The following is a 72,089-nucleotide window of genomic DNA, read 5'->3' as shown; positions in this document are numbered from 1 at the left end:
GAAGAAGGGAGGAAGGAAGGGAAAGAGGAATGGGAGGGAAGGAGAAATAAGCTCAGGTCCCTGAGGACTGGGGCTGGTTAAGCAATGGTCTTGATTTCTTCTCTGGCTTAACGCCAGAGAGAAGCATCTCTCAATCAGTGCTTTGGACACTAGGGATTCAGCAGTGAATAAACCAGGCACAAAACCATGCTTTTATGGGGCACACGTTCTTAGTCTTTAATAGGTAAGTTAGTGTCAATTTGGGTGAATTTTGTTCCTGATATTATATGGTAGTGCATTTTCCTAGTAGCAAATATTTTAAAATCATTCTCCTCTTCTAAAAATAACATGATGTTGGGGCACCTGGGTGACTCAGATGGTTAAGCATCTACCTTAGGCTCAGGTCATGATCCCAGGCTCCTGGGATCGAGCCCCACATAGGGCTCCCTGCTCAGTGGGTACTCTGCTTCTCCCTCTTCTTCTGCCTCTCCCCCTGCTTGTGCTCTCCTCTCTCTCTGTCTCTGCATCTCTCTCAAATGAATAAATAAAATCTTTAAAAAAATAAAAATAAACATGATGTAAATCATGTAATAGAACAAAGAAAATTGTTACCTAGTTTTTGTAATTTCATAAATGAAATGTTTATTGTATTATGATGTTCCTCACAAGAGTTCATTTAGTTTTTTTCCCCCTATCAATAAAAGGGTAGAATTTTATTTTTTGAGTTTTATTTTTTTTGGAACTTGATATCAAATCTTATCAATAGTACATTTTGCACAATCCTTGTATTCCTTTCTGATTGTATTCATTGAACTGCAATATTTTTTCCACAAAAGTGGTCAGGCATAATATTCATAAGATTATAAAATAAGAGCCCACTAGCTGGTGGACTTTTTATGTTATATAAATGTTTTATGTTATATAAATTTTATGTTATATAAGTATTTCCCTCTCTATAAACACTAAGTTAATGGTACTTTCTCTTTTAGAACTCACCAGATCTTGGCCACAGTCACTTTCTCTCTTCAAATCTCTGTGCCAGTTTTTGCCCTCATTACTCTGCATGTGAGTGCTCTGGATACTTTTATAGCTGTACTATATGAACATGCTGTTATATTGCCAAATAAAACAGAAACATTCATGGGGTGCCTGGTGGCTCAGCCAGTTAAATATCTGACTCTTGATTTCAGCTTAGGTCATGAGAATGAGCCCTGTGTTGGGGCTCTGTGCTCAGTGGGGAGTCTGCTTGAGATTTTCTCTCTCTCTCTGCCCCTTTCCCCATAAATAAGTAAATAAACAAAATCTGAAAGAACACAGAAACTCTTGTGTTTCAGTACAACGACCTGCTCCTTATGAATAAGAATATAGATTTCTAGAGGGAGTGATTACTCAGGCAGCTGGGTAGGTATTCTTTTTATTTCTGCTAATCAGAATTTATGGGATGGAAAGAAGAGCTAGTAAAAGATTGGAGTGTTGAATTGTCTATGTTACATATGAAGAAGTAATTTTGATTTCACTCATTTTGAACAGAATGCTCAAATTATTGTGACTCCAGAAGATGTACTTAATGGGTGGAAATTTACCAGGGAAACCACTCTTTCTTATCTGGAGGATATCCTGGGACCCCAAATGAATTGCATTCCATGTCAAGACTCCCACAGATATTTTAACTATACTCATTGTTTGTGTAAAAATGCTATAATTCTCTACAATGTGCATGTTCACTACAGCAAAATGATGAATCCTGAATTATGACATATGTGGCATATGGTATTGTTATATTTATCTTGGCATTTGTTTAAAAAATTTGTGCTTATGGTTCTTTGAGAGAATTAATAAGATTGATAAACCCCTTGCCAGACTTATGAAAAAGAAAAGAGAAAGGACCCAAATAAATAAAAAATAAATAAAATAATGAATAAAGGGGGAGAGATCACAACCAGTATCAAATAAATACTAACAATTATAAGAACATATTGTGAGAACTACACACCAGCAAATTTGACAATCTGGAAGAAATGGATGCCTTCCTAGAGACGTATAAACTACCAAAACTGAACCAGGAAGAAATAGAAAACCTGAACAGACCCATAACCAGTAAGGAGATTGAAGCAGGCATCAAAAATCTCCCAACAAACAAGATCCCAGGGCCAGACAGCTTCCCAGGGGAATTCTACCAAACATTTAAAGAAGAATTAATTCCTATTCTCCTGAAACTGTTCCAAAAAATGGAATGGAGGGAAAACATCCAAACTCATTTTGTGAGGCAAGCATTACCTTGATCCCAAAACCAGACAAAGACCCCATCAAAAAAGAGAATTACAGACCAATACCCTTGATGAACACAGATGTGAAAATTCTCACCAAAATACTAGCCAATAGGATCCAACAGTACGTTAAAAGGATTATTCACCACAACCAAGTGGGATTTATTCCCGGGCTGCAAGACTGGTTCAACATCCACAAATCAATCAATGTGATACAATACATTAATAAAAGAAAGAACAAGAGCCATATGATACTCTCAATAGATGCTAAAAAAGCATTTGACAAAGTACAGAACCCTTTCTTGATGAAAATTCTTCACAGTGTAGGAATAGAGGGTACATACCTCAATATCATCAAAGCCATCTATGAAAAAAACCCACAGCAAATATCATTCTCAATGGAGAAAAACTAAGAGCTTGTCCATTAAGATCAGGAAGATGGCAGGGATATCCATTATCACCACTGCTATTCAACATAGTACTAGAAGTCCTAGCCTCAGCAATCAGACAACAAAAAGAAATAAAAGGCATCGAAATTGGCAAAGAAGTCAAACTCTCACTCTTTGGCATCCAAATTGGCAAAGAAGTCAAACTCTCACTCTTTGCAGATGATATGATACTTTATGTGGAAAACCCAAAAGACTCCACTCCAAATCTGTTAAAACTTATACAGGAATTCAGCAACATATCCGGATATAAAATCAATGCACAGAAATCAGTTGCATTTCTATACACTAACAACAAGACAGAAGAAAGAGAAATTAAGAAGTTGATCCCATTTAAAATGATGCCCCAAACCATAAGATACCTAGGAATAAACTTAACCAGAGAGGCAAAGAATCTGTACTCAGAAAACTATAAAGTACTCATGAAAGAAAATGAGGAAGACACAAAGAAATGGAAAAATGTTCCATGCTCATGGATTAGAAGAGCAAATATTGTGAAAATGTCTATGCTACCTAAAGTGATCAACACATTTAATGCAATCCCTATCAAAATCCTACCCATTTTTTTCAAAGAAATTGAACAAATAATCCTAAAATTTGTATGGAACCAGAAAAGACCTCAAATAGCCAGAGGAATGTTGAAAAAGAATGCCAAAGTTGGTGGCATCACAATTCCAGGCTTTAAGCTCTATTACAAAGCTGCCATCATCAAGACAGTATGGTACTAGCACAAAAACAGACACACAGATCAATGGAACAGAATAGAGAGCCCAGAAATAGACCCTCAACTCTATGGTCAGCTAATCTTTGACAAAGCAGGAAAGAATGTCCAATGGAAAAAAGTCTCTTCAATAAATGGTGTTGGGAAAATTGGACTGCCACATGCAGAAAAATGAAACTGGACCATTTCCTTACACCACACACAAAAATAGACCTCAAATGGATGAAAGGCCTCAATGTGAGAAAGGAATCCATCAAAATCCTTGAGGAGAACACAGGCAGCAACCTCTTCAACCTCAGCCTCGCTAAATTCTTCCTAGAAACATCACCAAAGGCAAGGGAAGCAAGGGCAAAAAGGAAATATTGGGACTTCATCAAGATCAAAAGCTTTTGCACAGCAAAGGAAATAGTCAATAAAACCAAAAGACAACTGACAGAATGGGAGAAGATATTTGCAAATGACATATCAGATAAATGGCTAGTATCCAAAATCTATAAAGAACTTATCAAACTCAACACCCAAAGAACAAATAATCCAATCAAGAAATGGGCAGAGGACATGAACAGACACTTCTGTAAAGAAGACATCCAGATGGCCAACAGATACATGAAAAAGTGCTCCACATCACTCGGTATCAGAGAAATACAAATCAAAACCACAATGAGATACCACCTCATGCCAGTCAGAATGGCTAAAATTAACAAGTCAGGAACAACAGGTGCTAGGGGGATGTAGAGAAAGGGGATCCCTCCTACACTGTTGGTGGGAATGCAAGCTGCTGCAGCCACTCTGAAAACAACATGGAGGTTCCTCAAACAGTTGAAAATAGAGCTAACCTACAACCCAGCAATAACACTACTGGGTATTTATCCTAAAGATACAAATGTAGTGATCTGAAGGGGCATGTGCACCCAGATGTTTATAGTAGCAATGTCCACAATAGCCAAACTATGGAAAGAGCCTAGATGTCCATCAACAGATAAATGGATAAAGCAGATATGGTATATATATAAATGGAATACTATGCAGCCATCAAAAGAAATGAAATCTTGCCATTTGCAATGACGTGGATGGAACTAGAGGGTATTATGCTGAGTGAAACAAGTCAATCAGAGAAAAACAATTATCATATGATCTCCCTTATGTGAGTAATTTGAGAGGCAAAGTGGGGGGTTTGGGGGGTAGGGAAGGAAACAATGAAACAAGATGGGATCAGGAGGGAGACAAGCCATAAGAGACTCTTAATCTCACAAAACAAACTGAGGGTTGTCAGGGGGTGGGAGGTATGGAGAAGGTGGTTGGGTTATGGGCATTGGGGAGGGTATGTGCTATGGTGAGTGCTGTGAATTGTGTAAGCCTGATGACTCACAGACCAGTACTCCTAGGGCTAATAATACATTATATGTTAAAAAACAAAAGAGGGGCGCCTGGGTGACTCAGTGGGTTAAAGCCTCTGCCTTCAGCTCAGGTCATGATCTCAGGGTCTTAGGATCGAGCCCCGCATTGGTCTCTTTCTGCTCAGCAGGGAACCTGCTTCCCTTCCTCTCTCTCTGCCTGCCTCTCTGCCTATTTGTGATCTCTGTCTGTCAAATGAATAAATAAAATCTTTAAAAAAAAAAAAAGAAAAAATTGTGCTTAGATACCATTTAACAATCATTTATGATTTAATAGCTTTATTAAACTTGGAGAAAATATGTGAACAAGATATTTTTGGCTAGGATTAGAAGCTAAGGGCAAGAGAATCTCATGAAGTCAAGTAGTAAATTAATTTCTGAAGTGGACAGTGGGTTGTGTTTGGGAAATATTCCAAGGTCTCCACTGAAAGTACCATACTTCAATCTCATGGAGCCTTTCTATTCTAAAATCTACTTCCTAGAAAGAAAGACCTCACTATGTCCATTCTTGTGAATCATAAGAGCTTGTGCTTTGAAACTTTGTGTTTTCTTTTGCTCATAGCGCTAGTTTTCCTGAGGAAAAATAATCTAGAAACTTTCTAATAATAAATATTTAATAAATGTAAGTGCATATTAGCACATACTCTCCTGTCATCCTCTCTTACTCTCTCATACTTGCATGCTTTTGCAATTTTTTTTTGTTTTGATGGAAGATTATGAATACCATACTTTTCCAAACATACCTGGTTATTCTGACATTTCTATAAGGGTTATTAGGAAACAGCTTTTCTTAGCTCTAGAGAGAACACAAAAAGGAAAATATTGGATGACGTGATAGTAGACAGCTAATTTTCCCATCCTTCTTGTCCCGAGTTGATCCTCTCTATGGCATTTGTAAATTTTCTTTTGTGCCTGAAGAGAGGTCAGTATCTGGATGGTCTTCCTGAATAGAAGTTTTGAAAATTGGGGCAACTCTTTTATTTTTTAACTTATGGTAGGATTGAGTTCTGGATTTCCGGTTAAAAATAATGTCGTAAATTTATGGAATAGTCAAAGATAACAGTAGCTATGGAAATTCGTGAAGGTTGGGGGAAAGGTTTTTACATATGGTTAGTAAAGAGCTCTGTTACAGCCCACAAAAGAAAGAAGGAATTTTGACAGAAAATGGGACTTGCATCATCTCCCAAGATAATCCACATTTAATTCACTTACCTTTTCATTTATTCATTCAGCCATTATTTATTGAGCACCTATGATGTGCCAGATACTATTCCAGAAATAGGAGATGTAGTGCTTAATAAAATGAAGCTTATGCCCCCTCCACCATGGCTTATGAATATTTAGTTGAGAGAAGATAGAGGTAAATAAATGCACTTATTATATAGAATGTCGTATGGTGATCCTAATAGATAGGTTTTAGATTTCAAGGTGACAGGATTTGTTGCCAGACTGTGGGAGGATGAGAGAAAGACAAGCATCAGGAGTGACTCCACTTTTTTTTTTTTTTTAAAGATTTTATTTATTTATTTGAGAGAGAGAGTGCGAGAGAGAGCATGAGAGGGGAGAAGGTCAGAGGGATATGCAGACTCCCCATAGAGCTGGGAACCCAATGTGCAACTCGATCCCAGGACTCCAGGATCATGACCTGAGCTGAAGGCAGTCCCCTAACCAACTGAGCCATCCAGGTGCCCATGACTCCCATTTTCGACTTGAGCAACCAGAGACATGGAATTGCCATTTAGAGATAGAGAGAGTCTGGGATACAAATTAGGAAACCAACATTGCACATCTTAAGTGAGAGCTTCCCTTTAGATGTCCAGGTGAAGGTTTCAACCTGGCAATTGCATACAAGTCTGGTATGAAAGGACAAAGTCAGGAATGGAGATGGAAAACCAAGAGTCTGAGCACATAGATGATTTTTTAGCACAGTGATGGTTGATCAATGGAGTAAATTACAGAACAGAAGAGATCTAAGGCTTGAGATCTAGGAAATTCCAATGTTTAGATTCAGGAGAGGTGAGGAAAAACCAGCAAAGGAGCATAAGAAGAGCTACCAGTGAAAAGGGGAAGAGAGAGTGGGGTCCGATAAGCAAGGTGAAGTGTTTCCAGGAAGAGGGCATAATTAACTGTATCACATGCTGCAGATATGTAGGATAAGATCAAGTAAGATGTGGAGATCATCATTGGTATGAGTAAGAGCTGTCAGGTGGGAAGCTGATTTGATTGCTTCAAGAGAGAATGAGAGAGGATGAGCTGGAAACAGCAAGATGGACAGCCCCTTCCAGGAGTTTTGCTATAAGAGGGAGCTGAGAAAATATTTAGAGGGGCATGTGGGTTCAAGAAAGGTTTTTAATTTCTTTTTTAAAGATGAGAAGTACTAAAGCATATTTGCATGTCGATGGAATGCTCCAGTGGCGAGAAGACAACCAGTGATGTAGGGGAGTGAATGAGGAATTGCCAGAGCAATAGTTACAATGTGGAAAAAATTCGTCAAGTTTAATTTGTGGCTTTTAATTATGTTCTTTTTCATGAATTGTTTTTATATTGACTTGTAAATTGACTTACACTTAGATTCTTGCTATTGTTTGTTTCTGAATGAAGTGAATAAAATACTTTTTTAGGTTAAAATGTCTTCTTAAAAATTGAGATGTAATTGATATATAACATTGTATAAGCTCAAGGCGTACATCATGTTGATTTGATACTAAATATTGTAATATGTTTACCACCACAGTGTTAGCTAACACTGCTGTCACTTCACATAATTATTATTTCTTTTTGGGGGTGAGAATAATTAAGATCTAGTCTCTTAGCAACTTTGAAGTTCATAATACGGTATCCTTAACTATAATCACTATGCTATGCATCAGATCTCCAGGACATATTTTATTTGTTAGTTGCAACTTTGTACCTTTAAACAGTATTCCCAATTCCTCCTTCCCCTGAGTCCCTGGTAATCACTATTCTATTCCTTTCTTTTATGAGTTCAGTGCTTTTCTAGATTCCTCATGTAAGTGATATCATACAGTATTTTTCTGTCTCTATCTTACTGAAATGCCTTAATTAAAATTTCATTTGGCTAGGTGGCTCAGTTGGTTAAGTGTCTGCTTTCGGCTCAGGTCATGATCCCAGGGTCGTGGGATTGAACCCCACCTTGGGCTCTCTGTTCAGGGGGAGCCTGCTTCTCCCTCTCTCTCTGCCTGCTGCTCCCCCTGCTTGTGTTCTCTCTCTCTGTCAAATAAATAAATAAAATCTTCTGTTTAAAGAGATTTTTTAAAAAGATTTTTCAAAAAAATCTTTTTAAAAAAGATTTTATTTATTTATTTAAGAGAGAGAATGAGAAAGAGAGAGAGCATGAGAGGGGGGAGGGTCAGAAGGAGAAGCAGACTCCCTGCAGAGCAAAGAGCCTAGTGCAGGACTTGATCCTGGGACTTCAGGATCATGACCTGAGCAGAAGGCAGTCGCTTAACCAACTGAGCCACCTAGGTACCCCTAAATAAAATCTTTTCAAAAACAGTGTATCTTTGTCAATCCTTAAAATGCTAGTAAATTTCAATTTCTTTTTAAAATTTTTATGTAGAAAATAAATGTAGAGAGAAATTTTAATAGTCTCATTCCCAAGCTTTGGCATTTCCTACTTTGCAGACCACTTTATTAAACTCTTGACCCTGATTATTATGTTAGACTAAGTTTTTCATGTTTACCTGCAAGGAATCAAGGAGAATTGAATAAAACATTCATTTTCAACAGCAACTTTGAAAGCTGAGTAGGGGTCTCTAAAATTATTTTGGATGGAACGTGGTAAAGATGGAGGTGGCATTCCTCATCTGGTTAACAGATACATAATGTGCAGAATAACTTGCACTATTCTTTGAATCCCTGATACCTAGAAACAAAAACGCTTCCTCAGCTTTCAAGGAGCTCATAGTTTTGGGGATTTATGTGAATGCATTTGGCTCCTAATTGGGGGGAAGGAGTAGGGATAAAGACACACACACACACACACACACACACACACACACAGAAGAGTGGGGGATTAATGGGGGATAGACAGAAACAAAGACAGAAAGAGAGAAACTGCATTTGCCCAGGTTTTCTTTGGAAATCTACTTCAGGTCACCAGATTCATACACTTCCTGTAGAGTTCCTGCTGTTGACTATAGCCAGATCACACATTCTTTCTCTTTCTCTCAAAAAAATTTATGAAAATGTTTCAGACACACAGAAATTATAAAGGATTGCATAACAATCACCTGTGTACCCATTGCCCAGTTTATGCAATGAAGCAGGCTCCCCCTTCTATTCCCTTCCAATCACATTCTCCTCCTTTCCCTGGTCCCTTCTCTGGATGAAATCGCTATTGTAAGATTTTTCTAGATCATTCTCATGATTTCCTGATAGTTTATTACATATATACATATTCCTACTTAGCACTATTTTGCATCTTTTTGAACTTTGTATATATGCATATTTATTGCACAGAAATAACATTTCTTATTTCTATATAAGAAATTGTGAGGTTAATCTATGTAAATAAGCATCACTTTAATTTCATGCATTTTCACTGATGTACAGTGTGCAGTTGTATCAATGTGCTAGTTATTAAGCTGTTGTCACTCAGCTCCAAACCCACACTTCTGCATTCTTCTGATGGTGCGCTAGGACTAGGCAAACCTGTTTCTCCTTTGCAACCTGGCTCCCTAATAGACTATGCCGATAGGGGCCACTAGACAAATACCAAAGGTTGGAAGAGAGGTGACAGGAATTTCTGGTTTGCTCACTTATCAGAATTAACCCATCCATCTGGTGGTTGTAGTTTGTTCTGGTAGCGGATGCTCCTAATTTTCACTTTGTTCCCATTCAGACAGAACATTCAGTGTCACTGCCTTCAGCAGCTATTGCCTCCTCCACAGATTAGAGTCCTAGGTCATTGGGGATCCTCTTCTCAGAATCTGGCTCTCAGCTCCAGCTGGAGAGCACACCCACCTTGGGGTGGAGCCCCAGCTCCAGGGGCTTCTCTGGAAGCTCCTAACCCCTAACAGCCTCTGTTCCCTCTGTTCACCAACACTGGGAGTGGTATTGGCTTTCAGCAATTGTTCTCTTTGTTACCCAAGGGTTGCTTTCATGTCCTTCATTCATCAAATACCTCTTTAACCGAATTCCTATGTTAAATTCTCTTAAGACAATTGGTGTGGATTCTGCTTTCCTGGTTGCATCTTGTCTGGTACATTGGTGAGAACAATATTCATGTGTCCTTTCTGTTATTGATGAATATGGTGAGCGTGGCTAGGCTGGCTGCCTTGAGATCTTGGGTAAACTCCATGAGGTAGTAACAATGTGGAGAGGAGGGCAGTGGTGGTTCCAGGCATCCTGTCAGGACCTCTCCCCAGCCAACAGTAAAAAAGCAAAGGGCCCATCATCTAACTTCCTCTGACCTGCCATATTCACTTCATAAGAACTGTGGAAACCAGGAACTTGGGATGCCCATCTGTGAGAACACAGGCTTTGTGGCCACATGGAAGCTGGTGCTTGTATGATTTCTTAGTAACAAGCTGAACCAAGAAGCAGCATTAGCGGACTCTGAGTCATCATTTTTGATGGACTTTGTCCCTGGACCTTTTCCTGTGGTTTAGCCTGTTCAACAGATGCTTAGGTTTTCTAGTTTTGGGTTATTTACTTATTACAGTTATTATTACTATTAATTCCTATTATAAATGATGTTTCTTTGAATATCCTTGCATATGTCTCTTCAAACTCAAGTCAAAGAATTTTTTGGATGTCTACTATATGTCAGGCAAGGCTTGAGCTGGATAGTGATAATGAATAGCGCAAAAGTTCTATTTCTTAAGGATCACAGTCTAGAAGAGGAGACAGAGCATTGTTATCATCAAATCATTCATTACCATGGTAATCAAATTTGGACACTTAGAAAATGCCTCACATTGTGCTAAGTATTTTCAAACATCTCATTTAACACTGTATTAAAAGTCATAGAATGTAGGTGCCTGGGTGGCTCAGTTGGTTAAGTGACTGCCTTTGGCTCAGGTCATGACCCTGGAGTCCTGGGATTGAGTCCCGCATCAGGCTCTCTGCTCAGTGGGGAGTCTGCTTCTCCCTCTGACCCTCCCATTTCATGCTCTCTCTCTCTTCCTCTCTCTCTCTCTCATTCTCTTTCTCTCAAATAAATAAATAAAATATTTTAAAAAATCACCTTTAAAAAAAAAGCCATAGAATGATAATGCTATGATCAATATAAGGGCCAGGAATGGGTCCATTTTACCTTGGAAAACAACAAGGATCCCAGGGGCCAGCTGGGTAAATCAGTCAGGGACTTCTAGGTAGACTTAGTCATGTGTACAAAGATGTGGAAGTATAGCATGCTATAAAAGAGTCCAATATATTGGGGTGGTGGTGGGGAGGAGAGGAGTAGAGGAGTAAAGGAGGAAGGGGAAGGAGAAACAATAAAAATAAGAAGCAAGGGCCAGATCATTGACGCACAAAGGAAGTTCTGAAACTAACAAAAAGACACGTTGAAGGATTTTAGAATATAATATTATGACAAATTAAAGAGTTTTTAAAAATAACTTTGATAGTGGTTTGGAGGATAGAGTAGATGGAAGTAGAAAGGGAAATTCTAAATGCGCGTGACCATAGAAGAGACAGTTTTCCTCAGGATAGTGGTGGCAGAACAGCCCTTGGGGACATGCTTGAGGAACAGCAAGGAAACCAATACAACTGGAGCCACATGAACGTGGTGGAAATTACCAGGAGTTGATGTTAGAAGGAGCAGGAGGCTGGATCATAGTGAGGCTTGTAAGCATTGCAAGAACTTGGCTTTTTACTCTGAATGAAGTGGGATGCCATTGAAAGATTTTGGGCAGAGGAGTCACACAGTTTTATATTTTAATAGGTTCATTCTGATTGCTGTTGAGCAAAAGTGGAAGAAGTGGTACCAAAACCAGGCAGGAGGGCACTGGAGTAATCCAAGACAGAGATGATGGTGGCTTGGACCAGGACTGCAGTAGCAAAAGGTCTCCTGACTGAGCATGTGTAGAGGAAGAGACAAAGAGAGAAATAAGTATAACTCCAAGGGCTTGGGCTGAAAATCTAGAGGACTAAAAGCCATTAACTGAGATCTGAAATCCAGGTTGTAGAAGAACTTGAACAATGTCAGCTTTTCCCAAATTTCAGCTAATCATGTCATTATGTCATGATCTCCATGATTTTTGCATTAACCATACACTATTTATTACTTACTTGGTATTGAGATTGATGGACATCTTTCATGTTGCCTCATCCTAAACTCTACAATCTATGAGTTTATGAATCATAAATTCTCTTCATTCTCCAAAAGGTTTTATTTATTTGTGAGAGAGAGAGAGAGTGAGCTCAAGCAGGAGGAGGGGTTGGGCAGAGGGAGAAGCAGACTCTTCACTGAACAGAGAGGTTAATGTGGGACTTGATCCGAAGACCCCAGGATCATGACCTGAGCCAAAGGCAGAAACTTAACTGACTGAGCCACTCAGGCACCTCCCCCCAACCTTAAAAGATTTTATTTATGAGTCATAAATTTTCTAATAAACATGGTATCTATAACTGTTTTTAAAAATATTTTATTTTATTTATTTTATTTTAGGAGAGGGAGAATGAGATAGGCGACAGAGACAGAGCGAGCAGGGGGAGGAGCAGAGGAAGAGGGAAAAGCAGACTCCATGCTGAGCACGAGCCCAACTTGGGCTCCATCTCATGACAAGGAGATCAAGATCTGAGTCAAAATCAAGAGTTGGTTGCTTAACTGACCTAGCCACCCAGGTGTCCAAATCTGTAACTATTAAAAGTATTTATCTGTATATCTTGCAAAATCAACTTGCTTACCCCTCATGAGGCATGGACCACATTTGTAGAATTAATGTTTTATTTTTTTATTTTTAAAAAAAATTAAAAAAAATTTTTTAAATTTATTTGACAGAGATCACAAGTAGGCAGAGAGACAGGCAGAGAGAGAGGAGGAAGCAGGCTCCCTGCTGAGCAGAGAGCCCAATGTGGGTTCGATTCCAGGACCCTGGGATCATGACCTGAGCCAAAGGCAGAGGCTTTAACACACTGAGCCACCCAGGTGCTGCTTTTTTAAAATTAAAAAAAAATTTTTTATTAGAATTAATGTTTTAAACAATAGAAAATCACTGACTCTTTTGGAGTCTAAATGACATAACAGGAGCTGGACTTTAGAGAAAATTCATTTGGTGGCTATGGTGGAATGAACAACTTCGGCCATTGTGGCACATAGGGAGACAAATTTAAAGCAGAATATGGCTTAGCATAATAAATCAGAACACGAAGAGATGTTTAAAAGAAATTTTATGATGAGTTAGATGTGGGAGCAAAGGGAGAAGATAATGTCAGAGACTTGGGTTAAATAAATGACAACTATATCTAATATCTTAAACATGTTTAGCTTTTTAGAGGCACAAGGAAACCATCTCCTGAAAATGAGATTTTGGGTGACGTAGTAGTACAAGTGTTTAGGGATGAGGACTTCACTTAAAAATGGGCAGGTTCTATAAAGATGAAGAAATTGTATGACCCAAAGCCTAGCTTCTTGGTTTTCAGCACACGAACACTACAGCATTAGTCAGGTTCTGGAGAGACCCAGACACTCAACTCAGTGGACACTCATTGTTACTGACCATGTTATAATCTGTGTTTTACAAAACGGACAAATGCAGTCTACATTTCAGACTATTTGATGGTCTTTCTAAGAGAAACTAGCAACTGTGGCTCCTGCTGAAATCCTCTTATAATGCAAAAGTCGAGAGCCACCGATCATGAACAAATGAACAGAATCACAAGCATGTATTTCTATTTTCCCCTGGTGTTTTGTGAGCTCTGTTAAAACTGGAGCTTGCCTAGAGTCTGTCTGTGTCTGCTCCAGCCACATACATAAGTTCTCAACAAATGGTTGTTGTGATGGCTGCCTTTTAGAAGAGTTGAGTATTGGCTCTACTAATGGAAATGTCGAACTACCAGGAAAATGTTTTTTATTTAAAAAAAAAAGAGAGAGAGAGAGTCCAAGAGTTTTTTGGATTGGGATGGACTCATCTGATCAGCTCATTAATTGTACTTTGAGAGCAGAATGAACCTCTGAATCAGTGTCAGCAACAGCACTGCATACCTGAGTCAATCCGAGTATGTACTTTCAGCTGTCTGTTTTCTTGTGCAATGTTCTTTCTTAATGTGTTGTGTAACGTATTTGTGAGAAAATACAAATAGCTGGTAGCAAGCAGGGCTTTACCCTGAAAGTTTCTTCGGTGGTTAGATCCATATGAGGATCTGAGCTTATGGAAGGTCTCTCAATTTTAACTATGATTATGTCATATTTTCCAAAATATGTGGCAATATTTGCCCTCTATCCTGAGTGTGGGTGCGCTGGACACTTTTACAGCTACACTCTATGAACGTGCTGTTATATTTCCAAACAGAACAGCAACACCAGCTCCAAAAGAAGAAGCTTCGCTCCTGATGAACAAGAACATAGATGTTTTGGACAAAGTAGTTAGGGTGTCTGTGTGGCTCAGTTGGTTGAGCGACTGCCTTCAGCTCAGGTCATGATCTTGGAGTGCCAGGATCGAGTCCCACATTGGGTTCCCTGCTCAGCAGGGAGTTTGCTTCTCTCTCTGACCCTCTCCCCTCTCATGCTCTCTGTCTCTCATTTTCTCAAATAAATAAAATAAATAAATAAATACATAAACTGGCCGCCAGGCAGATATTATGCCCTTGCTTATGGTCGTTGGGGTACTGTAAAGGAAACTTGAAACTTGGAAAGAGTGTGGGTATTTCGGATTTATGAAGAACCTTTTTTTGCTGCCACTTGTTTTGAACAGGGTGCATAGATCATTGTTACTCCAGAAGATGGAATTTATGCCTGGGTCTTCACAAGAGAGACCATTTACCCCATCTGGAAGATATCCCACACCCTGACGTGAACTGGATTCCATGTAGCGATTCCCCAGAGGTAACATCATTACCCCTTTGATTTTTGAACAAAAAATTGTGATACTTAAAATCAAATAGCAAATCCATTAAGCTTGACTAGTATTCTTGCTGGTAACCAGTCTACGGATCTGGACTTACAAGCTTCTAATGCCTCATAATATGTACCACCTGGCATGACGTGAGACGATGATGCTTGGTTGGTTATTTATTATAGTCTTCTTAATGAACAGTATGTGCATATAGAGTTTTTATAATGTGCTTAATTGGCTTTCGATAAAGCGAAAAAGTTGTAATATCTGGGACCTCTGTTCCCAGATAAAGGAAGTTCACCCATAAACACCTGCCTCCTTTGCAGGAATGGTAAAAAGATAAATGAGCTTATGTTTCCAAAGAGCTTTGACATCACTATCATGTGCAATGTGATCAGTAGGGTGAGTGGAAATTCTGAGACCACAACCCACCACCTCCTAGTTGAGTGATGTTCAGCAGATAACCTATGCACTTGACCTCTCTGTTTCTTTTTCCATAAAACGGAGATAGTAAACAAGACTGTCAAGTGAAGTAATACACATAGAATCTAAATACTGTTGTGCTGTCACCTACATCAGCTGTCACTGTTACCTCTTTTTAACAAAAAGAACTGGATCTGAACATCTTTGTTTTCTTGTCTGAGAGATGTAAGTAATTATTAATAGCTATAGTTTCAGCATGACTTTTTTAGGGAAAATCTGTATAAAACTTAAAAAAGATTGATGAAGTCACTGTAGGTGTATTTACTTTGTTAAAATAGTTCATATGTAATTCCTTCAACAGGCAAAATCTATGCATTAAAAAGTAATTTAATTTGTAAATTAAATTAGCAAACCTATACACTTCTGTTCAGAATTATATCTGTTGAGCACACACACACAAAAGGAACGTCTTTAATAATTTTGACACTTGAAATTGACTGGGCAGTCAAGTCCAGTGCTGCAACATGGGAGCTCTACTGTGTGAGTCAGTCTCGCCCCAGGATTTTCATCTTTGGAAAAACATTCTCTGAGTGTTGCAAGTCTGTGTTTACAGTAACCATGTAACTATAATCCAATGTTTATTTGATTATGGGTATTTTTCCCAGAGCAGGAAGGACTCATTATTTGCAATAATTCAAGAGGCTGGTACTAAAATTCACTCTATTTTCCTGGGCTGATAAAACTGACTTTCCTAGGGCAAAATGTCCCGAAACCTAATAATTAATCTCAGATGAATTATTTTAAGTTGGGAAAGTGGGTGGCCCATGAAATTTTAACTTCTTAGCATCTTGCAGAACTTTATTCAAATGGTAAGCTTTCAATTCTGAGTTATAAAAGAAGAAATCTAATATTTAATATAATGGTAATATTGGTTAAAAAAAGCCACCATTTCTTCCCTACTAATATTTCTCTCTAAGAGAGATATTAGAGGGCCACATGCCCATCCCTGTGTATTTAAATACTATCATTTAGAATATTGACATGTCCTACACCTCCTTGAGCTTTACCCTTGAGAAAGTAACATGAGAAATTAAAATACCTTAATTATTTATCAGAAAAATAAATAAATAAATAAATAAATAAATAAATACATAGAAAGAAAATACGTGGTAGTTTTATTGAAGGTCTTAGTGAATGTTAATATTAACAGTATTGCCCTGTTTTTCCTAAGGGTGGGAAAGAAAATAAATGGTCTGAAGCAATAGTCATAAATCTGTCCTTTCTATTCAAAGATTAGCTCAACGTGAACTGTAGAGGAGCTGAGAGATGATGGAGAGAACCCAACGGCTTCTAAAGGCAGAGAACCCATCAGTTTCCTGGGTTGTCTTCTTGTAGTTACAAAATCCATATTGGCCATTATTTTTTTATTGAGTACCTACTTGGTTCCAGGAACTGTACCTGGTACACTATACATATTATCCCATTCAATTTATGTGGCAGGTGTAACTATTTCCATTTTAAATATCAGGGGAAGAAAGGAGGCTTAAGGTCTCATATTCATAATTAGCATGGCAGAAATTCAAGCAGTTAATTTCCATTTGAGCCCTGTAACTTAATAGACTCTGAGTGCCTGCATGTGCCATATTTTATTTGAAATTACGAGTGACCAGTGAATCCACTCCTTTGACAGAATGTTCTGGATGCTAATTTTTTTTTATTTTTTTCTGCATATCTGTCTCTATAACTTTAGTCTTTGTGCTGTCTTTATTTTGTGTTCATACATATGACTCAGTCCTTCAGATTAGAGCCTTTCAGATATTTGAAACCACCTATCATTCCACCCATTTCATCACCTCAATCTCTTATTTCTCAGATAATGCCCCCAGTGTGGATGGATTTGACACTACTTTAAGAAGCAATTTCATAGTATGTATTTATCTTGGGGTTTCTCATGAGCAGCCTCTAAGGCAGAAAGAAAGCTTTTATGTTGTACTGACAGAAGAGGAAACTGAGCCAGCATAATGAAGCCCTCTTCTTTCTCTTTTCCTCCCTCCCTTCCTTCCTTTCTATTTACCTTCCTTCCTTCCCTCCTTCCTGAAATATTTTGAGTGCATAATGCTGCATTTGTTCTCTATGGAATATAATTGACATAATATTTATCGCTTCCTAGTAAAACTATGCCTTGAATTATAAAAAAGATCCTCCTCATTCGAAGAGTGTGTTGGGGAATGGGAGAAGATATTTGCAAACGACATATCAGATAAAGGGCTAGTGTCCAAAATCTATAAAGAACTTAGTAAACTCAACACCCAAAGAATAATCCAATCAAGAAATGGGCAGAAGACATGAACAGACATTTCTGCAAAGAAGACATCCAGATGGCCAACAGACACATGAAAAAGTGCTCCATATCACTCGGCATCAGGGAAATACAAATCAAAACCACCATGAGATATCACCTCACACCAGTCAGAATGGCTAAAATTAACAAGTCAGGAAATGACAGATGCTGGCGAGGATGCGGAGAAAGGGGAACCCTCCTACACTGTTGGTGGGAATGCAAGCTGGTGCAACCACTCTGGAAAACAGCATGGAGGTGCCTCAAAATGTTGAAAATAGAACTGCCCTATGACCCAGCAATCGCACTACTGGGTATTTACCCTAAAGATACAAATGTAGTGATCCGAAGGGGCACGTGCACCCGAATGTTTATAGCAGCAATGTCTACGATAGCCAAACTATGGAAAGAACCTCGATGTCCATCAACAGATGAATGGATAAAGAAGATGTGGTATAAATACACAATGGAATACTATGCAGCCATCAAAAGAAATGAAATCTTGCCATTTGCAACGACGTGGATGGAACTAGATGGTATCATGCTTAGCGAAATAAGTCAATCGGAGGAAGACAACTATCTTATGATCTCCCTAATATGAGGGAGAGGAGATGCAACATGGGGGGTTAAGGGAGTAGGAGAAGAGTAAATGAAACAAGATGGGATTGGGAGGGAGACAAACCATAAGTGACTCTTAATCTCACAAAACAAACTGAGGGTTGATGGGGGGAGGGGGGTTGGGAGGGGGGGTGGGGTTATGGACATTGGGGAGGGTATGTGCTGTGGTGAGTGCTGTGAAGTGTGTAAACCTGGTGATTCACAGACTTGTACCCCTGGGGATAAAAATATATTATATGTTTATAAAAAATAAAAAAAAAAAAGAAGAGTGTGTTGGGTACCTGGGTGGCTCAGTCCATTGAGCATCTGACTCTTGGTTTCCACTCAGGTCATCATCTTGTGGTCATGGGATCAAGCCCTGAGTTGGGTTCTGTGCTCAGCAGGGAATCTGCTTGAGATTTTCTCTCTCCTCTCCCTCTGCCCCTCCCCTTGCTCTCTCTCTCTCTCTCTCAAATAAATAAATAAAATCTTGAAGAAGAAGAAGAAGAAGAAGAAGAAGGAGGAGGAGGAGGAGGAGGAGGAGGAAGAGGAGGAGGGGAGTGTGTTCTATTTCAACCCCTTCATTTAACTGTCTGGAAGCACTTTATGAGAGAAAGCATTGCTTCTCTTCTTTTTCCTCTTAATCCACCTCTTTTCCGGTGCTTCAGTCTCACATGGCAGTTGAGAGTCTGGTATATTAAAATAGATTAGCTTTTAGGGGGCCTAGGCAAATCAGGTGAAGGAGAGTGAGAGGTACAGGCTTCCAGCTATGGAATGAATAAGTCATGGAATAAAGGCACAGCATAGGGGATGTAGTCAGTGGTATGCTGATAGTGGTGTATGGTGCCCAATGCAGCTGGACTGGTGGTGAACACAGCATGGTGTATAGAGTTGTCCCACCATTATTTTCTACACGTAAAACCAATGTAATATTGTGTGTCAATTGTACTTCAAAAAATAAGCAAAATAAAAGAGATAAGTTTTCATAAAGATGAAGATTATATTGCTTGTGAAATGTTAGATCTTTTATGATTAAATTCTTAACCTAGAGCTTGTATTCTAACTAACAGGCAAATAAAGTGCCATTTTGGAAGATTAGAAATCACTAAAATATAGTAAGCTTGAGGCAATATGTATTAAGTTAGGTTTGGCTACACCCGGGTGCAACAAAGTCTCAGCTGTCTGGCCAAGGACAACTCTATCTACATTGTAGCAAATACTGGGGCAAGAAGTCAGGCAGTGCCAGTGACCCTCAGTGTCCTCATGGTGGTCATTACCAATACAACATTGATGTGGTGTTTGATTCTGAGGGTGGGCTGTTGGCACGCTACCGTAAGGTGAGAATTTCTTCATTTGCTTATCTTTGGTATATGGTATGTATATATACTCCTCTGTTGAATGTGGGTGAAACAACTATAATGAGTGAATTTCTTAATTATTATGTTTTAGTTGAACAGGGGATTTTATTTACCTTGGTCTCCTATAAGTGTTCTGAGTTTGAATTAATTATTAAACAGAATATGGCAGAAAATTGAGACAATGGGATAATATTCTCACAAAGATTTTAATAGTCTCTGAGAAAGAAGGCAAAATGTAGTTTCACCCGTGATTTAATACCAAGGTTAGTTTTCTGGCTCAGTTTGTTAACATTTTACTAAGCTGTAGTCAGTCATTCATTCCATTAGGGCTTGTCTTTTCTTCTCTCTCTTTTTAAAATTCAAGTAAGCTCTATGCCCAGCGTGGGGCTTGAACTCATGACCTAGAGATCAAGAGCCATATGCTCTACCAACTGAGCCAGCCAGGTACCCCCATTAGGACGGTTTTTATTGCAACAATAGAAAATCCCAAATGAAATTTACTTAAAAACACTCCATGGAATTTCCTTATGTATCTGAAAAACTCTAAAACATAGGAAGGGTGGGTCTAGTTTCAGATGTAGTCTATCCCTCAGAGGCTTTAAAGATGTCAGCCATTCCTCTAGCTCTCTTAGCCTGTCCTCCAGCTCTTACTCAGGCTGTCCTTTTAGAGGCCACATAGTGCCCAACACAAAGCTTACATTCTGTAGCAGCAAAATTGAGAGGAAGAGTGCATTTCTTACTCCTAGAACACTGGCGAAAGGCTCATCATGCCATGAGTCCAGTTAGGCTTCCTGCCGTCCTTGAGCTGATCACTGCAGGAGGGAGGATAAGCTACCACCCAGACGGAGCAGGGAGGAGTCGGCTATCCTCTCTGAAGCGGAGGACGTGTTGCCAGAATATGTATAAGTACACATTGAGCCTAATCAAAACCTGAGCAAATACTCCTGAGTCCAGGCAAAATGGAATTTGGGGACAATAATCAAGCTGGGAAAATCACAAATGGCTTACTGATTAGCAAGGTTTCGCTATGACATTGTCTAAATTCACTTTAAATGTACTTCACTTATATAAACCTAGCAGTATCATAGGGAGATATGGCAAAGTTAATCTTATTAACACGAATTAGACTTCACACCGCCAGTGCTGTTGGTATTTCAAGAATATACCAATAAAAAATCTGAAATTTGTAAGGTTCAAAATTTCAACCTGTGATGTTAAGACAGAAATACTTTTTGAATATCATTTGTAGATATGATTTCATTTGTTAATTGAGGGAAACTGGTTTTTGATTAACATCATGGTAATAAAACTCACAGTGGTATGCTGGGTGTGATTCATACAAATCTTTTGTGTAATTGTTTAAATATGCACATCAGCATGAAGGGGAAAAATTTTATGGATACAGAGCACCTCTATTTGGCAGTTTTCTTACTAATTTTCCCCTTCTTTTGCTTTTTGATAGCAGTACAATCTTTTTGCACCTGAAATTCAATTTGATTTCTCCAAGGATCCAGAATTTGTGACTTTTGACCCTCCCTTTGGGAAGTCTGGCATTTTCATTAGCTTTGACTTTTTCCCCATGACCTGGCCATTGTAGTGGTGGTTGATCTTTACGTTGACAGCATTCTCTACCCTGTGACATGGTACAACACGCTGCACCTTCTCTCAGCTGTTCCCTTCCACTCTGCATGGGCCAGAGCCATGAGATTCAACCTCCTTGCTGCGAATACCCACAACACCAGCGTGCACATGACAGGTACTTCACACCCATCCCGAACCCGGTGGCCATGACAGTCTCAGGAAGTCTTCATTGGTTTTCAAGCCACATTTTTCTTTAATAATGCTTTTATGAGCTCTAATGTCACAAAATTAATGATAGCATAGATTTCTGAACTGACATTATTTAAAAAACATTATCCCTATGAGTACAGAAGGAGGTGGACGTTATTATCTCAATTTCATATGAAGGAAAATTGGAATTAAAGAGAAGTCAAGGGGTGCCTGGGTGGCTCAGATGATAAGGCATCTGTGTTTTGGCTCAGGTCATGATCCCAGGGTCCCTGGATGGAGTCCTGTATCAGGCTCCCTGCTCAGCGGGGAGCCTGCTTCTCCCTATGCCTCAGCCTCTCTCTCTCTCTCTGTCTCTCATAAATAAATAAATAAAATATTAAAAAAAGAAGAAAAGTCAAGTGACATAAACAAAATGAAACAAAACAACATAAAGAACCAAGGCCAGATTTAAAGAACTTTGCAGCCAGCATCCATTAGTCATATTGAAATAAATCTTGTTGAGGCAATAAAATCAATTTAAACTTAAGCAGATCTTTAAAATTTATCCTTCATAGCATCTGCGCTCAAGGTATGGCAGGCTCCTCTCTTGACTGCTTGGTTACTTGTTGATCCAGTGGAAGAAACTTAACCACAAATAAATTAAGACAGGTCGGTGGGGAGCTAAAATTATTCTTTGTATTTGGGGAGTTTTCTAATTGTTAAGTTGGCTGAAAAGGGGGTAGTTTACGTAAAAAAGACAAGCCACCCAAGTCAATTGATAATTTCAGATCATTATGGGAGGCGCAGAGTCAAATTGGAGCTATGCCAGTGTAACAAGCTATCTCCTTGATTATCCTGAAAGTGCTTATGGATTGATAAAGTTGTACCTATTTTCTAATGAAAATGATTCCATTGGTTTGAGACCATGCAAAATTTGGAACCAGTATTTGTGTGACTTTGCATTCACTTCTGTAGGGAGTGGAATCTGCACACGGGAAGTGGTCCAAGTGTATTGCTATGACATGGAAACAGAGAGTTGGCCAGCTGACTTCAGTATTGAAGTCCCAGCTTCAAAATGAACCCACCTACCCAGAGGCTGTGGATTGGAGTGCTTATGCCAGAAGCTTCAAGCCTTTCTTGTCCTAGCAGTCAGATTTTCTGGGAATGACTTATTTTGATAAGCTCACCTTCACTGAGCTTAAGAGAAACAAGGGAAATTACACAGTTTGTCAGAAAGTCCTGTGTTGTCATTTAACTTACAAGATGTCTGAGAAGTGAACAGATGAGATGTACGTATTAGGGGCTGTTGATGGACTGCACATGAAGGTCAATATTACTTGAGGGAAAAAATGCTTCAGTGAGTTAGAATGGATATTTTTATTTATTAGTTAGTTTGTTTTTTTTTTTTAACTAGACCATCACTGCATTTAAAATCAATAAAAATTGTGCTGGATTCAATTAGTTGGTATAATGCTAACATTGACTACTGAAGTTTTCCCCCCAGAATGCCTTATTTGTTTAGCTTTAGCAAAAACGGAATTAGCTTTCTTGGCTGCAAAGGAAAACACAAAGCAGATTGATCCATTCTCAACCATCCAGACTCAGGAAGTTTAAAAGGCTGCAACTTCCGTGCTTTCTTGTTTTGTGTCAGGTGGCTTTAGAGCAGTGTGTTCCAAAAGGTCTTCAACTGGAGTCCAGAATAGGAACTTCATTTCCCATCACAAGGCAGTGAAGTCAAGATGAGTGAATGATTTATAATAGATTGGCTTTAAACAAATATTTTATTAATAAGTTCAAATTAGAATTAGAAATCTTACAGGATTCCCCATCGGTGCCCCGGGATCTTGGTCATGCTGCTTTGAACAAGGAGGAGGTAGACCAGATGGAGTGATGGGCAGCAAAGCAAGGTTTACTGAGTGAGAGCAAAGTGATAGTACAAAGCTCCCAAGGAATCAATGGACCTGAAAGGGTAGGTTGCCACTGGTGTTTCTAAGTCTAGGGGTTTTTATGAGCTTGTTGGCAGGCTGTTTCAATTTTATTAACCCTCCCTGCACCTGTCATTCAATCAGATTTTTTGTCACAGGGGAAAGGGTGGAGGGCTCTTTCCAAGGTGATGTAAAATCCTTTCAAGGGTGGTTTCCTTTTAGGGTGGGGCCCTTCTCCCAGCTTGCCTTCCAACTATCCTTCATCAGAACTATCTCTAGGGAGGCGTGGGTGGCTCAGTCGGTTAAGCTTAAGTGTATGAGTTCCGCTTAAGCTTTAGTGTATGAGTTCCGCTCAGATCGTGATCCCAGAGTCCTGGCATCAAGCCCCACAAGGGGCTCCTGCTCCGTGGGGAGTCTGCTTCTCCCTCTCTGTGTGCTGCTCCCCTGCTTTGTGCTCTCTCTCTTTCTCTGACAAATAAACATAATCTTTCAAAAAATAAAATAAAAAAAAGTATCTCTAATTATGAGCAATAGTGCTCTGACTTTTTTAAAATCTAGTTTATTGCTTTTCACTTTATTAAAAAAGTTAATCTTGACCCATTGAACTGATTTTAGGATTCACTAATGGCTATGACCTGCAGTTTGAAAAGACTGCTTCAAAGGTGTAGGAAACAAAGGCTGGCTACACCAAGATGAGCCATTTTGGCATGAAGATTATTGTGAGATTAAAAAGAAATCAAAAGTCAGCAGACTCATAAAAAGCTCTTTATCTCCCCCACAACTGCCTAAGAAGAATTCAGATAGAAGATCTCCTCTAGGAGAAGATCACCATAGATAACTCTGACTACGTTGTAACATGAATGAAGAGTGGCAGACAGGGAGGAACCGAACCCCTCACAAGGCCTATTTGAACAAATTGTCTCTGTCCCTTGTTTCTGAGTGGCTCTGCAAACATTTGTTTACCAAATGGTTATTCTTTTTCCTCTTCCTCTGAATTGCATTCCATCTCTTTGAAGTCCAAGACCCCTATGTCTTTCTCCTTACTTCAGAATGACATGTGTACCTCATTTCGCCTGACTGCCTTTGGAATTTCCATGTCTGTGTGGATTCCCCATAAGTACAAAATTCAATTTGACTTTCTGCTGTTAATCTGTCTCATGTCAACTCAGTTCTTACTCTGACTAGAAGGACCATGAAGGGGACATAAAAGTCTTCCTCCCTGACAGACACAACTTAACAAATTTTCCTCTATTCCTTGAGATTGTGTCTCTTCCGGAGAAAATATTTCCAAGATTTCTGACCACCTCTGTCTCTCCTTTGCTTACATAGATATGCACATTACTGAAGTGTCAAACCGCTGACCTGAGAACTTGTAGGGAGTTTGTGGGGTCAGCTTTCACCATGTTTGAATAATTCTCCCTTAGTGGCACATTTGCCACATGTTATGTTTTCCACAGATCATTCTCAGTGGAAGTCAACTTGTTCCTGAGAGACATGATGAGGTAGGAGGAATTCAGGATGATAAATTTCTTTGAGCAGATCGGGTAGACTTGGCATCATGAAAATCTTTGAAATTATGAAGCAGTTTTGCAATGCCATGACTTACATTATATGGCAAAACTTTAAAGGCAAGGGGGACCTATAATATGGAAGCAAAGTTGTGGTTCTAGATGCCTTTTTTTTTTTTTAAGATTTTATTTATTTGTCAGAGAGAGAGGGCACAGGCAGGCAGAGGGGCAGGCAGAGGCAGAGGGAGAAGCAGGCTCCATGCTGGACAAGGAGGCAGATGTGGGACTCGATCCCAGGATGCTGGGATCATGACCCGAGCTGAAGCAGCTGTTTAACAGACTGAGCCACTGAGGCATCCCAGTTCTAGATGTCTTTAGGCTGTGATGGAAAATTTGGGGTTCATTTTTCTACATAAATGTGGTGTTGAGATCCAAGGCAATAGTAGGGATATGGAGAATTATAAAAAGAAATCACTTGTGGACGATGGCAACTAATGTTCTCTTTATTTGCGTGGTGTAGAAGGCCCAAGTTAAATGCACCTATAGCTTGCTTCATGGATATGTTATTTTATGAAGTTGTTATAACAGGAGCAATAATGGATACTATTTCATGAGTTAAAAGAATTTTTTAATACATCTTTTTAAACCACTTCTGCCATAGTTTACTTGATGCACTTTCACCCAGCTCACTCTCCTATTCGACCTTTAAATCTGGCACGTGGGTCTTCTGACACCAAATCCTGTGTGCGTGTTACTATTTTAGAGTGAGGTTGCTGGAGAAGAGCCTCTGGGCTGGAAACCAAAGCTCTGCATTGGAGTTAATCCTTTGATTTCTTTGATTGGGTTTCAGGAGATGGATGTCCCAGGAGCCGGAGCAGAGCTTCTGTGCCTGTCTGAGTGTGGGTCCTGTATGGGAGAGTGTTTGAGAAGGACCCTCAGCACTTAGGGCAAGGACCTGGGAGATGATTGTGAGCCCCTCCCCCAGGCATACTTTCAGGATTGCACTGGCAAAGAAAGGGAGAAAAATCAAAACAAAACAAAACAAAACAAAAAAACCCGCTTCGTGTCTGTTTAGAAGAGCTGTCACAAATTGGCCGAAACAACAAACTTAAAATTTAAAAAGCAGCGGATCTGTCTCACGTGTTTGACATTTTACATACTTGATTTAGCACAGACTCATTTGTGGGAGGTGCCTTTATCCTACATGGAGAGGTGACGTAAGTCTGTGTAAGCGTGGGTGTGTATAACAGAACATGTATTTAAATGGAGGGGCACCTTAGAAAACTTTTGTGTTATCTACTCTAATGCATGCAAATGTTTTTCTATCATTTGTCAACACACAGGGTGAACAGGGTGATCCTAGTTGACTAAGACACAGGAAGTTGAAAAACAAGGTCCTCTTGTAATTATGAATAACTTTTTAAAAAATTATGAATAGCTTTTTTAACTAGTTAAAAGTGTTGCATTATCTCTTTATTCCACTCTTAAGTTGTACTTGTATGGAAATTAGTTACTTAGAATGGAAATAAAAAAGAAAAAAGAAATGATCTTCTTCAGACCACACCCTATTCCCTTCTGACATTGTTCTATTGTAAAAGAAAGCCTCACCCCGGATACTCAGATTTGTGGCAGTCTGCGCTAGCCAGGGAGCCTCCTTATCAAGGGCCACCCTGTCACCTTTCCCCTAGTCACTGTTGGTGCCTCAGTCCGAAGATCCTGAGCTCTTTTTCTCTCCATTGGTCACTGATTAACTCTGAGAAGAGATAAACAGGAGGGCCAGGGAGCTCTTGGGTTCATGTGGGAGTGGTTGAGGCTCCCTTGGAGTCGGAGTTACCTTTTTTTTTTTTTTTTTTTTTATTTGCCAGAGAGAGAGAGGGAGAGAGAGCAAGCACAGGCAGACAGAATGGCAGGCAGAGGCAGAGGGAGAAGCAGGCTCCCTGATGAGCAAGGAGCCCGATGTGGGACTCGATCCCAGGACGCTGGGATCATGACCTGAGCTGAAGGCAGCTGCTTAACCCACTGAGCCACCCAGGCATCCCCGGAGTTACCTTTTTCTCACAAAGGATAGGACGATTGCTCTCCTAGACTTTTCCCAGATGTTTATTTCCATTCCATTTAATTCTTCACAGTTCTGGTAGGCTAGAGATATTCTGGTCAGCAGATACAGCCCTTATCTCTGCTCCCATCAAATCAGGATTCTCTATCCAGGGGCTATGATACTCAGATCCTTAACACCTCGTGCTGGATCTAGGATTCTTTACTCTGTCTTCTGTCTTCTACTCTGTCTGGTGGCTACATTGGTACCTGGTGGCCCCAGCCTCCTCATCACCCATGTCACCCCCAGGCACTGCTACTTCCTCTCTCTAGCCCCAGAAACTGCAGAATCACCTGATCCCCGTGGTTTCCCAGCTTGATCACCATGACTAAACAACCAAACTGCCTCTCTGCAAGTTATTTCGATCCTTATATTTTAACACTGCAAGCTTTTTTATTACTTTGAGCTATCTTATCTCCTGCCCCTCTCGCCTACCCCTCTCATTTTATTTACCATGACTTATAAATGAGGAGCTCTGACGGATCACGATCCCCAGAGCAGTGTCTTCCTACATTCTTTCTTTGGAGAGAGAAATCATTCTGGCTTCAACTACTATTTCTGAGGCAGCAGAGTATAATTCACAGGTGAGCAAAAATAATTTTTAAATTTCTTTTCTTTTTATGGGAGCCAGTTCAAGCCACAGAATAATGGTTAGGGGTAATGTTAAAAAAAAATTAAAAAGTTTTATAAGGTCCTATGGCAAATATATAGATACACACATAGGTATTTTTATTCCTACACCGTACTTCACTGTATCAGTTGGATTAATGTCCATAAGGAAGCCGCAAGTGTGCTAGTCATTAAATATTACTAAGTACCAAGAAGTCAACTGAGTCAATTTAAACATCATGTTGGCTTTGTTTGAGTATTCTTGAATCTGATAGCATTTCATCTCTTAAAAAAGTTCCATTGAGTTTTAGAAAAGGGAAGATTTTTGAAGACAGAGAGGGTGTGAAAAAAGAAATTATTATCAAAACAATGCATTATTTTAGGCAAGGTGGCTCTCCTAAGGAGAACTTAAAGATTAATTCCTGGAGTGGGCCCCCGGGGAAATTCTGGGTTGGCTGGTTAAAGTCCGCATTTCTGGGAGAAGCTGAAGTTGCAGTGAGGTTAGGCATTAAGTCTTGTTTGGTTTAGAATAAACGACTCCATTTTGGGCCTGTTGTCGTGTTTTTAATAATTTAATATCTAGGCGTATATATTTATAGCAACCCAGAGGCCGATTTCTCATCTTTTACCTTACAGAACACTCAGTGACTCTCACTCAGTTCTGACGCACAATCCCGATGTGTTTCCCACACCATTAATTGTCTGACACCGGCTGGGGGTCCTATAATTCAACTCCATTCTGTCACTGTGTACCTGGAAAGCATGTCAGGTCCCACAGGTAAAGGGCTCAGTCCCACAAAACTGCCCTCTCCCCACTTCAGATCCCAGTGGTGAGCCCAGGTTGTGTCACCCGTGCATCTGACTGTCTGGCTATGGAACAGAGGGTCCAAGGACCCCCTCTTTCAGTTTGGTTAATTTGCGGTAGGGGCTCACAGAACTCACACATTTTACTGACTGGATTACCAGTGTTAAAAAACAAAAATCGACCTGGTAATTTTGAAGATCTAATTTGGCTTTTTAAATGATTCAGGAATCAGGCAGGCAGCATCTCATCTAGCAAGCAGAGGGGAGCTCCCCTGAGCTCAACAAGAGACAGGTTTTTAAAAATTATTATTATTATTTTAATATAATTTTAAAAAAGATTTTATTTTTTTTTTTTAAGATTTCATTTATTTATTTGTCAGAGAGAGAGAGCACAAGCAGAGGCAGAGGGAGAAGCAGGCTCCCTGCTGAGCAAGCAGCTTGATGTGGGACTCGATCCCAGGATGCTGGGATCATGACCCGAGCCAAAGTCAGCTGCTTAACTGACTGAGCCACCCAGGCGTCCCAAGAGACAGGTTTTTAAAGGCAGGGAAGGGTTTTTAAAAAAAGGAATGAATTAGCAAGGAATGCATTAGCAAGGAATACATTGTTTAGGCAAGGTTGCCCTCTTAAGGGGGAGTAATAGGGACCTATCAGTAAATGTTCTAGAATTGACCAGGAAATTCAATGTTGACTGGTGAAAGGTTACATTCGTGGGGGTATTACAATTGCATTTAGGTTAGATGTTTAGTCTTGGTTTATTGACTTGGGGCCTTTACCTAAGTAATGCCATTTTGGGCTGGTGGTTTTCTTTCCAACAATCCCCTCCTTTTGATCAGACTTTCAGTTTAACTGAGAGACAAGATCAAAATTTAAGACATGAATGCCACTCATAGCTACTGCTCTGAGGTTCTTGAAACTTTTGCTGATCCCTTGTGTGGCTTTCACAGGTCATGACCTTTGTCTCTGGGATAGTTAGAGGTTATGAATTCAGGTTTATATTTTTTAATTCAGTTATCCTTGGTTCCTTTTCTGATGTGCTGCATTTAAAGCTTTTGAAAGAATATAATGCACCAGGCAGATTATTCTGATTACTACAAGTGGGATAATTCTCATTGTTTGGAGTGAGCTTTGAAGCCGTGGTCCCTAATGCAGGGTCCTTGAGCAAAATAGAATTCTAAGAATTCTTGGGACATTTTTACTACAAAAAGGTGCTTTTATTAAATCATGGCAACAGAACCCATGGGCAGAAAGAGATGCACTTGTGATTGTGACATGTAATTTTGATTATACATTTTGGAGTTGGGAGGCAGTAGAGGTAACAAGTCTCTGAAAGGATTTCTGATGTTAAAGAAGACTTAAAGGATCCTGGAAGTCTGGTTGTTGTCAAGCTAAGGATGCTTTTAGTCTTGGGCAAAATGGCAAAGTGGGCAAAGCATTAATATTAAGGCAGCTGTGATTTCCTTGAGGAATGTCACACTCTGCATGCCCAGGTATTTATCAATGGGCTGCAAGTGGTAGGGAAATTTAATTTTATTTACATTTCCCCTACCTTTGTTCTCCTCCTTGGTCCCTAAGAGCCAATCCAATCAAAATCAAGTAAAAAAGGGAGACCCCGGGCGCCTGGGTGGCTCAGTGGGTTAAGCTGCTGCCTTCCGCTCAGGTCGTGGTCTCGGGGTCCTGGGATCGAGTCCCCCGTCGGGCTCTCAGCTCAGCGGGGAGCCTGCTTCCCTCTCCCTCTCTCTCTGCCTACCTCTCTGCCTACTTGTGATCTCTGTCTGTCAAATAAATAAATAAATAAAATCTTTAAAAAAAAAAAAAAAAGGGAGACCCCATGGAGGGAGTCACTTTGTTAAGCCAAAAGGCTTGCTTTGTGAATCTTACGTGATTGGTTGAGCTTTAACTTCCCTAGAAGTGTTAATCTGGACTAAAGTTGCAGCCAACAGATAATCGAGGGCTATTCTATTATCAAGAACAACTTTGGCCAGAGCGTCTATGGATCTTAGTTGGGCAGCTGTTGCTTCGCAATGGATTCTCCAACAGTTTCAAGAATTAAGGAGAAGTTCCCCATCACAGCCTTGTTTATGTTTTGTACCCTTGCCCAAGAAGTAGGAACCTGCCCAAAGGAGTGAATCCTGAATCCTGAAAGCCTCCTGGTAGACCTTTTCTAACTTGATTATGTGAATTCAGGGGAGTTGACCGATGAGATGGAGGGGCTCAGATTTCAGGTTCCTAGTGTGAAATAAATAGTTTGCTCTAAATTCCAGAGGTTACCGATCTTAGCAATGGCCTGGGAGATAAAGATGAGGGTATAACCTTTCCAGGCCAATGCCAGAGTGAAGGAAGGGAAAATAAGAAGGGGTTTCAGTGTTCGGTTTAAGTAGGAAGTCTTGATCTGTCTTCTCGGCCAGAGCAGTATACCTCAGTGTCAGCTACTTCTCTTCCTTGTCAGTTTGATTCAGAGGTCTCCAGTGTCTGCACAGGACCCAGGTGTCAGGTGGAGTCTTTTTTACCTGTGCGACGTGTACCCAAGGTTGAATACATTCTAGTTTTGCAGCAGTGTTAGTGGTCAGGAACACTTGGTAAGGTTCTTTCCAGAGGGGCCTGAGGTCTTCCTCTGATGATGTGTTCAGAATACTTGGTCACCAAGCCCTAAATTGTGGTAAACAAGATCCTTTGAGATGGCACCTGGGAAGGCTTCTCCAACCCGTTGATGACAGGCTTGAGCATAAGGCATTAGAGACTTAGAGTAGTGGTGATCCTAGCACGTGACAAGGGATCAACAGGAGGTTATATTTGATAGAATTCCAGGTCAGCAAGGTTTTCATTAAGGCCCATATGATTCACCCAGTGAAGTGGGTGCCTTGATCACTGGAGATTATAGAAGATACATTTCAAGTGGAATCACATTTTTTAGCAGGTCCCCTCCCACTGTGAGAGCATCGGTCTTGTGGTAGGGAAAGGCTTCAACGCATCTGGAAAACATGCATACAGTAACAAGGACATACTGATAACCCATACTTAGTGACAATTGAATGAGGTCTAGCTGCAGGTAGGTGTTCAAAGGGTCTACAGGGAGGAGGTTTGAGGACACTGGAGACAAAAATCAGCTTTTCCGGATTATGGATCTGACAAATTAAATGTTACTGGCAGACGTTTTGTTTTGTTTTGTTTTGTTTTGTTTTGTTTTCAGTTTCATAGAAGTTTCTCCACGAATGGCTATAACTCAAGTCATCATCTTAAATGCCTTACAGTGGATAAAGGAATGCAAAAATCAGAAAAGAGGGTTTTCAAGGAGCTGGGAAAAAAGAAGCAGCCATCTTGGGTTTCCCATAGCCCCGACTGTTCATTTAATTCACAGCCATTGTTTACCCATCTCATTTTCTCCAATTCAGGAGGAGACTATTGCCATGTTATAAGGAGATCAGGATGGCAAAAGCCTGGCAATGAGGAACCATTTTGGCAAAAGCAGAATGGACCTCATCCGGGTGTGTTACAATCATTATAGATTCTGTTGCTGCTGCGTTTGCAGTGGAAGTCGGCTGGATCACATATTCAGAGTTCCAAAGATTCCTTTTTCACAAACCTTCTACAATTTTTTTGACACTCTGATTTTGTTCTAAGTTTTCCCTCTTTAAATAGCCAGGCTCACTTTAGGACAAAATTACTTTGTTTTTCCTTAACAAAAATATATCTCTATTCATCGTAATTTTTTTCTTAAAAAAGTGCATCTTACTTTCTTTGCATAAAACTTACTTTCCTTATTATTTCCAGTGGTCTAATAAGTTATTACACTTACTAGAATATTTAAGTCTTAGAAATCTCAATTTCTAGTGAAAATTAAGTAGTAAATGAACTGTCTCTCTAACCACAATTCTTTAGCTTTGCAAATTATGAATATATCTCATAATAATTAGAAGCATATGCCTTTTTAAATTTTCCAGTGTAGCGCAAAGAGTTCCAGATATCTTTTAGTTTCTCTGTAATTAGAAGCCAAAAATAGATAAGCCTACGTTTAGTAATCAATGTCTTAGTATTTTGTTTTGTAACAGGATTTTTTCTGTCGGTGCCCCTGCTTCTTGGTCACACCACTTCGAAGAATGAAGAGGTATAGACAGAGTGGTGGGCAGCAAAGCAAGATTTATTGAGTTGTAGCAAAGTGATAGCACAAAGCTCCTGAGGAGAGAGGGGACCTGAGAGAGTTGCCACCAGAGTTTTTTTTTTTTTGCTTGTTTTTAATTTTTTTTATTTATGTGAGAGTGAAACAGTGAGAGAGGAACATAAGCACGGAGAGTGTGGGAGGGAGAAACAGGCTTCCTACTAAGCAGGGAACCCCACGCGGGGCTCGATCCCAGAACTGGGACCATGATCTGATAGCAGATGCATAACAACTGAGCCACCCAGACGGGAGTTTCTTCTTCTAGGGGTTTTTATGCACTTGTTGTCAGACTGTTTTAATCTGATTAACCCTCCCTGTATCTGTCATCCAGTCAGGTTTTTGTCACATGGAAAGGGTGGAGGCCTTCCTACTGGGTATAAAATCCTTTCAAGGGTGGTTTCCTCTTAGGGCAGGGGCCATTTGTTCCTGCCTGTTCTCCTTCATCAGTTTTACTTGGATCTAGATATTAAACAAATTTAATTTAACTCATCATTTAACCTGACTTGGCAAGATTTTAAGGTTTTAGGTTACCAGTAAGATTTGAGAAAACAATTAAAAGGGTTACCTAAAATTTTTTTATGTCTATTTAATTAACTTGCTATTAACAATTATGCTTAGATTACTCAAAAACTAGTCAGCCGTTCTTTCAAGCTATTTTTCTTTTGAATACTCGGTAAAAGAGATAACATTGACTTACGACTTGTAAGTAAATGCAGGTAGAATAAAAGTTTCAGTTTTATTGCTGATAACTCTAAAGACATGTCTATTTTAATTAAACCAATAATCTTAAACTTTCAAATTGAATCTTTTTCCAGATCATATGAACTTGAAAAAAACCATTTGGGTTAGTTTCTTTTTGATAGGTTTAGAATGGTCAATCCTTATTAGCACTTGTCTTCAACTAACAGAGCTCTTTCGAAAATTAGCAATACCATCCAGAGGTAGAATAATATTTATTTTTATTTTTTTAAAGATTTTATTTATTTGCGAGAGAGAGCGAGCGAGCGAGAGAGTACACACAAGCAGGCAGAGAGGCAGGCAGAGGAGCGAGAGAAGCAGGTTCCCTGCCGAGCAAGGACCCCAATGCGGGACTCGATCCTAGGACCCTGGGATCATGACCTGAGCCGAAGGCAGCGGCTTAACCAACTGAGCCACCCAGGTGTCCCAATATCTCACATTTATAACAAACCCACAAACACGTGGATGCAAGAACATTATCGTTACAATGTTGGGGAAGATTTTTAAGATTTGTACTTGTCCCTGGAATTCATCTTAAAGCTGTGCTAGAGTCTGGGCACAAGAGACTTTAGCAGTTTATTTTATTTTATTCTTAAAGACTTTTTAATTTATTTGTCAGAAAGAGAGGGAGAGAGCTCTCGTTGGCACAAGCAGGGGGAGGGCAGGCAGAGGAAGAAGCAGGCTCCCCGCTGAGCCGAGATCCCCATGTGGGACTTGATGCAAGAACCCTGGGATCATGACCTGAGCGAAAGGGGACCCTTAACCCACTGAGCCACCCATGTGTCCCTAGCAGTTTATTTTTAAAAAGACCTCTCTTTCTCTCTTTTTTTTTTTTCTTCCCCCTTCAGTCTCAGGTAATAGTGGGCTGTATTTACATTGCAAAGGCCAATGTGTAACTTTAAGGCCAAGAGAAAAATAAGTTCTTCCAAGAAGGACTTTGGTTTTCTAAGGCCAGTAATTTATAGTGTGTTTCAGATAAACAAGGGAAGTTTGGGGATTGGTAAAAGAATAGGTGAATTTTGAATTGCCTGTATGCTGATTTTTGTTTCGTAAAATAAGGATGGTGTTTTTGGTTCCTCAAAGAATTGGGTTATAATTTAAATGACATCTTACGTCCATTCACCTATCCTACTACATTATCTTCAATTTGTTGCTTTCCCTCTGGGTACATAGTTTTGTTGGTTTTTAATTTCAGTATAATTAGCATACAGTGTTATTAGTTTCAGGTGTGTAATATAATGATTCAACAATTCTGTACATTGCTCAGTGCTCATTATGATAAAAATACTTTTACCCTTTCACCTACTTCACCCATCCCTCCCCCATCAGTTTGTTTTCTATATTTAAGAGTGGGGGTTTTTTTTGTCTCTTTTTTTCTTTGTTCATTTGTTTTTTTATCAAATTTCCACATGAATGAAATCACATACTGTTTGTTTTTCTCTAACTGGCTCATTTCACTTAGCATTATACCTTCTAGATTCATTCGTGTTGTTGCAAATGGCAAGATTTCATTCTTTTTCATGGCGGAGTAACACTTACTATGTGTGTGTGTATACACACCACTTCTTTCACAATTCATTCATCCACAGACAAGGGTTGCTTCCATAATGTGGCTATTGTAAATGGTGCTGCATGAGTACATAGTTTCACTTTTAAATATTTCTGAGAGGATTGAGTAACATCTGGGGTGTCTGTCAGATCCCCAAAGAGGATGCAAAGGATACTGTGTTCAACAAATCCAGTGTGACTCCCAAAGGCAGCCAAAAGAAAGAAACAACTTGCCAGTACCAGGCAAGCAGAAAGCCAAGCCTAGTTACGCAAAACGGGACAAGCAAGCAGGCAGTTGTTATCTCTGGGAGAGAGGAAAACAATCCACAGTGGGCTTGAATATGAAAATGGAGGGACAACAGTGAGATTTTTTTTTTTTTCCTCTCCAGACTGGGCACGGCAGAGATTCAGAAGAACAGATTCTGGTAAGAGTTTTCATCCTTCACTGGCTTTTGACAGTTTATCCAGGATCCTGTCTGTAAGCTCTGTTACCAACCAGAGTTTTCTCTTAGCTATTTAAGGGAATAATATAGCAATTCACCAGAAAAGTCCTCAGTTTCTTCCACTCTGGGAGGGGGACCTCTATGGGAGCCCTTCTTTGAAGGTAGATGTGGGAGTATCTGTAAATCCATTAGCTGGCAGACATTTGCTTAGAATTATGTCTCCTTCCAGAGTGGAAAAACAATTCAGACAGACGATTAGTAGAATGAGTACTCAAAGGAGGATAGAGGTGAACCTTAGGAGTTCTTTTGTTGTCTGTATGTCAGGGAGCAAGACTTTCCTGTCCCTTTCAAGGCTCATCTAGTATATTGGGAATTAAACTGATACGAAAATTAACAGTAGAAAATCAAATTTCATTTCGGATGTATGGGGAATCCACACGCATGTGAAGATTCCAAAGAATCAGGCAGAATGAGGTATGTAGGTCATTCTGCGGGAAGGAGAAGGGGGTGGGGGTCTGGGACTTCAAAGCAAAGGAATGTAATTCACAGGAATATGAAAAAGACTAAATGGCTGGTAAACATGTTTGCTGGACCACTCAGAAAAAAGAAGACCTGGGGAACTTTGACCCAATAGGTGCTACAAGTTTCCTCCCTGTCTGCCACACCCAGTTCATGTTACGACATGGAGTTATCTATAGTGATCTCTCTCTTGCTGGAGCAGATTCTCTATCTGAATTCTTGTTATGCATTTGTGGGGGAGGTAATTCCTGAATCTGCTGGCTTTTGGTGACTTTTTTTGGGTAAGATTTTATTTATTTATTTGATAGAGAGATGGCTTGAGAGGGAACACAACCAGGGGGAGTGGGAGAGAGAGAAGCAGACTCCTGTTAGCAGGGAGCCCGATGTGGGGCTCCATCCCAGGACCCCAAGACCATGACCTGAGCCGAAGGCAGATGCCTAACGACTGAGCCACCCAGCTGCCCCTTTTGGTTACTTTTTAAACTCAACTAACCTTCATGCAAAAGTGGCCCATCTTGGGTCTGCAGGCCTTTTGCCCCTATACTTCCTTCCTCTGAAACTTCCCTGAAGTTCACATATTGAAAGTTGAGTTGGTAGACTCTTTCATCCTGGCAGGAAGTCCAGTTTAGCTAAACTCATTTCAAGAGGTGGTGATGCAGGTGTGTTCTCAAAGTTAGGCCTATGGCTCAAGAAATTAGGTATTAAATAAGAGGCATTTTTATAGAAACAAAAGAAAAACAATGGTTAATGGTTAGATCCTGTTATAAACCAATTTCTGAGTTTTAATGGTAGCTGGTCAAGAAGATGTCAGGCTATGTTTCTGAGTGACCCCTAGAGAAAGAGTCATGAAGATTATTTATAAATGAGCTGTTGTGATGATTTCTCTGAAATTTATATCAAGTTGTCTATATTCCATTTGTAGAGCTTCAGGAAAAAGGGCAGTTTTAATTTTTAAATGATTCCAAGTCAGAAATATGAGAGAAAAATAAAAACATTTTAGTTTGGAGACTGGTAGCTAGGTGTTGGAGGACACTAGAAGAAATCAGGATCTAGTCCAGTTTATAAGGAGCAGTATTAAAACCTAACATTTACAAAGGTGTGTTGAGGAAAAAAAATTTCTTCTGCTATCCAAGGTTCTTCTAGCTGGACTAAGAATCAAATTGACATGAGACAGACAAACAGACAAAAATCAAATTTAACTTCATACATACAGGGATCCACACAGGCATGAAATTCCAAAGACTTACATGAAACATATGAGTTAAGAAGAGGAGTAGGAGCCTGAAGATAGAGAGGTGAGAAAACCATCAGCAGGAAGTTGAGATGTTTGGAAAACAAAACTTGTCCTTTTATGCAGATGGATTTATTAGGTAAAGAGAAATCTCCGTTAATACCTGTTTTCCTAGTACAGGGAGGCAGTTGAGGGGGGAGATAAAGAGTTTTTCCTGAATCTGCTGGGTTTTGATGGCTTTTAACTCAAAGTAATATTCATGCCAAAGTGGTCTCTCTTGGGGCAGCCTGCCCTTAGCCCCTACAGGTACTTCTTATATATTAACATTTTTCATTAGCCTTTTGAAATGGATCTTTCAATGAAACTTGGAATTTTGAAACTTTTTAGAGGCTTCTTCTTGCCAATTAAAGCAGGTATCCCATTCTGTTTACCTTGGGAGCCCTTGCTTTCAAGTGCATTCCTTAGATGGCCGTATTTAACTGAAATGTTCTATCAGGGCCCTGATAATTCTATGTTGTTTTTAGTAAAATTTTACTATTTCTGTAGATAATCACAACTCCTGTCACCATAGTTTTGTTTTTAGACATAAAATAAGCAAGTGTGCCAGAAGGTGGCATGCTTTGCTCTTCTGATTTTAAGGATCCCATTAGCTAAGCTTTTGTTTACACAAAACAAGCAAACATGGGTTCCAAATGCAACGGCAATAACCAAAAATTGTCATTGTGGACTGGCCAGGAAAAGGCTGTGTCCACCACCTGCAATTCCCAGCATGGACTAAACCAGTGACATCGATTATGGGACTGCAGACTGGAACTGGGGAAAGGACTAAACCAGCAAACCACAGTCAATGGGGACTGCAGGTGGGAAATCAAGAGGAATTCCCGTGTGGAATTGTGGACTGAGCCAAGGGCTGAGGACTGGCACTCCATTAGACTATTCTGTCTAGACTGACCTGTTAATCCTGGACGAGAAAGCCAATTAGGTCAGGAGCTGGAATGCAAAAAGAGCGCAGCTCACCTGAGCGGGATTTGCCAGTGGCTCTCAGAAACAGCGAGAAAGACCGGGAACTCAAAAGTGTTCACAGACCGCCACCCCTGTGTTTCCCGTTGTTCTCAAACCCAGTCAGAATTTTGCTTCAGATCCTGATGCTGCCACCAAATCTGTTTAAAAAATAAGGCAACCAAGTAAATCTGAAGATCTGGTTGGCTTTATTAAATGACTCATGACTTGGGCAGCAAATAGGAGGAGCTCCCCTGAGCTAAACAAGAGACAGATTTTGTAACTGAACTAATGCAAGTTTGCTCCTGGGTGAGTCAGAAACTACACAAGGTTAAGTCATCGCACAAAGAAAGGTTTATTTGGGGGCGCCCGGGTGGCTCAGTTGGTTAAGTGCGTGCCTTTGGCTCAAGGTCATGGTCCCAGGGTTCTGGGATCGGCCCCGTATCGGGAAGCCTGCTTCTCCCTCTTTCACTCTCCTGCTTATGTTCCATCTCTAGCTGTCTCTCTCACTGTCAAATAAATAAATCTTTAAAAAAAAAAGAAAGAAAGGTTTATTTGCAGCAAATAAGGAGATCACGGGGGTGGAGGGGTGGGGGATAGTTTCCAAAGCCATGACTCTGAGCAAAGGTGAATGGATTCTCTTTATTTAGGGTTAAGATGAACATTTAGATTAGGAGGCCTCATCGTCTTGTGTAAAGGTGGGTGTAAGGTCGCATGTGCGCCTTAAGGAAGCATGCCTGTACATACACTACACGTATGTAGATGAGGCTCGAGAGCCCTTCCTTGGGCAGAGATTTTAGTAATAGAATGAAGTGAAGCTAGTCAGTTCTTGGTCTGTCTGCAGCCGTGAATCAGGAGTTAAGGTCAAACTGGTCTTGTTTGTCTGGGCTGGCTGGAAGTCTTGTCAGGGCAGTCACTATTGCCGGAAGTGTGGTTTTGGCTTCTGTTTACCTGCGTTAAGAGATAAACTGGAAAGAAGAGCTTAAGGGGACACCTGGGTGGCTAACTCAGGTCAGGATCCCAGGATCATGGGATCAAGGCCGATATCAGGTTCCCTGATAGGCAGGGAGCTTGTCTCTCTCTATCTGCTGCTTCCTCTGTTTGTGCTCTGTCAAATAAATAAATGAAATCTTTAAAAAAAAAAAGAGCTTAAGGAAAAATGTGGGCCAAAAATTGGTGAGTATAAGCAAGTGAGCAGTAAAGGTCAGGTCTTGGGGTGTAGCTGGTGATGGTTTTTTAAGACACAGGGAAGGCATTAATAGAGGAATAAAGGGGGCACCTGGGTCTGTTAAGTGTCTGCCTTTGCCTCAGGTCATGATTCCAGGGTTCTGGGATGGAGCCACGTATCAGGCTCTTTGCTCAACAGGGAGTCTGCTTCTCCCTCTCCCTCTCTTTCTCTGTGCTCTCTCTCTTTCTCAAAGAAATAAAATCTTAAAAAGAAAAAAGGGGGCGCCTGAGTGGCTCAGTGGGTTAACCCTCTGCCTTCAACTCAGGTCATGATCTCAGAGTCCTGGGATCAAGCCCTGCATCGGGCGCCCTGCTCAGTGGGGAACCTGCTTCCCCCTCTCTCTTTGCCTGTCTCTTCCTACTTGTGATCTCTCTGTCAAATAAATAAAATCTTAAAAAAAAAAAAAAAGGAATTTATTAGCAAGAGACACATTGTTTAGGCAAGGTTGCCTTCCTAAGGGTAGTGATAGGGGCTTACCAGTAAATTTCTAGAATTGACCCGGAAATTCTGTGTTGATTGGTAAAAGGTTACATTTTCCTGGTGTGCAATGACAGTTAGGTTAGGTATTAGGTCTTGGTTTACTGACTAGGGGCCCTAAGTGATGCAGTTACGGGCCTGTGGTTTTCTTTTTTAACATCAGTTTAATTAAAAAGGATATAACTCATGAACAGCCAGATGGAAGGGATGCATAGGGAAAGGGAAGGGACCCAGAGCCCTGTGCCCTCTCCAAGCATGCCCTCTCCCCACATCTCCATGTGTTTGCCCAACCGGAAGCTCTCCAGACCCCTTTATTATATAGGCACACTTGATTAAATCATTGACCATGGCTACTGATTCAACTTCCAGGCCAAGTCCCCTCCCCTGAGGTGTCGGGGTGGGACTGAAAATTCCAACTCTCTAATCCCATGACTGGTTCTCCCACACTGATGTCACTTGGATCAGGGGCATCAGCTGGATCACCTGCGTTAGCTGGAATCACTGAGGAGATCAGGGAAATATCCAAAGTGCTATGGCAAGCTAGTGGCAATTCTGGGGCAATTCATTAAAGGACACATTAGGCTTTTCGTGTACCAGGCACTGTGCTAGGCGCTGGGGACTAGAGAAGTATGAGAGGCAATGCCCACCCCATTCAGTCTTTGCTCTCCCTTCTTTCCCCTGTTTCTGGTTCTTTCCACTTGGATGAGGTATGATTTCCTGCTGAGTTCCTTTTGGGGCCTGCTACCTGGGTGCTGGTAGCGAATGGTCCAGTTGCTGTGGGTCTCCTTTCGACTCCAGGTAGTGGGATGTCGTACTTTCCCTCTACAGAGGCAATCCTCTCCATCCTTGTAGAATCTGGTGGTATTAATCAAGGCTTCTCTCCACATAAAAGATTTGTTTTGGTCAAGAGCCACTTTGGCATATTGATTATTTTAAACTAAAATGACTTAAGAAATAGATGATGCAGGGTGCCTGGGTGGCTCAGTTGGTTAAGTGTCTGCCTTTGGCTCAGGTCATGATCCCAGGATCCCGGGATCGAGTCCTTCATTGGGCTCCCTGCTCTGCCTCTCCCTCTCTCACTCCCCCTGCTTGTGTTCCGCCTCTCGCTGTGCCTCTGTCGAATAAATAATATCTTAAAAAAAAAAAAAAAGAAAGAAAGAAAGAAACAGCCAATGCAAAAAGAACACTCACTTCTGGGTACCTGGGGGGCTTAGTTGGTTAGACATCTGCCTTCAGCTCAGGTTATGATCCCAGAATCCTGGGATCAAGTCTTGAATCAGGCTCCCTGCTCAGTGGAGAGCCTACTTCTCCCTCTGCCTGCCACTCCCCCTGCTTGTGCTCTCTCTTTCTCTCTCTCTCTCTCACAGTCTCACTCTATCTCAAATAAGTAAAATCTTTTTTAAAAGTCTTAAAAAAAAAAAAAAGAACACTGACTTCTTTATCTTCAGAAAACAAGAAATAAATCCCTTGTATAAAAAGTGGACAATCTGTACCAGGAGGTAAAGAGATTCTTATTATCAGGCATAGGAAGTTTAGAGTCAAAAAGGCTATATAAACAACCCTTGTTACCTTTTTAAATTTACTACTGCAGCCCACATTCTGTTTAAAATTCCTTACTCACTGAAGCTTCCCAAATTAAGTTTTCTTTGTCCTGTCAATTCCTCACAGAGTTATTGCTTCTTTGCCTAAAAAGTGTAACAACTGCCTCCCTTGGTCATTTCTTTAGGTCTCAGTGTCATTACCCTGTCTCTGTGTGGAGGTAATAAAACTCTTTTTTTCCCCCTCCTGTTACTCTGTCTCATGTCCATTTAATTCTTAGACCAGCTGGAAATCCTTGGGAACACAGGAGTTGGTTCCTCCCCTCCAGTTGCCGTGGCCAGTGGGATCAACTTCCGCTGGATATTTGCTCTGAAGTTTCCACAGCTTCAAAATCTTGGGAGAACTGACATACGGCCGGCAGAAGGTAAGATTTCTTACCATGTCGGCCTCCCCAAATCTGTCTGTGAGGTCTGGTGGAGTGAGTATGATGACAATCTTTTACTCTTTCTCTCAAATTAAATTAGCAGGAGAAAATATTTGTGGAACTAGTTCCTTTGGCTTAGCGACTCTCAGAAAAAAATTTGGTAGAGCACTGTTTGCTAAGTGATCCATTTCCTTCCAGAGATGGTCTTTGTTTTCCTTTGTCTGTGTCTTTTGTGTTTTTTGTCACAAAAGGGGATTAAATCCATAAAACATAGTGTTCATGGTTCATATCAGACAGTGTGTGGACATACTTCATACTTCACTGTGGGTTCCCAGTGTAAAAACTAGATGAGGTTTTTCCTTTTATTGTGTTCTCTGTCCTAAGAGCTTGGCTTTGTGACCAGTGAGAACAATTTCCTCTGGTCTCGGCCATCTGGAAGGTGCATTTACTGGGGTGCACTTTGGTGGCAAGTTGAAAAGACTGGGGATTGGAGACACCCATTTACAAGCAGCCTTCTCTTTGCCCAGTTGTGCCAGCTCTCAGGGGAGTTTGTCATAAGAGGTCCTAGACTGTAAGGGCCTTGGTCGTCTCAACCTTCATTGCTTGTGAGTGCTAGAAAAATCCCATTCCAGTAGCACCTGCCTCCTGTGACAGATTGGTGAGTCTGTGACTGGAAGCTTCCTACCTTTGTGGGAGACTGGAGACAACCTAATAATACCACGTCATTCTTCCCACCTGTCCCTGAAGGTCTTTGCTTCCTTGGACTATTCTTGGAAGTAGACTGTTAGATCATGGGGGCTTCATCAACTATGCCTTCTCTAGGGACATCTCTTGTATCTTTGGTCAAACCATAAAAAGGCTTATTGGTTTGAGTGGCTGTGAATTGACATTAATAACAACATCCTATTCATCATGGCCAGAGGATGGATCCTTGAAATTGGCTAAATTAAAGAGTGCCTGGGTGGCTCAGTCGGTTAAGTGTCTGCCTTCGGCTCAGGTCATGATCCTGGTGTCTTGGGACGGAGCCCTGCATCAGGCGTCTTGCTCAGCCGGGAGCCTGTCTGCTTCTTTCTCTGTCTGCCACTCCCCCTGCTTGTGCTCTCTCTCTCTCTGACAAATAAAATCTTAAAAAGCAATGTAAAATTGGCTAATTGTCTTATTAGTATAAGGCTATCCTTGACAAGATAAAAGAACAGACTCAGACTTAAGACAAAAGTTAATATCTACATCAATTGTAGATTTCCCTTCCTCAAATCTGACCCCATTTATGGGTTTTAACTTCTCTTTCCCTACAAGATTTTTTGTATAGTACTCCGGCTTAATCTCAAGTTCAAAGTATACAAACTACTCTTATAAATGCTGGAGGCCGCTAAGTGAATTTAGCATAAGAACCTGAGACAGCCAGTAGGGTTTGCTTTGCTGTAATCAGGCTCTGCCAACCTTAGGCATTTCTATGCAATGACCTTGGCAGATGTAGCTTAGAACTGTGCACAACTCCCCCAACCTGCCCCCAAGTCACAGAGAATTCATGTCCCTTGAACAGCAGCAGATCTTTTAAATTATAAAGCCCTTTTCCTTCCACTTTCAAAAGATCCCTACCAAATTTAGAGGAATTAGAAAGGTTGATGGCTATTCACAAGCTCACTCAAAGAGAACTTGACTGGCAACTAAGGGAAGTTTCTTTCAGCTTCTGATTATGCTATGGGTATGAGGCAAGTCAGAAGGGCCCCGGAACAGAGCCCCCCTTCACAGAGGAAGCTGATGACCAGAATTTCTCCTAAGCCCTCCTGCAATTAATCAGTGGAAGGCTTATCTAAGGGCCTAAGATCAGAAAAGTCCAAGGTTAAATTACGTACTTAGAAAAAAGATTTTATTAAAACACTTTATACAGAGTTTATCAAGGCATAAAGCTCTTGATTCCTGTTTTAGTTAAAAATCTCCCTGGTTTATATACATATATAAAGTTTAGTTAGAAAGGCAGATCCATCCCTTGATATTCAGGCTGCAATCCATGATCTTTGGGGGAATTAAAGGCAACTGTCTTTGTCTTACAAATCCCTACAAAACAAAACTAGAAATAAACTCTAAAAATAAGTCAAAGCCCACCTATTTTTACCAATCTCAAAACCTTGCCTATTCCTCTCTAGATGCTTTATAGCTATCACAAAAGATCGAATATTGGAACAGAACTGTCCTGTACCTAAGAAAAGAAACAGTTTTTTAAAATAGCAATTATCTCAAATTTCTTTAAAACAAACAAAACAACTTGCATTCTTTCTCTGTCCCTTAGAGTTATAATTTCAACATGTCTTTGAAATGAAAACACAGTCCACAATTGTTTGAGACTGAAGCAAAAAGGCAGGGAAGGGAAGAGGGCTTTTTTAAAAATACAGATTGCTAAGGGGGCAACTGGATGGCTCAGTCGATTCAGACTCCTGATCTCACCCCAGGTATGGATCTCAGGGTCATGAGTTCACGCTCAGTGATGAGCTTTATGCTGGGTGTGGAGCTTACTTAAAGAATAAAAATACAAATTGCTAAAAGGGCTCTTATGCCCAGGCTCTAGCATCTCTAAGTGGATAATATGTCCCAAAAAGTCCACCTTGGAGAAAACTTGGGTACTTTGTGCCTTTGTGGTAAAAATTTTCTATCCCCTTTTCTAGGACCTAAGAGCCATTCTTTGAAATATAAGCTTCAAAAAAAAGTTTCTCACCAGAAGGAAAAAAAAAGAGAGCAAGAAAAGGTATACAAAAATCAGGCCTATAACGTTCTCTCTACAAAACAAAAACTATAGGATCTTTGTTTACATCTGTAAGTATGTCCATATTGTTAAATAAGAGAAATCCATCAAAGTAAATGTTAAAGATTACATTGGCTTTATAATCAGTTCATGAATGGGGCAGCACTCCAAAGTGCTGCAGAAAAGGAACTCCTTTTAGAGGTAGAGATGGAGCGGAAAAAGACAGTTATTAGCAAAGAATCCATGTTGTAGGCAATTTGCCCTCCTAAGGGAAATGGAAAGGGTCTGTCAATAAACTTCTTGTGTTGACCAGGAAATGCCATGTTGCCTGGTTAAAGGTTACATTCCTGGGGAGTTGAAACTGCAGTTTGTTTAGGTATTAAGTTTTGGTTTACTGACTTGGAGCCTTAAAATGAAGTGATGCCATATTGGGCCTGTGGTTTTCTTTTTAACAATAGATATCTTGTAAGTGTGAGATTTGCCTACATGTGGATGGTAGTACTAAAATTAGTTCATAAAAGAGCTCTGTTTAGTCAGTTTCAAGGCAAGCGCTTATTTTCAAGAACACATGATTTCGGAGAATATTCGTTGTTAGAGCTAATTTAAGGTTGTCAGTGTAGTTAAAATAGACATGTCTCTAAAATTACAACATTAAAACTAAAACTTTTATTCTGTCTCAGTTTACTTAGAGTCAAATAGGCTGCTATTATCTCTGTTTTTAAAAAATGATTGACTTGGAGGGATAACTGACTTTGATATCTCAGAGTTTTTAGGGGTAATCTAAGCATAATTGTTAAGAACAAGTAAATTAGATATAAATTTTAAAAGTTTTTTTAGGTAAACTTTTAAAATAGTTTCCCTCATCTTTTTGGCAACTTGAAACCTTGAAGTTTTGCTAAGTGGTGAGTTAGGTTGAATTCATTGAGTATCTCAGTCATTTCTAAATAGACAATAAGCATTAAATACTGAACATAGGTTTATCTACTTGTGGTTTCCTTATTACTTTAGCAAAACTAAAGATTTAAGTCTCCTAGTAAACATGTTCTGTTCTTTATTAAACTTTTGTACTATGAAGAAACATATGTTTCTAGAAATTATGAAATATATCCGTAAACTTGCCAATCTAAAAAATGCTGGAGAAACAGACAACTTACAGTTGTTTACTACTACTTCACCAAAAATTAAAGTTTCTAAGGATTAAGAGTTGTGATTAACATATGACTAAAGCTGCTAAAAATTATAAGGGAAATAACTCTGTATGATGCATGTTTCTGGTAGGAAAAAGTATGAGGAACGGCAATACATTTTTGTTGAGGGAAAAAAAAGTTTTCCTAAAGTGAGGCTAGTGATTTAAAAAGGGAAAACTTAAAATCTGAGGTCTTTGAAAAATAATTTTATATATAGCTAAGGTTAGAATAAGTATATTTAAGAGTGAGTTTTAATATCAAAAGAACAGATGGAAAATTAGAATTTGTTTTTTCTCTCTGTTAAATACTTTCTTAGATGATTGGTTTGGTTTTTATGAGAAATTACAAACAAAATTTTCTTTACCTTTTATGTAATCTGCCTAGAAAATGATTTTATGTTTTGTTTTTTATCAAATCTTTGATCATTCAAGAAGACAGTCTTCTTAATATTAAAGTAGCTAAGACTTGTTTACAACTATGAAACCTTCTGTATTTGCCTCTCATTGTCACTTTGGTTAAATCATTTAATAGTTTTATAATCTGTGATCCTTCTTTTCTTTTAAGATTTTATTTATTTATTTGACAGAGAGAAAGAGATCACAAGTAGGCAGAGCAGGAGGCGGGGTTGGGGTGGGGGGAAGCAGGCTTCCCGCTGAGCAGAGAGCCTGATATGGGGCTCCATCCCAGGATCCCGAGATCATGACCCAAGGCAAAGGCAGAGGCTTAACCCACTGAACCACTCAGGCACCCCATGTGATCCTTCTTTAATTAATGCTTGAAACTTTTGATATTTTTTGACATATTTCCCATAATCAAATTTTTTTAATGGTCTTATATTTAAGTAATCTCTACAGCCAACATGGGACTTGAACTCATCACCGCAAAGTCAAGAGTCACATATTCTTCCAACTGAGCCAGCCAGGCGCCTCCCAAAATCAAATTCTAAAATAAAGTCTTTTGCCTACAATCTAACTGAAATGTTCCAGAGGGCCCTTGGAACATTTCAGTGATTTTTTTTCTCATTGTTAAAGAGAGAAATTAGGCTTGTTTGGTATGTTAAATTACAGGGGAAGTATTGTCAAACAAATAATACTAAACTGTCTTATATTTGTGTATATATATGCTATTAAAGTAACTATTCTGGAAATTATACGAAACTTCTAGAAATTTGATATGTCTTGGTATGTTGTTATCTTAAAATGTTATGTGTCACAAAAATAACCAAATTTTCTTGTCAATTACATTGTAATGAATTTTAATCAGATTTTTAATCATGGGCATTTTTAAAGTCTTTTGTCATTTGTAGACAGTTACCCTTTTACTCAGATGCTTTTACAAAAGCTTCCTGCAACTGTGTTTCATCCTCAATGAGAGAGAAAGAACCTTGAGTATAGGTTCCTGATAACCTTAAGATCATAAGACTAAATTTGTTAAGAATTTCTGGAACTAGTAGAAAAACCAGATTCAAGCAGAAAAAAAATTAATAACATGAGACTAAATGAACTGAGGACAAGTATAATTTTTTAAAAGATTTATTTATTTATTTATTTATTTATTTGAGAGAGAGAGAGGGAGAGAGATCGGAGTAGGGGAGGAGCAGAGGGAGAAGCAGGCTCCCCACTGAGTAAAGAGCCCAATGTGGGGCTCCATCCCAGGATCCCAAGGTCATGACCTGAGCCCAAGGCAGTTGCTTAACTGACTGAGGCACCCTAGGATGATTATAATTTTTATGATTTTTTTTGTTTGAAGCATTGCTGATCTTTTAAGGTTTTATTTTTCCAGATTTAAGCAAACATCCTCTTAAGCTAATTATGACCTGCAATAATTTGATAAAATAAGAACTTTTCAACAAATTAAAATACTTACCTTTTTCTTTCTGTCTTATCCCTCCAGAATTTTCAGTGAATATTCTTATATTTTCATGGCAACATTTTCATTTACATAAATTCAACAATAATCTGTTCTCCTTGTATCAACACATAATTGGAAACATTGATTATATTACTGAGGCTTTGATTGGCATGTCATAGTTGAGGGAAACCTGCAAAAACTTAGGTATGACCAGACAGCTTTAAGGAAATAATGTTGGTTATATGGAGCCAATAAGGCCCCTTGGAAAAACAGCCCAATACCTTGCTTATGGGGTTGCTAGCAACCTTTTAGGTAAAGGACGTCACTTCTTGGCAGGTGCAGGAACCTGGGGCTATTTTGCAGATCTCAACAGAGAGGAATTAACCCGAATCTAAAGATATTATCGGCAAAGTCTGATGGCAAGTATTTGGCTTGGCTTCTGACCTTGAGAGGCTGTTAAAAGTTCAATGTAGAGATTCCCTGTAAAAAGTTCTAGCAAAGCAGAGTTAAAAGAGTATATATGATCAGTTGCTATTCTTGCTGAACTTACATATATAATCAGGCCAACATTGGTTCCCCCCCCCACCTCGGTTTATTTTTTAAACAAATCAGTCTTAATTTAGCTATCTTTGGTAGAATGCTAGTGATTATAAAGAGGAAAATTATGTTTTTGTAACACACCTTTATGGATATTGGATTCTAAAACAGTTCTTTATAAACAAAACTAGATCTTAATTTTTTCTAGGTGCCTTCAGTGTCCAGCCACAATTCCTAGTTAACATCTCCAATTTTTTCCCATAATTTTGATGGGAATCATTTCATAAATAAAACTTCCCCTTTTCTTGAAGCCCTGCAACCTAATACAAACAACTTTATGTAAACTTGAGTGAAATCATAACAGCTCATTTATAGACCATCTTCATGCCTGTTGTTCTATGGGAGCAGAAGGGTCACCAGAGACACTTGATGTACAAACTGAAAGTCTTCCAGATTACCATTGCCTGCCCTCACCCTGTTTGAAGATGCATTTAGCCTGACATCTAGAAATCTCCACTGGCTACTCAGAACTCAGAAACCAGTTTTATAATTTATCTAATCTTAACCATTGCTTTTCTTCTGCTTTCATAAAAATGCCTCTTATTTATTACATGATTAATGAAATCATAGGTTTAACTTTGAAAATACATAAGCATCACAGCCTTCTGACTTGAGTTTTATTAAACTAACCTATTGTCAGAACTAAAAGACCGACCATTCAGTGAGATAAAACAGTTTGCCAGCTCAACTTCCTTTGGAAGTTTCAGAGTAGGGGATCATAGGGACCAAGAGCAGGCCACCCCAAAATGTGACACTTTAGCATATTGATTATTTTAAATGAAAGTTACTTAAGAAACAACCTATGCAAAAAGAATATTCTGACACCCATCCGCCAACTTTGTCTTCCTAAAACATGAAAAAATCTCCCTGTGCAAGGTAGCCTGTCCATACTGAGAGGTAAAGAGATCCTTATCCCCAGAGACAGAAAATTTAGAGCCAAAAAGGCCATATAAACAACCCCTGTTACTTTCACTAATTTACTACCCCAGCCCAAACTGTTTAGAATTCCTTACTAAATGAAGCTCAAGTTGTTTTCTTTGACTTGTCAATTCCTCACAGATCTATTGTCTGTTTGTCTAAAAAGTATGAAAACTGCCTGCTTTGGTTATTTCTTTAGGTCTCAATTTCATTTGTGGACCTCCAGGCACACTTCATAAAATATTATTTTTTATCCTGTAGATACGTCTTATGTCAATTTAATCCCTAAGGTCCTGAAGGGTAGAAGGAAATTGTTTCTTCCCCACAGAGACAATTTCCCCAAGCTCTCTCCTCTGTAAGAGCAGAAAGGCTACATTTCAGGAGCTTGGCACTTGGTAGGTGGCTTAGCAAAGCTGACGCAGTGACAGTACTGATAAGGGGTCACAGCTCAGGTGCCACAGTAGGGGCTGTTGGTCCCTAACCAGTTACTGTTTCAGCCAATAGTGTTCTACTCCAAGAACTAGTTATTCATCTGAAGACCTTCTCTTGATGTAATATATGCTACGTAGGCCACAAATGATAGATTGACTAGGTGGTAACACATGAGGACAGGGGAAGGGTTATTTAGTCCAGTGATTAAATTTCTGTCATGTCTTGAGCCTGAGCCTCTGGTGACCTCCACTAGTGCTTCTCAAGTTCTCTCTCGCTTGAGACAGGAAGGCTAGAAGGGCTACAGTTTCAGTTTGAAACTTCCCTTTCCCCAGGTTAATTAGGCTCTGGTAAATAGTTTCTCTGGAGGGCAGCCTTTTGTTAAGGAAAACAAAATGCTCCATTGGGCATATTTCCACCCCCGCCCCAGGAAGCATGAGGCAGAGGATTTGTCTCCACTGTTCTCCCAGGGGATCTGTGGGGTTCTTAGAGGTAAAGTTCACAAAAGTGTGATGGCCTCTCTGATACTGGGACCTCCCTAAGTTTTTTACTCTTAAGCTTGTCCACACAGAGTGTCTGGCAATTAGTCAATGGCAGTTAATGTGATCATACCAGTTCTGGCCCCAACCATCTATATCTTAGAATGTGACCTCATTTGGAAACAAGATTGTTTCAGATAGAAGTTAAGATGAGGTCATTCTGGAATAAGGTGGGCACTAAACCACATGACCCATGTCCTTTTAAGAAGGGGAAATTGGGATTCAGACATGCATACAGTTAAAGTGCCATGTGCAGACACAGGGAAAAGACAGCCATTTATGCAGAGAGAGAGAGAGAGAGAGCTCTTGAACAGATCCTTCCCTTGCCGTCCTCTGGGAGAACCAACTCCACAGACACTTTGATCTGAAACTTCTTGCCTCTAGAACCATGAGATAATAAATTTTTGTTGTTCAGACTGCCCAGTATTGGGCACTTTGTGATGACAACCCTAGAAAACTAAAACATACCTATCCTTATTAAATCCTCACAGATCCTTGCAGTAAGAGTCCTTTGTTATGTAAGATTTGTTTACATCTGTGTCTACGATGCAATACCATAAGGCTTGCTTAGAATAAATTTTGTAATGTATTTATAAAGTACTAGTCCAGGAAATCACGATTAATTGTGTTTTCTCTCTATACATGTCAGGACTTGCTCTGCTTATCAGCGGTCATCAGACTTCAGCATGATCACCTCTCAGTTGCTGGCTTATGTGGCAGTTTCAGTTCTCTGTGTCTTCAGAGTCAGCTCCCGGGATACATTTATTGCAGCTGTTTATGAACACGCAGTGATATTACCTAATGCCACCCTGATACCAGTGTCCCATGAAGTGGCATTAGCATCAATGAACCAAAATCTGGATCTTTTAGAGGCAGCAGTCACTTCAGCAGCAAACCAGGTACCATCTCTCAGGCATGCTGGATTCCACCAGGAGAAGGAGTAGGGTCTTAGGAGGCAGGATCCCTATCAGGTTTGGTTATACTTTTGGAAGACATATGTGCAGGGTAGCCAACAACTTTGTTGTACAATCAGACTCCTATCTCCTTCTCAAAGTTATTATAGCTGGGGCTCCCTAATAATGAGACCAAGTTAAGAAAAGAATGGCTTCATCATCATGAAGGAAGCAGCAGACCATTGAGGAAATTGCTGTACATTCAATGACTTTGCTGCTCTATTTTGCTACACATGGAGAGTGGAGGACAAATGAGTCAAGACCGGATGCTTTGCTCAGAGTATCAGCAGCTTTGATATACTTTTGTGCTCCTAAGCTTGTGCAGGTTTTTGGATTAATTCATGACATCAAGATAAAGTTAAGTTGCAAATTACTTAACAAGATGTATTATGTACTTCATACTTCATTCTAATTATAGATTAACTATATATTAATGCATATAAGCCCTGAGTTGAATGAAGGGTTAAGTATAAGTGTGTAGTTTGAATGGATATGATTGAAACAAGGTATTTGTAGATCAGGTGTAGAGGAGGACTTTGTGAAGTGGGATGAGTCATGAGTAGATACATATCACTGATATCTACCAATATATATTCTTAGACAATACAAACATTTTAAAGATTAATAAGAATTCTGAGGTTCTTTTTTACCCTTAGTAGGACTATTTTCTTAAAGGCTGCAGACTCTCCCATCTGAAGGCGCCCAGGTGTGTCTGGGGTGTACCTCTGGGCTTGGCACCTTTAAGGGGAGTCAGTGTCTGAGTGCCCTCCTTCTGAGAAGCCAGAGTCACTTTTGTAGGGTACGGAGCAGGGAAGGCTGGAGTGGAGCAGGAAGTAGAACAGAGACTTTGAGTATAAATTGATCCCATGACACCCGGGCACAAAATCTACCCAAAGTCCAGGAAGGGGGCCAATTTTAAGAAGAGTTGTTTTTATGCTTAACAACGGCAGTGGATAGCAACCCTGTGAATAGTGATGTTTATGAAAGAATGGAAACGTTATATAGAAATGGTGATGTGGGATTAAACAATGCAATTGTGCAAAGAAAATAAATTTAAAAAATATAGAAAACAAAAGATTAAGATTGAAAAAAAAAAAAAAAAGGCCTGGATGACAGTTGCTCATCCACCCAGTTCCTCAGGTCCCCTTACAGACCCTGTCTTGGATTGTTTGCTTCTCTGAGAAATATTTTAATTAAGCTACATTTTTAACAGGGTGCAGATATTATTGTGACTCCAGAAGATGGTATATATGGCTGGAACTTTAACAGGGAAACTATCTACCCATACCTGGAGGATATCCCAGACCCTGAAGTCAACTGGATCCCCTGTATTAATCCCAGAAGGTATTAATCCCAAACAGGTAGTGGACAATCCAATCATAAACATGCACTTACTTTACCTGGCAGGACTTTTTAGTAGATCACCGCTTAAGATCCACTATCAACTCTAAGTTCAAGATAGTTTTATTTTTCCTCTTCTGTGGATACATTTATTAGGGAAGTGATAGGAATTGTGAAATCACAGAAATCAGTGCTGGAAGGTAACACAGAAATCATCAAATTCAATGTGAATATATTTCCATTGAGGGAAGGAATCTGGAGAGACAATAGCATACTTGCTTAGGGTTACAGGGGTAGTTGGTTAGTGGGAGAACCAGATTCAGACTCTAGTCTTCTGACTTCTTACCAGTGAAGAGAAAATTGTTGCCCCACATGGGCCTGTAATTTGAAAACTGAGTGAGAAAAATGATAAAATATTCATTTTTAGAATTAAGAATTTTCCTTTAACATTAATAAAATGGCTAAATGAGCTTAATGTGTATGAAATCCCAAGAGCTTAAGGTGATTGTCAATGTAGCAGAAACGGGTAAGTGGTTTAAGTCAGGTCCAGAAATACAATCTGCAATGAAAGTAGCACTATTATTTTTAATGTAGACAAAGCAATACCTTATATATCTCAGAGAATCATCTCAGCTATCTCACTTCTTTCTAAAGCCACTATTGCTAACATCATAGGAACTCCTTTTTTGGAACTGCTCCCCAAACCACACAAATTAACTAATATAACTGCTTATAGAGACACCTTGATTTTGACAAGTTCAGTATTATTTATCTTAATCATCTACTTTCTTCATATTTCATTGTATCATAATTGTTTTTTATTTGACCAGCTCTCATGCCGGGTTTTCAGTTTCTGAAGGCAAGCACTCTTTGTGCTCTTCTGTTATGTGTTGACTTAGCTTGTATCTGAAAGACCTTTTCCTAGAACCAAATTTCCAAGGGCCTCCTGAAAATCCCCACCAGGCTGTTCCATGCAATCCATTTCAAGGAGTCTGATTGCCCTGCCTATTTTCTATCAGCTAATTGCTTCTCCATTCCTTGCTTTCATTCATTTATTTAACATTTGTGTGTGTGTGTGTGTGTGTGTGTGTGTGTGTGTGTGTGTGTGTGTGTGTGTAGGCTGAGAAAATTAAGGCCATCCCACCTCAAGTTTAGCTGATGTGGGAAACAGAGGCAGAAGAAAATCATTAAAATTTTTAATTTTAATTTGAAACAGACTGAGTGGCTCTCCCCTGGGGACTCAACTGCCCTCACCTTGAGGTTTCGCTAAGGACAATCCTAGCCTGACCGACCCCCTACCCCAACAGGTCCGACCAGGACCCTGTAAGTCCCTGTAAGTCTACTTTAACAATTCCTGTAGGAAACTTTATCTCTAAACCACCAAGATAGTGTCGAGAATCGTTCCCAAGCATATGGCCCACTGATATACATCTAAAGGGTCTCACGAGAAGATTTTTATTACTGGTAATAACTTTCTCCCAATAATAACTAGCCCCTCAAGGTCCTGGAGACCTTGCTTCCTTAGAGACTTACATCATCCCTAATCCCCTTTGTCCTCACTCACCGCCGAGTCCAACCCTGCTCTGCCTTTAAAAACTGACTGTAATCTGGTTCGGGGTCAAGTCCCTACTCCGCTGTGCTGGGTATACTTGGGCCCAAGCTTAAGCTTGTCAAATAAACCCTCGTGTGATTGCATCGGTGCTTGGCTCCTTGGTGGTCTCTCGGACGCAAAAACTCGGGCATAACGTGTGTGTGTGTGTTTGTGTGTGTGTGTGTGTGTGTACATATTATGTACAGGTACTATTCTGTACAGTAGGGTGGACAAAATAGATTAAAAATCTATCTTCTTGGAGATTATATTTTAGTGTGGGGAGATAATCAATGAAGAAAAAAGATAATATCTGTTTAGTTATCTATTAATCTATCTACATATCTATGATATGTAGTAAAGGTAAATGCTATGGACAAAAACAAGCAGGATAGGTGAATATGGCCGCCAACGTGGGGCCTTAATTTTTGGTCATCAGTTGTCTTCGTGGTGACATCTAAGCAAAGACTTGGAAGAAAAGAGGGAGCAGGTCATATAGGTTCTAACAAAGGTTTTTGTAATCTTTCCTGGATATAACAAACAGTCTGAAAAATGTAGTTTAGATGTATATATATTTGAATATATATATATATAATCTTTCAGGATTAAGAGAGACAGGAGGGAAGTATGTAATCAGATTGTTTTAGAAATACCATTACCAAATATATACTTCATGTACAATATATTCTGCCAGTTGTGGCTTCTGAAAAGACTAGGTTAAATATGTTTCAAGGTTTGATGTGTTGTGTTTACATCTGTCTTTCAGACATTAATTGAAGCAAATGAGAGAGAGGAACTTATCATAGTCATTCTTTATATGTAATGCATTAGAATAATTCTTTGTAGTTTCTCATCCTTCTTGGTCTTTTTCAAGGATATGTTTTTGTAGATAATTGCTATGGTTTTGCTTATATTAATTGTAGCAATTAGTAGATTTGATACTCAAAGCTTTTACTACTATTGCCAGCAGGTGGCACTAAATTTCCATACATTCAACAGTTACTTTACCCTTCTCAGCTATTCTTCAATAACCTATCTGCTATTAACCATTTATTACTTAAAGGTTGTGCCAATTGAGGATAAATATGGCTATAATGTTACATGTAGTGGGTTTCAGTTTTGAGGATTGCATTTTAATTGCTTAATTGGGACAACTACAGTCACCATGATAAGAATAAAGAAATCAGAGGCACCTGGATGGCTCAGATTTCTTAAGCATCTGCCTTTGGCGCAGGTCATGATCTTGGGGTCAGGTCCTGTGGTTGAGCCTCAGATTTGTCTCCCTGCCCATCAGGGAGTCTGCTTATCCCTCTCTCAGCCTATTCCCCCTGCTCATGTGTGTTATCTCTCTCCATCTTTCTCTGTCTCTCAAATGAATAAATAAAATCTTAAAAAAAGGAATTTAAGAAATCAATTAACAAGTGTTCCAGTATTTCCATTTTCCCATACTGTCTGGCACTGCCCTAGCCCAATTCTTGTTGCCTTTAATCTGAGCTAATGCAACAACTTCCTAATGATTTCCTACATTTAGTCTCTTAATCATTCTAGTACATTCTATACCCTAATGGACCATTATCTTAAAGAAAATTCAGATCATGTTACTTCTGTCCTCAAAATCTTTTTGTCTCTTAAATTTGAAAGATGTTTTTTAAACTTCTTGTGTCTAGCTCTATCTTTTATGACCCCAGATGCATCTTTTAAAATTCTCTTTTTGTTTTTCTTACCTACCAATGCCTCTGCTCCAATGATTGACTAGTTCCCTGAACAAGATTTCCCTTTTCTTAACATCCAAGGGTATTTTTTCCTATTTTTTTTATTGTGGTGAAATACACATAATATAAAGTTTACCATCTTAACCATTTTTAAATGTATAGTCAGTGGTATTAAGTATATTCGTATTGCTAATTCAGCCATCACCATCACTCACTTCCAGGACACTGTCTATCTGGCAAAACTCAAACTCTATACACATTAAACAATAACTCTACCTGCGCTAACTTTGGCAGCACATAATACTAAAATTGGAACAATACAGATGATTAGCATGTCTCTTGCACAATGATGACATGCAAATTCCTGAAGCATTCCATATTCCTAGAAATGAAAAGAGGAGTCATTATAAGTGATACCACAGAAATACAAAAAATCATAAGAGACTACTTTGGATAATTATATGACAACAAATTGGACAATTTAAAATAAATCCATGGACTTCTAGACATAGGCAACCTACCAAGACCAAATCATGAAGAAATAGAAAATCTGAACATAACCATACTATCTCAAAAAGATATCTGCACCCCAATGGAGTATTATGTCTCCATCAGAAGGATGAATACCCAACTTTTATATCAACATGGATGGGATTGGAAGAGATTATGCTGAGTCAAATAAGTCAAGCAGAGAGAGTCAAGTATCATATGGTTTCACTTACTTGTGGAGCATAAGGAATAACAGAGAGGACATTGGAAGATGGGGAGGAGAAGTGACTTGGGGGAAATCAGAGGGGGAGACAAACCATGAGAGACCATGGACTCAGAAAAAAACTGAGGGTTTTGGGGGGGTGGGGAGAATAGGTGAACCTGGTGGTGGGTATTATGGAGGGCACGTATTGCATGGAGCACTGAGTGTGGTACATAAACAATGAATTTTGGAACACTAAAAGAAATAAAATAAAATGGAAAAAAGGGGAAAAAGAAATAAAATATTTTTAAAAAGGGGGAAAAAAGATATCTGCACCCCTATGTTTATTGCAGCATTACTTAAAATAGCCAAGACATGGGAATAACCTGCATGACCATCAACAGATGAATGGTAAAAAAAGTGATATATACATATATTCAATGGAACATTATTCAGCCATGAGAAAGAAAGAAATGCTGACATTTGCAATAACATAGGTGAACATTGAGAACATTAAACTAAGTGAAATAATCCAGGCAGAGAAAGACAAAAACTGTATGATCTCACTTATATGTAGAATCTAAAAATGCTGAGCTTACAGAAACAGAGAATAGTAGTTGCCAGGTGCTGGTAGTGGGGGAAATGAGGCACAGTTGGGCAAAGGGTATAAACTTCTACTTATAAGAGGAATAAATTATAGAGATCTAATGTATAGCATGATGACTTAACAGTATTGTATTGTTTAAAGTTGCAATGGGAGTACATTTTAAATGTTCTCACAATAAGAACAATAAAATGGTACTTATACTAATTAAAAATGTGCTAACCTAATTGTGGTAAACATTTATTAAAATATACATGTATCCAATCATCACCTTTTACATTTGGAACTCACACAGTGTTACAGTGTTATATTTCAGTAAAGCTGGGGAAAGAACACAATAACTCCCAATTTCCACACCTCTGCAGCCCCAGGCAGCCATCATATTACCTTGTATATCTATGAATTTGATGACTATAACTACTCTGGTTACCTTATAAGTGGAATTGTATTTTTTTTTTACCTTTTTGTAATTGATTTATTTCACTTAGCATAATATCTTCAAAGCTCATTCATGTTGTGGCATGGTTCAGCATTTCCTTCCTTTTTAAGTTGAATAATATTCTACTGTGTATACATGCTACATTTTGCTATCTTTCATCCATTGATGGAAACTTGAGTTGCTTCCACATTTTAGCTATCGTGAATAAAGCTGCTGTGAACATGAGTGTACAAACATATCTTCAAGACACTTCTTTAAGTTTTTTGAAATCTACCCAGAAGTGTAACTGCTGAATTATGTAATGGTTCTATTTTTAATTTTTTGAGGAACTACCAAACTGGTTTCCTGGCTGTTCTTTTCCTGACCACATCATTTTTATATTTACATCAATAGTGCCTTTGTGTTCCAGTTTCTCCACATCCTCAACACTTGCTATTTTCTATTTTCTTGTTTTTTTAATAGACATTCTAATGAGTATGAGGTGATATTTCATTGTGGTTTTGATTTACATTTCCCTAGTGATTATTGAGGTTGGACATCTTTTCATATGCTTATCAGCCCTTTGTGTGGCTATCTTTTTGGAGAAAAGTCTATTCGAGTCTTTTGCCCATTTTTAAATCAGGTTGTTTTTATTGTTGACTTTTAAGAGTTCTCTTGTATTTTGAATTATTAATATATAATGTCTTTCCCCAAATCTTGTAATCTTTTTTCTTAAAGTCTGTTTTATCAGATATTAGCATAGAGTGTCTTAATTTCTCCCTCATATTTGAACAGTATTGCTGGATACCATATTCTTAGTTGACAGGTCTTTTTTCTTTCAGTGCTTCAAATATATTGGCCCCCTGCTTTCTGGTCTCTAGTGTCTGATTAAAAACTGCTGATAATCTTATTGGGGAATCACTTACCTCTCGTGGCTTTCAACATTTTTATTTTGTCTTTGGCTTTTGACAGTTTGATAGCAATGTGTCTTGGTATGGGTGTCTTTGGGTTCATCTTTCTTGGAGATCATTGAACTTCTTGAATCTTTAAATATTCGTGTCTTCAAATTTGGAAAATTTTTGGACACGATTTCTTCATATAGTCTCTCTGACCCTTTATTTCACTCTTTTTGGACTCCTCTAATCTGTATATTAGTCCACTTGATGATGTCTCACAGGCCCCTTAGGCCTTGTTCACTTCAATCTTTTTCTTGTTCCTTTCTTTTGACTTGGTCACTTCAACTGGCTTAACTTTAAATTTATTGATTCTTTCAGCTCAAATCCATCTTTGAATCCCACTAGTAAATTTTTCATTTTAATCATTTTTAATTTTCAGCTCCAGAATTTCTTTTTGGTTTCTCTTAGGTTTTTCCACCTCCTTATTGATATTTCCATTTTGTTCATATATTATCTTCTTGACTTTTTCCACATTTGCCTTTAGTTCTTAGAGCATCTTTAGGATAGTTGTTTTAGTCTTTAGTCTAGTCTTTAGTCCGGGTTTGTCATCTGGTCTTTTCCTAGGATGGTTTCTGTAGGTTTATTCTTTTTTTTTTTTCCTCCCCCCCCCCCTTAGAGTGAGCTATCCTTTCCTGTTTATTTGTATATCTTATGATATTTTTGTTGATAAGTTCATATTTGAATCTGAAAATGTGATCACTTTGAAAATCATATTCTTCCCCCAGGGTTTACTGCCTTTTGCTTGCTTGTTTGTTTTGATTCCTGTACACTGTTTCTGTGCTAGGCATAAGCTTGATGTGTAAACTTAAGATCTTTGGAGGCATTGTCTTAGCCTGTGTCTCCCTGAGAACATGTGATGACCTTTAAATTCTCCTGTATATACTATTGCTTTTTTATGTCCTAGTCCTTAAATGTCTGACTTCAGAAAAAGAGAGAAAAGGAAAAATTAAGGAAGAGGGAGAGAATCACCTCTGGCTCTTTAAATACTCTAGAAATTACTTCAGCCAGTAGGGGAAGGACTTGCAACTATATAGTGGTCGTGGTGGTGGAGTGTAACAATGGTTGCCTGCCCCCGTGTTTGCCCCTCCATGATCAGAAGCAGTTATCAGTGATGAGAGCACAGATCTCTGATATTCAGAGAACAGATATTTGGAGCCCAGCCTGGTTTTGTAAGCTGCCTGCATGGTGCTCCAACATGGCTGTCTGCATGGGCCTTGGTGTGGGGTAAAGCATGGGTAGCCACTGCTGAGATAAGAGCTAAATTGACTGAAATTGACTGTGTTTTGCCTTCCCGGCTTTCCCTTGGAACTTACAAGCCTTGAAATAGACTCCCAGATTTCAAAATAGTTATCCATCAGGTTCTTCCAGTACAAGAACTGTCTGGGTGGTGCTTCCTACTCTGCCATCTTCCCAGAATTCTAATTCCAACCTGTTACTCTTTCACTTGAAATAATTTTTCTTTAATTCCTCTTTTTTGCCAGGGTTAGTGAACAGAAGATGTGTATCATTGCCCCCAAATATCTGAGATGTGCCACACATCATAAGATAAACACATAGTGAATACATTATTATAAATGATGTTAAATGCTATGATGAAAAAAATACATGGCTTAGAATCTTATCCTAGAATAGTTTTCCTACAGCCAAATTCCCACAAGCATGTACTTCTTCTGAAATCTATTCTTGTTTTAATCCTTCCCTTCTATGATGTTATTTAGAATTATTTTTGTGTATATCACATAATAGGTTCAGGCAATATAATTCTGAATTTTATTAAAAGATAAGCTTCATTTTTGCTTTCCTTTTCTAATGAACATGTATCAGGTTTGGCTACACCCCAGTGCAAGAAAGACTCAGCTGTCTGGCCAAGGACAACTCTATCTACCTTGTGGCAAATATTGGAGACAAGAAGCCATGCAATGCCAGTGACTCTCAGTGTCCCCCCGATGGTCATTACCAATACAATACTGATGTGGTCTTTGATTCCCAAGGAAAACTGGTGGCACGCTACCATAAGGTAAAATTATTTTGCCAACAGTTCAGTTACTGAATATTTAACAAAATAAAGTGGACAAGAAGGAAAAATCATTAGTGTTGATAATAAGCATACTTTAGAAGCAGAATAGAGACAATGCATAGAAAGTAATGATTAGGTATGGTAAGCTCCTAAAAGAGGATCGAGGGGTTTTCTGTGCATTTACAAACAGGAATGTGTCTGTGGAAGTGTATGAGAATCAGCAGGAGGTACCTGTATAGAAATACAATGTTGCCTTTTAGACCTTATCCTTTTGAAGACATTCCCTGGCAAATGGGTCAAGCCAAGAAGGAGAAACTACCTACCAGGCACTTGATTTTGAAGAGAAAGAAGCAAAGAAGGTTGTTTGTCCACAGAAAATAGTTAAGTGTTCTTGGCAAATAGAAGTTATCTATTTCACTTTTATGTCTTGTAATATTCAAGAGGGTCTTAAAGCTTTGCGCAGCGGCAGTATCATAGCCAATGAGGTTTATTCGAGACGTGATTACTGCTAATCAAGAGGGTCTTAATAAATAGGGATTCCCATCGACATATCTATAAAATGTGGAGGTTGAGCCAAAGGCTCTTATCAGCCATAGTAATCTCTGATTCTCTTACACTTTTTCCCTGTGAAGACAGTGCTCATGGATTAAATTGGCACTAAGAGATGTTGGCTTGCACTTTTTCAGACACAGTAACACACAGGCCAGCTTCTGAAAGGAGACTTTTACTCCCTTCATCTTCTCTTTATTACAGCACAACCTTTTCATGAATGAAAATCAATTCAATGTACCCAAGAAGCCGGAGGTTGTGACTTTTGACACTGTCTTTGGAAGATTTGGCATTTTCACATGCTTTGATATACTCTTCTATGATCCTGCTGTTACTCTGGTGAAAGATTTCCATGTGGATACCATAGTCTTCCCAACAGCATGGATGAATGTTTTGCCACATTTGTCGGCTATTCAGTTCCACTCAGCTTGGGCAATGGGCATGGGGGTCAACTTCCTTGCATCCAATATACATCACCCCTCAAACAGAATGACAGGTAACGTGTAAACTCTAAGATTTACAAACTTTAAGTAATCAAAAAAGTAAAAGAAAAAGTAATTTTTTCTAGCTAACATGTACTTTTTAATATTTAATGTTTTCCAACTCTTAATTTTTGCATATCTAGCTGGTGACATACTGTAGAATCTATCTCAGCCTAAATTGTTTTGTAGATTTATTTAGTTTTATTCAACTTACATGCACATTTCTTCTTTTTCTCTCTAAAGTTCACCACTTCCTACATGGAAATTTCTCTTATTGGCTTTTCGGTACCATACTCTGTTGGATTTCCTCTCACTTATGTCCTTCTCAGTATATTTTACTGAAATTAATGACATATATAGCTTAGAGAGAGAGTAAATGGTAACAATAAAATAAAACAAAAATAACAACTATGCAGTCCTTTTTTCACTTCTATTTCAAATGCCATTTCCAACATCACTTTCAGGAAGTGGCATCTACGCACCTGATTCCCCACGAGTATTTCATTATGATATGAAGACAAAGAAGGGAAAACTCCTCCTCTCAAAATTGGATTCTTACCCACACCGCCCTGTAGTGAATTGGACTTCTTTTGCCAGTAGTATAAAAGGGTTTTCAACAGGAAATCAGGAATTTAAAGGTACTGCCTTTTTTGATGAATTCACATTCTTGGAGCTCACAAGAGTCACAGGAAATTACACAGTTTGTCAGAAAAAACTCTGCTGTCATCTAAGCTACAAGATGTCTGAGAAGAGAACAGATGAAGTTTATGCCCTAGGGGCATTTGATGGACTACATATTGTCGAAGGGACATATTATTTGCAGGTAATGATCGTTTTGGTGGCAGGGGAGTTAACCAGATAAAAATACAGGACACCTAGTTGAATTTTAATTTCACATAAACAATGGATTATTTTTATTATAAGTATGTCTCACTTTTGAGGATACCTATACACTAAAAATTTTGTTTTGTTTGACATTCAAATTCAGTTGGGCATCGTGAATTTTTGTTTGTTAAAACTTGAAATCCTAGATGTCAGTCCATTTTAAACTGGCTGGAAAAAAGGCAGAAAATGTATTTACGGTACCTGTATTTAAAATGATAATCAAATTACAGATGATTTTAATGGATGATTAGCCTCTGGTATTTCCTGCCTGAAGAAATTTATCCATTTTCTTTACATGTTCACTAAAACTTAGCTTGTTTCATAAACTAAGTATGTCTTGGAAACGTATAGGGTTGACCTCTGGGATATATGTAGAATGGTTTATTACTGCAAAGCTTTGGGTATTTCACAGACCCCAACACTAGAGGAGGAACTATTTATAGCCTGGTGAGGTGTCCCTCCTAAGAACAAACAACTTTCATCTTCCTCTCATTCTACTTGCCTCTTCCTGATCTATCTCCCAACTGATTTCAGGGCTTCCTGTTGACAATTTCAGCTCCATCCAATCTATTTCCTATACTCTAATTATAAAAATTACTAAAAGCCATTTCTGATTATTTCATTCTCTTGCTTAAAATTCCTCGCAGGTTTCTAGTTGGTTTCTAGTTTCAAATTTCTTAACAAGACATACTCAAATTCTTGAAATGTGCCTTTTCCTAATCTCTGTTCTCTTCTGTCATTTCTACTCACATGTGCCCTGGGGGTCTTTCTTACTGAGACATTTCCTCATCCCCAGTGTGTGGGCAACTGCGGACCCTCTGGGTGTGTTGTTTCCTTTATCTATGATGGCCCCACCTACTCACCATTCACAGTGCTTTTCAGGTGTTGTCTTCACCAAGAAGGCTGGCCTAACACTTTCTTTAGCACGGCTCCCACTTCCCCACTGGGGCTAAGTGCTTCAGACATCCTATGCTCAGTTTTATCAAGGGCATATTATGTGAAATTTTGCACATGTTGTCTGAGACTGAACCTTTGAGTGCTAGAACTGTGCCCACTGTGCAGTATTCTGTTCGCTGCTGCATGATGAGACTTTACCAATGCTTTGCTGATTTGGTAAATGATGCACTTATTGACTGCCTACTATGTAGTAGATATATATTCAGTGCTAATGATACAAAGATGAATAAGTAAAGGCCCTCCTCTTGAAGCATTTAGTAGCGGGGAAAGACATAATGAACAAATGATGTCAGGATAGGTTGGCATGGAGAGAACGTAGAATGCACATTTTGTTGTAGGAATACTAAGAAGCAGTACCTATCCTAATTTGGGGATTCAGGGAAGTTTCTGGAGACATGATGTATGAGCTTATGCTATTATCCAGATGAAAAGAGCAAGAGGAAATTCTAGGTGGAGTGGAGTATGAGCAAGGGTGTGGATGCTCAAGAAGTAGGGTATGCAGGTCAGTGTTACTAAGGTGTATTGTGAGAAGCAAGAATTGATGGAAGATGAGCCCAGAGGCAGGCTCACATCTGACAGCTTCTTACCTGTCATTCCTAAAGTTTGGACTTTACTTTCTGGGTAATAGTCTTCTACTGGAAAGTGTTCAGCAAGGGCATGATGTGATCAAATATGTCATTGAGTAGATCACTATGGCAGCACTGTGGATGATGAAACTAGGGCAAAAAGACAAGTTAGATTATTAAAATAGTCCTAGATAGTCTCTACCAAGAGTAATGTTAATAGAGGAGCAGGGTATGGAGTCAAGCAAGAAATAGAAAACTTGACTTGTAGCCAATTTGGTACAGAACAGGAAAGCATGGGCACCTGGATGGCTTAGTCTGTTAAGCTTCGGCCTCTGGCTCAGGTCATGATCCTGGAGTCCCGGGGTCGAGTCCCACGTTAGGCTCCCTGCTCCCTGCTTCTCCCTCTGCCCTTCACCTCTTTGTGCTTTTTCTCACGCTCCCTGTCCCCCAAATAAATAAATAAAATATTAAAAAATAGAACAGGAAAGCAGAATGAGGGGACTAGGTTTCTGGCAAAAGCAGCTAGCTGGGTGAATGTAATTCTCTGACAGGTCAGGATGCTAGAGGGGGAGCAGAATGGGTGGCAGTGGGGAGATGCTCAGTTCACTTTGGATGTTCTGGTTTTGAGGTATTTATGGGACATTCAGCTGGAGCCACAGTACTTGATATCACCAGCAGAGTCTGGGGTAGCACCCCAGATCAAAATGTTAATGTCTGCTGGAAAACATGGGACTATTCATCCTAAATAGCTTAAAAAAAAATAGCTTTATGTTGGTTCAAGTTAGGTCTCAATGTCAAATGTGCTACAAGTCCTTTATTTAATTTAGAGAAGCTTGGTCTTAGAATTGAGGATGAGAGAGTTTGGTGTTGTATTATATTCATAATCTCCCAAAGTCTGTGATGATATTTAATGCTAGAAAAATCTCTATAGCACCAAAATCTATTTCTTAACTAATGAGAGAAGAGAAAGAAAAGGAGATAAGGGTACAACAACTCTGCATCTTGCCACAGAGATTTTCCAAGTATTCTAGAGTAAGTTTTAAGGACGTGGGGAAAGGTGCTTGTAGCATTTTCTAGAGTAGAAGATGGTAAAAGATTGGGTAGAGATTTATAGCAGCTGTTACAGAAGAGTGGGAGAAGGAGCAGTCTACATATTTTAAAGAATCATTAGGTAACCAATGAATGAAGAAGGAATAAACTAAATGAAAGAAGTTCATTCCCTTTACCCAATATACTTAGGAAACTTTCCTCTTCAGATTGCTTTCTATACCCTTTGCCTCTCGGTTTCCTCCCACCAAGGTCAGAGTCATCCAAATCACTGGCCTATCAGTCTTCTAGAATGTAAAGCTATTTCCCAACAGGGTAAGAAACTAGGGATAACAACTCTACTAAAAACCACAGATTAAGTTCTGGGGCTCAACACAATAGGGTGAGAACATAGATTCTGGAGTCAGAAGTTCTGGATAATGGCTACCCGGCCTTGAGCCAGCCTTTAGCCTCTCTAAACCTCTGGTTCGTCATAACATATAGATTATTTTCATTCACCAAATATTTATGTAATGCTTTCTGTGTTCAAGCACTTGACAGAGACTGAAGATATTAAGATGGAGGAAGACAGATATAGTCACTGTCTTCATAGAACTTAACACTAGTGGGAAAACAGGATTGAGCAGAAACCTAAGAAAATCACTAGTTAATTTTAGTTGGTGACCAATGCCATAAAAGGAAACTACTATGGACAATTAAAGCATATAACTGGAGGACGTAACCTAGTCCTAAGAGGGGAATTAGGATAATTAATAATAATAATAATAAAATTCTTTAGAGTTTTTGGGATGTTTGATTTCATAAATATAAAGGGTTTAGCACTGTGTCTAGCACCTAGAAAGTCCTCGGTAAATGTTAATTTTTATTATTATTATTATTGTTAATAAAAGTAACATAAGATAATTATTAGACCTATACCATCAGGTTTTATTTACATAAACACTGGCTTCATTGCAAGCAGCTCCTAATTCAACTCCTTTATTTCTTTAGTCCTTCTCATAGTCTCAATGTCCTATCCCTTCCTACTACCTGGATTGGTCCTATCACTTCTTTCTTCATTTTAATCAAAATAATGCATGAACATAATTAAGAAGACAAATAGCAATGAAGGCTTGTAAAACACTAGTGCCTTCCATAATCCACCCAGTTCCTCTTTCTGAAGGCAAACCTTTTTGCATCTTTTAACTGTTTCTTCTGAAATTTACTCATCTGACACCATCTACCTGTTTCTTTAAGCGATTTAATCTGTGGCTGAATTGGAGAAAGCACTAGGGACTGAAGTTCTTTATTTTTATGACTAGTTGAATTAGCTGTGTATCAATGAACTAGATCTAATTAAAAAACATTTTATCGAACAAAGGGGAAAAGGCATTACATAGGCATTATTTCTAGGTCAGGAGGGTATATTAATTGGCTTTCTTAGGACTTACTGGTTTGCATTTACTTTCCTAGATTTGTACTCTGCTGAAGTGTAAAACAGCACACTTAAACAGTTGTGGCAGTGCAGTTGAAACTGCTTCTACCTGGTTTGACATGTTTTCCCTCAGTGGCACTTTTGGAACCCAGTATGTCTTCCCTGAGGTGTTGCTAAGTGAAAATCAACTTGCTCCTGGAGAATTTCAGGTAAGAAACTTTACTTAATATTGATAATTCATTTCATGTAAGAGGAAGTGCTTTTTGAGTACAAAACCTACAAATACCAAATATAAATATTTACAAATACCTTACAACTCTCCATTTGGAAAGAATAATATTGTTCTTGGGGAATCATGAAGGACACTGATCAGGTTGAATTTCTTATCTGGAAATCTGTAGTATAATGATTAGTGTATCCTAGAGAATACATAAATATATTATTGTGGAGACTATTGGGAGGAGACTGGGCTGTTTTGGGTCTGTTGAGTAGGAATAAGACTCTTGAGAGGGTTTCAGGACTGGGCCCACCAGAGGAAACCCCTTCACATCATGGGCAGTGATAGCCTAGCAAAGTTAAAGGGAATTCCTCTCACTGTGCGGGTAAAGACCCAGTGGCCAAAATAGGCAAGAAAGTGAACACTTTTTTTTTTTTTAAAGTCCAGAAGTACTTCTTACTGCATAAACTCTGCCCAGTCATATTCTTTCCCTGACTTACCTGTGGGTTTTGCTTTTATTCCGCCTTCCTTGTAGGAATAGCTACTGTGGGAGTACTAGGGACAAAGAACAGGTTGGGAGGCTGCGGTGAGTAAGTGACAGGGATGACAGAGGTTCCGCTCAAAACCCCTCAATCACTCCCTTCTGTCCACTTGGAGGAGCCTATTATGTCTGAGAGGACTAGATTTCTCTATGATTCTCCCAAACCCATTGCTTTATGCTAACTGATTCATGGAATACTTCCTCAAATAAGTAAATGATAAGATATTGATGATAGCCATTTCAATAATAAATGCATCAGTGCCAATTCCATAGCTGCAATTTTTCTTATACTCTGTACCATTTCAAAATTTCTTTTAGAAGAGAAGTTAGCCATTATTTTTTTTTATTTCTTCATCCAGTTGTGCTGATTTTTAGAAGTTGTTGTGTGGTTGTATAACTTAACGGGGACACCCAGCCGACTTCTCTTGTTTTAATTAGGTGTCAAGTGATGGACGCTTGTTCAGTGTGAAACCGCCATCTGGACCTCTCTTGACCGTGACTCTGTTTGGGAGAGTGTACGAGAAGGACCAGACATTAAACGCTTCATCAGACCTCCAGGCACAAACACTAGGAATAATGCTCTTAGTCATAATACCAATTGTGTGCTCATTAAGTTGGTAAAATATTTCTCTTTATTTTGTGTAACTAAAAAAATGATGGCTGAGAAAAGAAGGATGAAGATCATAACAATGGTCATGGTCTCTTGTACAAGTAAATACAAATACATATACATATATAGTTCACGGATTTTATACACACACACACACACACACACACACACACACACACACACACACACACACCATCCCCAGATAATAGAAGCCAGATAAATAGTGACATCATTTTGAAAGGTTAAAATCTATAAAATGAGGGTAACAGTTTTACTCACAATTTTAGGTTTGTTTTTTTTTTTTTTTTTGAAAATTAAATAATTGAATGCATTTAAAGTCCTTAGACAAGTTTCTGGATCATGGAAAGTACTGGATATGTGCTAGCTATTCACAACTGTATAATTATCACAGTAAAACCATGTGTGATATTTTTATTGCTAAAATTACATCACCTCTGATTGTCTAAATTTTTAAACATCTTCCACAGGCTTAGCCACCCTCCATATTTCAATTAGAAAATCAATGAACTCAGCATCAGCTAATTGGTTTGGGTTTGATACCTAGCAATGACGTATTCTGGAAGGCAGCTGGACATACAACTCTAACAACCTGTTAGAGGGCCTTCACTTTTTTGAATGTTTTTCAGTGCCTCTTTAGTGTTTTACCTATCTTGTTAGCCTATAAGCATATCACTAGGGCGGTTCTTTTTTTTTTTTTTTTTTTTTTTTTTTTGATAGGGTGGTTCTAAAGCAAACATTTTACTAAATCAGTACTGTGATAAGTTTTTGCATGGCCTTAGGTTTTTATGTTTCTAAATGGTTGAAAAACAAAGAAGAATCAAAAGAAGAATAATATTGTGTGATATGTGAAAATGATCTGAAATTCAAATTTCAGTCTCCATACCTAAAAGTTTTATTGAGCACAGCCATGTTTATTTAAGTGCTGCTTATGGCTTATGTTTGTTTTTATGCTATGGTGGCGAAGTTGGGTAGTTGTGACACAGACCCTATGGCCAGAAAAGCTGCCATTGCCTTGCCGTTTACCGAAAAAGTTTGTTGACTCCTGCCCTGAAGTATAAAATAACAGTGGATAATAGTATTAAAAACCTTTAAAACAACTCAGGGGGCAAATTGTCTTTAAGTGTCTTTCTTGTAATTCTTTCACAAAAGGAAAAATAAAATATCTTCATTTGTTTTGTATGGTATACCATCACACATCACACATCACACACATACACGAGACTACCCTGATTAACTTACAACCAAATGTGCTAAGTAAACTAATACCTTGAATAAGTAAGCTAATTTTTATGAACATTGTTATTTATTCACTAAAGGATACACACTGCAAAGTTTTTTGGTTTTTTGGGTTTTTTTGCATTTGGTATGTTCTAAAATTCCTGAGAGAAAGCATGTTAGTTTTTATTTTCAAATTTTTCCTGGAAATCAACTAAGAACTACTCATCTGAACATAGTATCTAATATTTTCCCCTATGACAAACTTACTAGCTTGTCTTAGCATGATTTTTTTTAAAGTTAAACATTACACATAGTGAGTTTACCTTTTAAAAATATTTACGATGTCCATACCCAGCTCTGATTACTAGATTTCTTTAAGTCATGTATTTTATGATAGCTTTGATACGCTCCTGTGATTTTTATTTCCTCTGCATAAAACATTTGTGATGCTCTTTTAATACAAACAACCCAATTCCAAAAAAGATCAATGCTCAAATATGTTTTCCTTAATCTCTTTGTACCTCAATGAATTTGAGTGGTCTAAAGAGCAATTTTTGATACTCCTTCATTTAAAGATATAACTTATTGTCAACCTCCTGCTGATGTAAAACACACACACACACAGTCTTTTATTGTAGTAGCCCTCTTCCAAGATGGTCCCCAGTGATCCTCACCTCCAGGCTCCATGGAGAAATTCTCCCTGATTGTTTTGTTGCTATTGATTCTTGTATTTTTTTTTTTTTTTTTTAAAGATAGAGAGACATAGATAGTGAGCACATTAGTGGGGTAAGGGAAGGAGCTGAGGGAGAGTGAATCTTAAAGGCTCCATGCCCAGTGTAGAACCCAACACAGGGCTCAATCTCATGACCCTGAGATCATGACCTAATGATCTGAAATGATCATGAACTGAAATCAAGTCTGATGCTTAACTGCCTGAGCCACCCAGGCACCTGTGATTCTTATTTTCTTATGTAGTTCCTGAGCCTTGTCACTTATAATAAATCTGAATCCATTGCCACTTTTACTGTAACACATATCTCTTACTCAGCTCTGCTTAAGTGTTCGAAAGATTTTACTTATTTGTTCTTTTAGTTTTTTATCTAAACAGTATATTTCAGGTCTCATAGACTGAATTGTGTCCCCTCTCAAATTCATATATTGAAGTCTCAACTTCATACCTGAGAATGTGATTGTATTTGGAAATAGGGTCTAAGGAGATAAAATGATGGCATTAGGGTGGACCCTAAGCCAGTATGACTGGTCTTGTCAGAAGAGGGGATTAGAACATAGACATGCACCAAGTGGAAACTATGTGAAGACACAAAGCAAGATGGCCATCTACAAGCCAAGGAGAGAGCCTCAGAAGAAATCAACCCTGCTGATACTTGATTTCTATTTCTAGCCTCCAGAGTCTTGTAAATAAATTTTTGTTGTTTAAGCTAATCCGTGGTACCTTATTATGGCAACCCTAGGAAACTAATAGGTTCCAACCCCCTCTCTCCTCCATTTCCACCATAAGTTGAAGCTTAGAATGGTTGCCCAGTTAAGAGTATCCAGCTAGCCTGGGTCCCCAAGACTCAGCTAGATCCTCTTAGAGAAGCATTGCTGATGAACTGATAGTGAAACCATCAGATCACTGAAGATCCTCTGGAGTTTGGAAATCAGAAAGTCACGTGGATGAAATCGTGTAATTAATCTGACCTTAAATGTTATTTTTCTGTTGACATCATACAATTTAGTGAAATGAAGAACATCTTTTAAGTCAAAATATCTCTCAACTGGTAGACTATCCACTATCCACAGAACCCTGAAATCAGACCCACGCTGTGCAAAATACACCCTTCTGCAAAGGAGAGCAGTGATCCCTACCAGCAATATAGCATTTTGAAATAAAAAAATTTTTTTGGCAGATGCTTTTCTTAAAAAATACTATATCATCCAAAAAATATTTGAGTAAAATTCATCCTTTGGGTGGAATTAACTGTCTTTAAAAAAGAAAAAAAGACCCATTAGAAAATAAACCCCTGTGTATTTAGGAAGCAAACCTCAATTCCATCATAGAATTTTAAAGAAGAGAATTTCAACAGTAATAAGTTTAAAATATTAAAAGCTTCAATAAACTCTCTATGCTTTTTTTTCTGTTCAATTTTTACAAATACAGTATATATCCATTGTAGCATAACAAATTACTGTCAATATAACAGCTTAAAACAATATATTATCTATACACAGTTTCCAGGAATCAGGATCTGGAAATGGTTTAAATGGGTCTTCTAGCTTAAGGTCTCAAAGTTGTAGTGAACCTGCTCAGGGGTTCAGTCATCTCAAGTTCTGCTGGAGCTGAAGACTCTGCTTCTAAGCTCACTCACATGGCTGTTAATGGGCCCCAGTCCCTTGCTGAAAGTTTTCTGAGGCCTTTGTTCCTTATGCATGGGCTGCCTGAAAGTCTTCACAGAAAGGCAACTGGCATCTCCTACAGTGAGTGATGAGATAGATAGGTAGAATAGAGGTAGAGAGAGAGAGAAACAGAGATGGAAGGATGGAAGATTCAGTCTTTTATATCTTAATTGTGGAAGTGGCAACAGTTCTGCCATTTATTATTAGCCACCCAGACTAACAGTGGTACAATGTGGGAGAGAATCACCCAAAGTTGAGAATATCAAGAGACAAAGACCCTTGCAGGTCAGCTGGGATGCTGGCCATTACAGTTAGTATACATAATACACACACACACACACACACACACACACACACACACATATACAGGATTTTTCCTTTTTATATATATATATAATATATATTTCCTTTTTATATATATATATTATATATATATATATATATATAAGAAAAGGAAAAATCCTGTTTTAAAATTATATAGCAAATACATATATGTGTATATATATTATATAGTACACACAAACATATATACACATATATATGTATTTGCTATATAAATTTAAAACAGGATTTTTTCCTTTTCTTTTTGCTGTATATGTAATAAATGCTTCAAAATGGATTCTTAATATTTATATCTGAAAGGTATTGTGCCAAAAAAATTTCTACAGTTACTTTCTATAATAAAGATTAAATTTAGTGAGTTCAGCTTTTGGTCTGTAATAAAATTCAAATTGCCTGGGTTAACTCATTTGTGGCAACACCATCTTCTCCTGATATACACCTGTCACTTTTACATTCACTTCTCAGAATTCTACTTTATAAGAATATACATTAAAAAGTAAAATAGAATAAACAGCATAAATTCCAGAATCATTAATTCATGAAATGACATTACTAAAAAAAAGTCTTAAGAACATGAGCATATTTACTTTTTTATAATCAGGATTTTTTTCCAATAATCTATAAATATTAATATATTAAAGTGGAAAAGTTGACTTAGATAGTTAAAGCGTTCTGAATATCAAGAGGGATATGGTAACAAATCAACCAGAAAGTCATCAGTGTCAAAAGCCATTCTGAAACCTA

The 72,089-nt window shown here is 38.9% G+C and overlaps 1 protein-coding gene, 1 non-coding gene and 2 pseudogenes across 8 annotated transcripts; all 4 read left to right on the top strand.

The window, feature by feature from the left end:
• Positions 1–14,169: 14,169 nt before the first annotated feature.
• Positions 14,170–22,461, top strand: LOC125101630 (vascular non-inflammatory molecule 3-like; annotated as a pseudogene).
• A 4,617-nt stretch (positions 22,462–27,078) lies between these two features.
• VNN1 (vanin 1) lies at positions 27,079–70,049 on the top strand. Of its 7 annotated transcripts, none has more exons than XM_047734162.1 (9): positions 27,410–27,427; positions 41,415–41,558; positions 50,469–50,718; positions 51,986–52,116; positions 59,907–60,099; positions 60,853–61,144; positions 61,595–61,953; positions 66,038–66,208; positions 67,196–70,049. In XM_047734162.1, the coding sequence occupies exons 3-9, from the start codon at positions 50,506–50,508 to the stop codon at positions 67,376–67,378; spliced, it is 1,542 nt and encodes a 513-aa protein (XP_047590118.1). In that variant the 5' UTR covers positions 27,410–27,427; positions 41,415–41,558; positions 50,469–50,505; the 3' UTR covers positions 67,379–70,049. The 7 variants fall into 7 exon arrangements, with proteins under 7 accessions (XP_047590114.1, XP_047590118.1, XP_047590116.1 ...); XM_047734160.1 differs by lacking the exon at positions 27,410–27,427 and adding an exon at positions 34,898–35,123; XM_047734161.1 differs by lacking the exon at positions 27,410–27,427 and adding an exon at positions 35,805–35,941.
• Positions 55,692–55,797, top strand: LOC125103408 (U6 spliceosomal RNA). Its single transcript, XR_007128404.1, has one exon. It is a non-coding gene; the product is annotated as a U6 spliceosomal RNA (small nuclear RNA).
• Positions 60,551–60,732, top strand: LOC125103350 (uncharacterized; annotated as a pseudogene).
• Positions 70,050–72,089: the final 2,040 nt, after the last annotated feature.

This window comes from Lutra lutra, chromosome 6 (genome assembly GCF_902655055.1).
Source record: "Lutra lutra chromosome 6, mLutLut1.2, whole genome shotgun sequence".
Lineage (NCBI taxonomy): Eukaryota > Metazoa > Chordata > Mammalia > Carnivora > Mustelidae > Lutra > Lutra lutra.
Note: the sequence above shows the minus strand (reverse complement) of the source record. Positions and strands in the feature narration are given on the sequence as shown.

What these genes read in the sequence shown, in the direction of transcription:
- VNN1 (XM_047734158.1), top strand. Translation starts at nt 27,309, where the DNA reads ATGAGGAGCTCTGACGGATCACGATCCCCAGAGCAGTGTCTTCCTACA. An exon ending in TCACTTCAGCAGCAAACCAG is followed by an intron (nt 50,719 to 51,985) that starts GTACCATCTCTC and finishes CATTTTTAACAG; the next exon opens with GGTGCAGATATTATTGTGAC. An exon ending in TTGCTCCTGGAGAATTTCAG is followed by an intron (nt 66,209 to 67,195) that starts GTAAGAAACTTT and finishes TGTTTTAATTAG; the next exon opens with GTGTCAAGTGATGGACGCTT.